We start from the raw sequence: 72,089 nt of genomic DNA, 5'->3' as shown, positions 1-72,089 counted from the left end.
TTGCACAGTTTCTTTCCGGAAACCTTTGGGTATTTCCCATAAAAAATTATTAAAACATGTCACGATTGCAAAGCTCAACTCAATTTGGTGTTTCCTATGAAAATTGGGACTTCTGTAATGCTGTAATACCAACTGTGTTCCATTATCAACATTCTTTTACCAACATAATCTAAAGGATAAGTGATGTGTCACCCATAACTCGAGAGTTACAGGTGCGACACAGTGAACGGAAATGGTGAGAAAAATGCAGATCTAGTTATAGTGCCAACTAACGTTCATGAGAAAGAATTTACGCCTGGTAAAGGAAAAGTTAATGTAAGAAAATCTTTAAACTACATAGAAGAGAATGAATGGGAACTTCGCAAAACTTTTCTCACATATTGAAACTTTGCACTCTTTAATTTATAGCACACCTGTAGGCGAGACACAAACCTTCAAAGACCTACAAGATGGGTGTATAATTGTACGCCATCTGCTAAGTGTTATTCTAATGCAATTTTCCTCTGATATTTGGAGAAAGCACTTAATATAGCCTTATAGCCCGCCGTAGCGGGCTATACCGGCTATTAAAGGCCCGCTGAATCGTTAAAGGCCCGAGCCGAAGGCGAGGGACTTTAACGAAACAGCGGGACTTTAATAGCCGGTATAGCCCTGCTACGAAGGGCTATAAGGCTATTAGAACATTCTGCCACTAGAGGGCAGAATGTTCTAACAAATTAAGCAAAGGGTTCTCGAAGCTCGAGGGGATATAAATCCCCTCGAGCTTCGAGAAGCCTTTGTAGAACATTGGAATGTTGCTCTGCGGGCCTTTACCGGCCCGTAGAAGCAGGGAGCACTCCATTGTCTGCAATGGAGCTCCCAACATTCCAATGTTCTAATAGAATTTAACATCATTAAGACCAGAAATAGACAAAGTAATAGTTGCACAAGACTAATAAAATGCAATATTTGTTCTATCACATCATTCAAAAAAGAAGTGAAACTGTTTTTGATGAACAAAACTCTACCCTAGAAAACTCAGACTCAGTATATGGACAACTAGCTGACACAGTGTCTCAACCTTCGACACAGTCGACATCCGGGTGTATAACTCACTGACCTCCCGATTTGCAACTTGTATTGACAGCAATTGTGTTGCTTGGTTGTCATGTTTTCTTCTTGCCTAACCAATTGGTAAGCGCTCTGATACCCTACTAGGGTCAAGTTTGCGCTATTTAAAACTTTATAAATAAATAAATAAATACAATTTGTTAAAAAAGTAGTTCTTAAAGCCTTCTTTCATACTTAGCTAATTATCTGGATGTGAATGATCTAATACTTATCAGGAAAATGTAGCCCAGTAGATGTTTCTTATGAGTTTGTTGAATGCAGTTTATTATTGCCAAAACAAGCAAGCTTGCATTGTCTTTGTGAAGGACTTTGCAGGCAAGAAGGGTCAGGGCCATGATGTTATTGGCCAGCAAACATTCTTCATGAAGGTGTTTGCACAAAGAAGAATAGATGGTTTCTTCTGTGGCTCCGGTAAATATTTCTTCAGGAGATTTGCAAACAAAGCCTCCTCAGATTAAGGACTGCAACCAAATATTCGCCTAACATTTTTTGTATGTGGGTTTTGTGCTTGAAGACTTTAGACCTGCACATTACTCAATATTCTTGAAAGGATGGTAAAAGGTTTTGGATGGATCCACCATCTTTATTGTGTCATCTGCTATCCAAGGGGTTTCTTCAATTTCCTGATTTATATGTCTTCATCAGTCATGTGGAAAAAGGGAATGGTCTCCTAATGCAGTGGATTATTGTTGTAGGGAATCGGCTCAGACTGGCACACAAAGCCTACATTGCAGATGGGTGGGCACCTGCTTTCATTTTTTTTTTTTTTAGCATAGGGCTTATGTTTTTTATCATCAGACTTTTTACCCAGCGCAAGAGAGAGAAAGGAAGAAAAGGGACAAAGGAGGTGGAAGAGAAAGATGGGGAAAGTTTGACAAAGGAAGAATGCAGTGATGAAAAAGAACCTGAAGGAGTGAGAAAACGAAACAAGGAGTGGAGGGTGTTGGAAAATAGAGGTATTTATCTAATAATTTCGTTTTTTATTGTTGTGATTTTACATAGCACGGACATGGCCCAGGGGCATCAGAGAGTTTTATAATATAGACCGCACAAACCAATAATCATTGGGTAAAATAAGGGAATACTTCTCAGAGGAGAGTGCGGAGGAAAAGCACATGTTCTTAACATGACCAAAGAGAGAAGCAGCATAGGTCGTGTTGGACCTGACATCATTGGCATGAGTCTCTCCTCCATTTTTTCTGTTTGCCTCCTCTGTTTACGATATTTTTGCTGGTATATTGCTTTGGGCACTGTGCCACTGCTGATCAGTGCCACAGTGCAAGTGCTCCCTATGTGAAATTGCTGTATTGATTGACTTCCATGTTTGGCTTATTTAGTTTACTGTCAGTCCCTAGTAGAGTGCACCAGGAGTGCCAGGGCTTGTAAATACAAATGCTGCTAGTGGGCCTGCAGCACGTGTTGTGCCACCCACAAGAGCGGCCTAGTAAAAGTATGTCTGAAGGTCTACCATTGCTAGACCACGTGCAGTCTGACTGTCACGAGGACTGCGCAAGTACACCTACTTGCCAGTCCCTAAACCTTCCCATAACTTCATGTTAGTCACCCCTATGGTAGGCCCACGGGCAGGTTGCATTGTAAGCATAAGGTAGGACAAGCCTGACAAGGTTGGCATGTCCTAATAGTGAATTACAGCCATATTCGTTTTTCACTATTGTAAGGTAACCTGCTCTCCATCAGTTAGAATGGGCTGCCAGGATTATTAATGCTATAATCCTAGCGGGCTCGGGGAGCATGGTGCAATGTCGAGTTTGGTATCCCTGAACTCAGGGTTTAATAACGCATCCGTTTGTGTGGATGGTTTTTGGACTCCGTGTTTGAAAATAGCACTTTTAGAAAGTAGCTATTTTCTTGTCTAACTGTCTACCGGTCTCTGCTGGTTCTGGTGTGCGTGTGACAGGAGCTGGGTGGCTCCAGAGGTCTGAATGAGTCAGTGTGGGATGAGTGGGGCATTTGCATTGAGAGTAGGGGAAGAGTAGCTCCTGATAGCCTGCCCTGCCTGATACAATGCTGGCTCCGCCCCATTGCCAGGCGACTGATGACTCTGTGCCTGCCAGGGACTTTCCTGGCCCACCTCCTGCCGGGCAGCTGATGGCCCTGCCCCTGCCAGTGACAATGCTGGCTCCGCTCTTGCTGGGCGGCTGAAGACTCTGCCCTGAACAGTGAATAGGCCAGGTGCCTAGGCCTGGCAACACCCACAACAAACCCAAGATGGGGGGAAATTCCCCTGCATGGACAAAGGGATCAAAGCCAAAAAGGGGTATAAGAGAAGGACCCCTGAACCAACAATTTAGATCACTTCTGACAAGGAAACCTGAACCAAGGACAAGAAGCCTGCTGATCCAAGGACTGCCTACCCCTTCTGCCAGAGTGCTGTTTGTTGGGGGAATCCTGCAGTTGCTTCTTTATTTTTGCCAAGGAACCAGGAGAGAGGAACTGAGTGTGTACTCTCAAACTTTGCTCTAAAAAATCTCCAAGGGCTGGAAGAAGTGCCAGCCTCCTGTTGAAGTCACAGGGTCAAAGGACTTCATTTATTTGCTAAAAGTGCTTGTTGCTGGAACCTGAAATCCAGCACCTCTGAAGAATCCAGCAATCTCGACGCCGACGGACGCCGACGAATCCAGCTCGACATCGTGAGTAACGGCTCCAGTGTCCCGCACCTTCGACGCCGGCCGCCGGGCCCGATCGACGCCAGTAGCGACGCCAGTGAGTAGCGAGTTCGGCTCTAGCTCCAAATGACCCTGTGTCGACGTCGCCGCTGATCGCATCGACGCCGAGCCCTCTCGACGCCGTGAGCGCTGCTCACTCTTGCAACATCGACATCGACGATGCCGTATCCTGCTTCATCCCGTGAGCGCTGCTCCCGCCTGACTTCGGTCGACGCCGCTGCAGATCGCCCCGACTCCGAGGCCCGATCGACGCCGAAGACGCGTTGCCGGACATCTCGACGCCGCTGATCATCGAGTGCTTCACTTTTCCAAGGTACTGTGTTGTTGGGGTCTGTGCGACTCCGGGCTCGACGTAGCGCTCCTCGCGGTCGACGCCGAACCTTTGGATTAACTTTGCCTCGACGTCGTGTGACTCCCGTGTGGGTTACATTGTTGCCAAGAACTGTGTTTTTAAGAAGAAGAGTTGCTTTTGTTACTAAAGACTTTGTGCTAAGAAGAAACCGTGCTTGAACTATTATTTTTCCTTCCAAGAGTATTTATTAAGATTGTGGTATATTTTTGTCGTTATTTGGTCTTGTGCTAAGCCTTATATAAACATCCTTATTTTTATAATACTACTGTGTCGTGTCCATTTGTAGTGTGCTCACTTTATTACTGTATGTGGTCATACATGCTTAACGCACTGCCTCCGAGATAAGCCTGTCTGCTTTGCCAAGCTACCAAGGGGGTGAGCAGGGGTTATCTAAGTGTGTGATCCCCTTGCCCTGACTAGAAAAGGTGTGTCCCTATTTGTCAGAAGTGTATACCTCTGCCAACTAGAGACAGCCGCTTCTAACATTGGTGGCAGCGGTGAGGATTTGAACTTTGCATTTATGACCCATGTGCAGTGATTAGTGTGCGCTACATAGTGAAAGCAGACCATAGCGCAGCCACAATCTGTTTTGGTTGGATATTCTATTTTTGTTCTCCGCTTTCCTGGAGCTTGATTTTTGAAAACTGCCAGTTTTTACCATGAGTGATGCCGGAGTCACTACCCCTGTTGTTGTTGTGGAGGAATTTGATAGGAGTAAGATAAAGGATTACAAGTTACAGGATCTGAAATCCTTTTGCAAGCAATTTAAAGTTCCTACCACAGGCTGCAAAAACAAACCAGAATTTCTCAAAGCATTGCAGGCCTGGTTAGAGGCCAGAGATCCCTTTGATCCGGTGGTGGTACCGACAGGGGAAGGGGAGGAGGAGGTGCCAGTGAATGGGCCCACATCCCCTCCTGGCAGCAGTGTTTCCTCCAAAGGTCTTTCTCCTAAAGAAAGAGAAGAAAGGGCGAAGGAGCGAGCATACAACATGGAAATGGCAAAACTTAAGATAAATGGGCAGTTGGAGATAGAGAATGCAAGAGGCAGGAGAGAAGCTGATCTGGAGATCAAAAGGTTGGAGTTTGAAAGAGAGAAGTTAGCTTTGGAGCGTGATACCAGGTTGAGGGAGTTGGAGCTCAAAGCTAAAGAGTTAGAATTGAATCCCTCTGGTGGCAGCATCCCATCTGTGCCTGCAGAAAGTAGGTTTTATTTTCCCAAAGATGTGATCAAAGATTTTCAGAAGAATGAAGATATTGGTCAATGGTTTAAAGCATATGAGTTAGCATTGTTGGCCCACCGGGTCCCTGAGAAGGATTGGGGAGCGGGGTTGTGGGGTCGCTTTGTGAATGAGGGAAGAGATACCCTGTTAGACATGCCTGTTGAGGATAGGATGTCTTATACTCATATGAAAGATGCTTTAATGTTAAGGTATGGCCTAACCCCAGAAAAGTACAGACAGGCCTTTAGAGAATGTAAGAAGTTGCCTGGTACCACGTGGGTGGAATATGTGTCATATATTTGCAGAGCCATGGATGGTTGGGTAAAGGGCAGCAAAGTGGAAAGTTATGATGCTCTTTATGATTTGTTTGCTTGGGAGCACTTGTCTAATAACTGTTTTCCAGAGCTGCGCCAGTACCTTATTGATAGCAAGATATCTAACCCTAGAAAACTTGCTGAAGAGGCGGACCGCTGGGTCAGTACCAGGGTCCACAAGGGTCCAGTGGGAGACTCAGCCAAAGGTGGGCAGGGTCCCCAGCAGAAGAGTGGGGGGGACAAGGGTAAACAGAGGGAGTTCCAGAAAGGGCCCCAAAGTAATCCCCAAGGGAACCAAGGGAAGGGTTCCCAGCCTCCCCATGTGAAGAAATCAGAGGCCCCGCCAGGTAAACCTGGTCATAGGGGCCCAATGACCTGCTTCGCTTGTAAGCAGGTGGGACACCGTTTTTATGATCCTCAGTGTCCCTTGAAAAACTCTAGTGCACCACCCAGTGCACCACCCCGTCAGTTGGCGAGTGTAGCCCTGGGAGGGGAGGAGATGGTTGCCCATGGTGGGGAGGGTCCCGCAGAGATGTCCCTGGTCTCTCTAGGAGACATGGAATTGGTCCCTCCACCCCCTCTGCCTAGTAACACTAAAAAATATAGGCAGTGGGTGACCATTAATGGCCATAGAGTGGAAGCTCTCAGAGACACCGGAGCGAGTGTGACAGCTGTCAAGTGTCACTTGGTGTCCAGAGAGCAGGTTGTTCCCCACGCATTCTACCCTGTGATAGCTGCTGACAACTCCCAGAGAGAGTGTAAGGTAGCTCAGGTTCCCTTTGAATGGGGGGGAGTTTCAGGTACTCTTCAAGTTGCTGTAAGGCCCGCCATGCCTGTTGATTGTCTCCTGGGCAATGATTTGGAAGACTCCCCTTGGGCTAAGGTGGAGAGGGAGACACATTTGAAAATGTTGGGTGTGCCAGAGTGGGTGTGTGCAACCACTCGATCGATGACAGCAAGTAAGGGTGTTGATGGGGTTCTGGAGCCTGAAAGTATGGCCCAGGACCCAGCTGTGAAGAGAAGAGGCAGGGGGCGCGGGAAACCGTCCCCGGTAGTTCCCGTGGTCCAGGAGGAGGCAGACCTTGAGGGGTATGCCCTGGAACCCACAGGTGAACAAGTTGCTGAACTGGGAGACCTGCCCGAGCTGACCCACTGGCAGCAGGATGGTGGTCCCTCCAGGGAAGAATTTGGTGCAGAACAAAAAGTGTGCCCTTCTCTTGTGGGTATGAGGCAGCAGGCCTCAGCCCAGACAACAGGTGATCAGTCAGGGTCACATTTGGTCTACTGGGAGAACGATCTCCTGTATAGCGAGCCTAAGGCTGCTGAGCCTGGGTCAGCCCGTGTGCTGGTGGTACCCCAGCGCTTCAGAGCCTTCCTACTGGGTTTGGCTCATGACGTTCCTTTAGCTGGACATCTGGGGCAGGACAAGACCTATGACAGGCTTGTCACCCATTTTTATTGGCCTCAGATGAGAAGGGATACAGATATCCATTGCAAGACCTGTCAAACTTGCCAGGCAAGTGGGAAAAGCGGGCGGAAGCAGAAGGCTCCCCTCCAACCTTTTCCCGTGGTCAGTACCCCCTTTGACCGGGTGGGGATTGACATTGTTGGGCCCCTGGACCCCAAGACAGCCATGGGCAACAGGTTCATCCTGGTCTTGGTGGACCATGCCACACGGTACCCGGAAGCCATCCCTCTCAGGACAGTGACGGCCCCCGTGGTGGGACGGGCACTGATGGGTGTTTTCTCCCGAATGGGGTTCCCCAGAGAGGTGGTGTCAGACCGGGGCACCAACTTCATTTCCAACTATATGAAGTCTCTGTGGAAGGAGTGTGGGGTAACCTACAAGTTCACCACTCCTTACCACCCTCAAGGTAATGGGTTGGTTGGAAGATTCAACCGTACCCTTAAAGGCATGATTATGGGTCTTGAAGAACCAATGAGGCGTAAATGGGACGTCCTCTTGCCATGCCTGTTGTTTGCTTACCGTGAGGTGCCACAGAAGTCTCTAGGGTTCAGCCCCTTTGAGCTTTTGTATGGACACCCTGTAAGAGGACCTTTGAGTCTGGTCAAAGAAGGCTGGGAGCAATCTCCCAGGAAACCTCCCCAGGATGTATACAGTTACATGCTGGCCTTTAGGAACCAGACTAGGCGCTTCAGAGATCTTGCTCAGGCAAATCTGGAGGCCAGCCAGGAAGAGATGAAGCGGTGGTACGACCGGAATGCCACTCTGGTGGAGCTTCAGCCTGGACAGAAAGTTTGGGTCATGTCCCCTGTGGAACCTTGTGCGCTCAAGGACAGGTGGACTGGACCATTTGAGGTTGTGGAGAAAAAGAGCGATGTCACCTACATGGTGGACTTAAAGTCTCCCAGGAACCCCTTGCGGGTCCTGCATGTCAACCGTTTGAAGCCCCACTTAGAAAGGTCCGAAGTGGGCATGCTCCTAGCTACAGATGCTGGAATGGAGGAGGAGAGTGAGCCTCTTCCTGACCTCCTGTATGCAAAAGAGCAAGATGGGTCAGTGGATGGTGTTGTCCTCTTTGACACACTGACCCCTGAACAGCAGCAGGATTGTCGCCAATTGTTGGGACAATTCCCTGATCTGTTTTCCTTGATTCCTGGTGTCACTCAGTGGTGTGTCCATGATGTGGACACCGGGGACAGCACTCCTGTGAAGCACAAGGCTTACAGAGTGACTGACAAGGTCAGAGCATACATCAAGGAGGAGGTCTCCAAAATGTTTGCCTTAGGGGTGGTTGAGTCCTCTAGCAGTCCTTGGGCCAGCCCAGTGGTCTTGGTCCCAAAGGCTGCAGCGCCTGGTGCTTCACCGGAACTTTGGTTCAGTGTGGATTACCGAGGACTCAATTCAGTCACCAAGACTGACGCGCACCCCATCCCCAGAGCTGATGAGCTCTTAGATCGGTTAGGGGCTGCCCGGTACCTTAGTACGTTTGATCTACGTCTGGGTACTGGCAGATCGCCTTGACTGATGGGGCAAAAGAGAGGTCAGCATTCTCCACACCAGATGGGCACTACCAGTTCCGGGTTATGCCCTTTGGGATGAAGAATGCCCCTGCCACCTTCCAGAGGTTGGTCAACCAGGTCTTGGCTGGACTGGAGGATTTCAGTGCCGCCTACCTGGACGACATCGCAGTGTTCAGCGCCAGCTGGGAGGAACACTTGCACCACCTCCAGGAAGTGTTGTTGGCCCTGCGCAGAGCAGGCCTCACAATCAAAGCCAGTAAGTGCCAGATTGGGCAGGGTTCAGTGGTGTACTTGGGGCACCAAGTAGGGAGCGGCAAGGTGGCCCCCCTGCAACCCAAGATTGATACCATCCTGGCATGGGCACCGCCCAAAACCCAGACTAAGGTGAGAGCCTTCTTGGGTCTCACGGGTTACTACAGGAGGTTTGTCAAGGATTATGGTAACATTGTGCACCCCTTGACTTCGCTGACATCCAGGAAGCAGCCAAGACTTGTGATCTGGACTGACGCCTGTCAGACGGCCTTTGACACCCTGAAAACTGCAATATGCACAGCACCCATACTCCAGGCACCCGACTTTTCTAAAGAATTTGTTGTCCAGACGGACGCTTCAGAGCATGGCGTGGGGGCTGTTCTAGCTCAGGTGAATGAAGAGGGCCGAGACTTACCTGTAGCCTTCATCAGCAGGAGGTTACTTCCCAGGGAACAGAGGTGGAGTGCGATAGAGAGAGAAGCATTTGCTGTGGTCTGGGCGCTGAAGAAGCTAAGACCCTACCTGTTTGGGACTCACTTCCGGGTTCAGACAGACCACAGGCCCCTCAGATGGTTGATGCAGATGAGGGGTGAGAATCCAAAGCTGTTGAGGTGGTCCATTTCCCTACAGGGGATGGACTTCACGGTGGAACACCGCCCTGGCACAGATCACGCCAATGCTGATGGTCTGTCCAGATTTTTCCGCCTTAGTGATGAGGACTCCCTAGGGTAAGGGTAGTTCTCCCCACATTTCAGCTGGAGGGGACACGTGTTAGACCTGACATCATTGGCATGAGTCTCTCCTCCATTTTTTCTGTTTGCCTCCTCTGTTTATAATGTTTTTGCTGGTATATTGCTTTGTGCACTGTGCCACTGCTGATCAGTGCCACAGTGCAAGTGCTCCCTATGTGAAATTGCTGTATTGATTGACTTCCATGTTTGGCTTATTTGGTTTACTGTCAGTCCCTAGTAGAGTGCACCAGGAGTGCCAGGGCTTGTAAATACAAATGCTGCTAGTGGGCCTGCAGCACGTGTTGTGCCACCCACAAGAGCGGCCTAGTAAAAGTATGTCTGAAGGTCTACCATTGCTAGACCACGTGCAGTCTGACTGTCACGAGGACTGCGCAAGTACACCTACTTGCCAGTCCCTAGACCTTCCCTTAACTTCATGTTAGTCACCCCTATGGTAGGCCCACGGGCAGGTTGCATTGTAAGCATAAGGTAGGACAAGCCTGACAAGGTTGGCATGTCCTAATAGTGAATTACAGCCATATTCATTTTTCACTATTGTAAGGTAACCTGCTCTCCATCAGTTAGAATGGGCTGCCAGGATTATTAATGCTATAATCCTAGCGGGCTCGGGGAGCATGGTGCAATGTCGAGTTTGGTATCCCTGAACTCAGGGTTTAATAACGCATCCGTTTGTGTGGATGGTTTTTGGACTCCGTGTTTGAAAATAGCACTTTTAGAAAGTAGCTATTTTCTTGTCTAACTGTCTACCGGTCTCTGCTGGTTCTGGTGTGCGTGTGACAGGAGCTGGGTGGCTCCAGAGGTCTGAATGAGTCAGTGTGGGATGAGTGGGGCATTTGCATTGAGAGTAGGGGAAGAGTAGCTCCTGATAGCCTGCCCTGCCTGATACAATGCTGGCTCCGCCCCATTGCCAGGCGACGGATGACTCTGTGCCTGCCAGGGACTTTCCTGGCCCACCTCCTGCCGGGCAGCTGATGGCCCTGCCCCTGCCAGTGACAATGCTGGCTCCGCTCCTGCTGGGCGGCTGAAGACTCTGCCCTGCACAGTGAATAGGCCAGGTGCCTAGGCCTGGCAACACCCACAACAAACCCAAGATGGGGGGAAATTCCCCTGCATGGACAAAGGGATCAAAGCCAAAAAGGGGTATAAGAGAAGGACCCTTGAACCAAGAATTTAGATCACTTCTGACAAGGAAACCTGAACCAAGGACAAGAAGCCTGCTGATCCAAGGACTGCCTACCCCTTCTGTCAGAGTGTTGTTTGTTGGGGGAATCCTGCAGTTGCTTCTTTATTTTTGCCAAGGAACCAGGAGAGAGGAACTGAGTGTGTACTCTCAAACTTTGCTCAAGAAAATCTCCAAGGGCTGGAAGAAGTGCCAGCCTCCTGTTGAAGTCACAGGGTCAAAGGACTTCATTTATTTGCTAAAAGTGCTTGTTGCTGGAACCTGAAATCCAGCACCTCTGAAGAATCCAGCAATCTCGACGCCGACGGACGCCGCCGAATCCAGCTCGACATCGAGAGTAACGGCTCCAGTGTCCCGCACCTTCGACGCCGGCCGCCGGGCCCGATCGACGCCAGTAGCGACGCCAGTGAGTAGCGAGTTTGGCTCCAGCTCCAAGTGACCCTGTGTCGACGCCGCCGCTGATCGCATCGACGCCGAGCCCTCTCGACGCCGTGAGCGCTGCTCACTCTTGCAACATCGACAACGACGACGCCGTATCCTGCTTCATCCCGTGAGCGCTGCTCCCGCCTGACTTCGGTCGACGCCGCTGCAGATCGCCCCGACTCCGAGGCCCGATCGACGCCGAAGACGCGACGCCGGACATCTCGACGCCGCTGATCATCGAGTGCTTCACTTTTCCAAGGTACTGTGTTGTTGGGGTCTGTGCGACTCCGGGCTCGACGAAGCGCTCCTCGCGGTCGACGCCGAACCTTTGGATTAACTTTGCCTCGACGTCGTGTGACTCCCGTGTGGGTTACATTGTTGCCAAGAACTGTGTTTTTAAGAAGAAGAGTTGCTTTTGTTACTAAAGACTTTGTGCTAAGAAGAAACCGTGCTTGAACTATTATTTTTCCTTCCAAGAGTATTTATTAAGATTGTGGTATATTTTTGTCGTTATTTGGTCTTGTGCTAAGCCTTATATAAACATCCTTATTTTTATAATACTACTGTGTCGTGTCCATTTGTAGTGTATTCACTTTATTACTGTATGTGGTCATAAATGCTTAACGCACTGCCTCTGAGATAAGCCTGTCTGCTTTGCCAAGCTGCCAAGGGGGTGAGCAGGGGTTATCTAAGTGTGTGATCCCCTTGCCCTGACTAGAAAAGGTGTGTCCCTATTTGTCAGAAGTGTATACCTCTGCCAACTAGAGACAGCCGCTTCTAACAGGTAGGTATAGGCATGATATGAAATAAAGACTAGGGGGATCATTTATGAGCCCTTGCGTCACTTTTGCACCACTGGTGCGTCACTTTTTGTGACGCACCAGCAGTGTAAAAAATACGCCTTGTTGCGCCACATTTACAAAGTGAAGCATCTAGGTAGATGCGTCACTTTGTAAACCCCTGCGCCACATTATACCTGCGCCAGGTATAATGTATGCAGGGGGGGTGTGTTCCCACGCAAGAAAGGGTCATAGAAGTGACGCAGTGAAATCTACCAGATTTCACTGCGTCACTTCTAGGACGCAAATGTGTAAATTTCTCACGCCTGCCTCACAACAGGTGTAAGACTGACGCAAGTCCTTTCACATGGGGCTTGCCCCATGTGAAAGGACACATTGCTGGGGTTGCGTCACTTTTGTGACACACTCCAGCAATGCGTCACTTTTGCGCCATACAGATACGTCAGACTGACGTATCTGTAACTCCTTGCGACATGATGCGTCATACAGTAAATATGACGCATCAGGTACGTCGCAAGGAGTACGCACTGAGAAGTGACGCATCGCTGCTTTCATTCAGCGATGCGTCATTTCTCATAAATTAGGCCCTAGACACTTAAACAGTGACAGCAGAGTCCTAAGAAAAACGTTGGGCTTCTGCACTTATGTTTGTTCTAGTGAATTAATCACTGTTCTGACATGTCACGACACACAGCCATTCCTTTATGGGGAATGTAGCTTTTTGGTGTTTTGAGTGCTTCTCTGCTATCAATTTGCAGCCAGGAGAGCGAAAAGCAACTAATTTTGTGTCTCTGTCCGTGGCAAAATTACGACTTTCCTTCAAGAGCCTCTCGAAAAATCTTCAGAGCTGTGAGCTAAAAGGTGGCAGATGAAATCTTGAGCATCATTACATAAAAACATAAAAACTGATTCTTCACAGATGAACATATGCTACTCTCCCCTCACACCATGTAATGATCACAGCTTGCAACATGCATGTTCGAGGCAGTCCTGGTGGAGGTCCATTCCTCTTCGCCTGCTGTTTCTTAACCGCATCTCATCATCATTTCGTGAGCGGACTATCCTTCTCCACTGTTTCCGAGGGGGAGGGTCGACATTAATCTCCCCGCCCCGCGGCGCTGAAAGGTTAAGAGATAATTGACCCGACTGTAATGGCGCTATTACAGAGGCGGACGGAGATGCCTTCTTGTGCTCCTGCCCGCTGCTCATTTTACAGTTACCAGCAATGTTCACCGTGCACTGAGGAGCGTGGGCGGACTGACAGAGAGACCGCACGTGGCAGCGCACGGAAGGCCGGGACTTGGGATAAGGCGGTGCTGCATGACGGAGCGAGGGCATTTTCTTTCATAATGCCCCTCACCCCTTCTTATCACTGTAGAGTGATGGGCTCTAGGCCCACGTATTTGGGAATAATGGATGCAGACCCAGTTGTATAGTTACTGGCAACTGGGATAGGGCACGTGCACCGGGCCCCTTTTATTAGCAGGGGTCACATGACCGGTGACACCTGTGATGGATGGTGTAGAGTGTATGTGCAGTACACTCCTGGAATACTAGCCAGTTCCCAAGAGGACACTACGTCCCTCCCAAACTTTATTGAAAAAAAGAACAAGTCCAACTTGTGGAAAGAAAAACAAACAGCCCAACTGAGCCTCTTCAGGTCATCCTCTGGGGAGTACTGGAGATCCAGCCACATGTCCATGGTGTTTTAGTCCACCTCGGCAATGTTGTTCGGACCGTCTTGGTGTCATGGAGCTGGAGACTTTTCACATAGTTGAATATGGGGTGGATCTGGAGCGGTAGTGGAGTCCACTGTGGAGATATCTTTGAAGGTGCTCAGGCTCCATGGAGGGCCAACCTGGAAAGACTGAGCTCAACATTGATGAATGTGAATCTTCCTTGAAGGCCATGATGTGTCCCAGTGCCCCCTGGTGGAGCAGCTTCAGACTTCCCTCTTGTGCCAGGCTCTCCTCTCCCAGGAACCACCTTGAGGCTCTTCCTGCCGGGCTGCCACGGGACTGTGTGGATGTGCTGGACTCTAGAAGGGCTGTGAAAAGGCATTACTGAGGACCTGCTAACAGGACTGCATCCAAGACCATCTCTCTGCAGCAAAGGGTGGTTGTCTCAGGGTCTGTGTGTTCCGCCCATCATGACTCTGGGGCACATGCCTTTATCAGATAGTTTTTGGGTGACCAGTTTCCATCTATGACCTCCGTGAAGCTCAGTGCCTGACGTGTAGCTGCTGCAGACATAACTCTCTTGTTGGGATTTCCTCTTACACCAGAACTCCCTCAAAACCCGTGCCGCTGGATTGCCACTGAACTGTATGGGCTGTGTGGGGCTTCACTTTGGCCATGCAAAGGAGTTGCTGTGGAACTCCCAACAGTGCCACGGCCAAGCCTCGTGCAACTCCAAGGATGGATGGTCCAGTGGTCGAGTATGCTCTCTTTGACAGGTCTCAGGTTCGCAGAAGATTTCTGGGTGGCCAGCCTCCCACAGTGCCAGGTATGCCTTGTTATCCTCTGGTTGTTTTGCAGACATACAGCTCCACTCTGGTGGCGCAATGCTCCTTAAGCGGTTCTGGTGATGTGCCTGGTAACGACAATCTTACCATCAAACAACTTGGGCAACAGGTGGCGATGTCTTGCTTGGAGTAAAGATGACTAGAGGGACTTCGCAGCCACTTGAAGTTCTTCTTTGGTATATGCAGTTACTATCATGCATGCCATCTATGTCAGGCATCCGGTGACAGGTGACTGGACGGTTGCATTATGAAGCGTGGGGCCTGGACATGGTTCACGCTTGCTGGCAACTTACAGTTGGTCTTCCTGTGGAGCTGTCTCCAGTGATGTCTCTGCGCCCCGGTGGCTGGCTTGTGTTGATGAATGTCCCCTTCATTAAAGGCAAGAGTCCTTAGTCTTATCACTCATTTCTCTTTACTCTTGCGCACCTGTGGTGGCTGTTGTTCATGCTCTGGTGTCGTGGCACTTTCTACTCCTCTTCAACTCCTTCGCGATGAGGCGTCATGCCACAATCTTCTCTACTACCGACCAGGTTCCTCGTAGCAAAGTGGCGTCTTGCCAAGTTTCACAAGTTGACTCCACATGGACAACTTGCTGGTCGTGTCTGGTTCTTAGGATTGTGTCTTTTCTCTGCTGTGGACCTGTCACAGGTCTATCCTGTCAGTACGACTTGGCTCTTCTTCTTTGCGCGGGCCTTTCACAAGTCTGGTCTCTTCCTCAGGGATCTTCCTGGTGCTCCTCCCCATGGGTGGAGAGTCACCTTCTTTTTGCTCTTCTTCCTTGCTCTAGTGTGAAATGCTTTCGCCTCGAGGTCGGGCTGTCACAACACTTGATTCTAACTAGGTTCAGGCATGCTGGTAGGGTCGGTCAATCCATGTGACACTCTCGATGATGGGTCAACGATGCTCATTCGGTGCTGGTGCGACCGGCTGGCATGGCCTGTTCCGCTCAGTCTTGCTTCTTCCTTTCAGAAATCTCTCTCTCCTGGGCTCCTGCCCATGCTGTCACATTTCCTGGTGCGGCCCTCTGCGAGCCTCTGACTTTGCACTCTTGTTCTTTCTTCATGCGTGCCCTCTTCTGGCGCTTTGAGTGCCCGTTCTCCAGACTTGCGGCAGTGTTCTCTCTAAGCAAGGGCTTTCCTTGTCCATGTGTAGCTTCTGCTTTTTGGCCAATGCACCTTGCACTATGGCTGGAGAAGCCAACCTTTGGATGCACTTGTGGATGTTAACACCCTTGTCTGCTGCCACGCTTCCTTTCTTCTCCTTGGGTGCTGCCTATTTAAGCTTTGCTGCTTTGGGCTGGGCCGCCTTTAGCTTCACTACCTTGTCTTGCATTGAACTAGTGGCAGACTTCTTATCTGAGGCAGCTTTGAGCTTCATGGGGCTATCTCCCTTGGCAGGGATTGAACCTCTCTCCCCTCCAAACTGAGAGAGTCAACCAACAGCGGGAGTGTGACACCATCTTTAGCAGTTTCTTACCGCGGTGGCCTGTTTCCATTAGATGGTGTACACTTCTCACCTCCTTCACAGAGAGTAGCACAGTAACAACGGGAGCAACATACTTAGGTTTATGCAGTTCTGCTGCAGGAGGCACTGTGGGACAGACAGCAGGGCACCTTTCTTTCTTGTTGAATTGAGCCACTCTATAAGGCAAAGTCAAGGGGGCACCACAGTCTCTCTAGTGATTTGTACAACTTTATCTTGGGCAGGGATTGCATACAAGCCACATGCTCATACTGGTGCAGTTCAGAGAGTTACTGTTAGGTGGCACTGCAGCTTTCTTCTCCTGCTGCAGTAGGTTAGATAAAAGGCTCTCCTTTTCTCTTCGAAGGACAGTCTTTGACTTTCTACATTCCTCCAAAACCCTGGGGACTCTTTTCTAGTGATATGCAATACCGTCAGTCACCCAGGCCGGGGTCCGGTATGGGGAGCGTCCTCTAGGTGGTGCTGCAGCCACCACTAATTTTAAGCTGCTGCTGGCCTTGCTGGGCACTCGCGATGTCGGTGTCCTCCTGTTGCAAGCATATAAGAATAAAGAATACACCGGATAATCATATAAAAGACTGCCTAATGCAGGAGTGGCTCCTTCCGCTCCTACAGATGGATTCCAGCTCTCAGTAAGTAGAGCTGCTGCAGGAGACCTCTTCTTTGCTTTGCTGCTTATTGCTGGCAGATGAGGTGTGTCACAAAGCATACCACTTGTTTAGTCCTGTGGTAATGGCAAGCAGCCACCAGGGGGCTTCGCGGAACTCTTAACGCCCCTTTTCAATCCTTCTCCCCGGCAGACTCCACATATGGCTGGAGACTTTAAGTCATCTACCTGACGCACAGGTTGCTTCCTTCTCCTGTTATGGCCGCAGTGCCTACCCACTACAACCTGGGGAACAAGGAGAGAGTTTACCCACCAGTACAGTGGCAATTAGATGAGGTAGGCAGGCGGGGGGCCCGTGCAATACGGGTACGTCACTTCCTTGGCAGGCTGGACCTCGGCAGGCAGCCAGCGCACTTCCTAAGAGGCCGCTGTCCTGTCTCTGTCCACATGCACTGCCGAGCCAGTTACACTAAATATGGGCCACAGCAGCCCTCATAGTGCTGTGGGCCTAGCCTTGACTTGTGGGTGCTTCTCAATGACTGTAGTGGGTGAAACACTCACGGGCTGATACGTGCCCGTCTCGCTTGTGGGCGGGCTTCAGCAGGCAGTTAGCGTACCCTTCACTGGGCAGCTGCACTGCTCTTGTCCCTTCTTTTTGCTGCAGGCACTTCACACCACACAGGTATTGTAAATGCCAGGGGTCACTCGCTGGGCAGCTTTCCTCTGGCCCAGTTTTGCCTCGGGTGTTGACAGCTGGTGCAGGTGTGCCTCATATCATGGCTCTCCTTTCCTCCACGAGGAATGGCAAAGGGCCTACTAGCTAACACGTGGGTCAGCCTGTTCATCGCCATTGTAAAGTAGTGGGATCTAGGCCAAACATACTAGGGAATAATGGACACAGACACAGTGTGCGAGGAAGGACAAGGAGACCCAGAGTAGAATCCTCCTTACTTACCGCATGCGTCGGTGCCTCCTCCGACGTCAGCCGGCTGCAGCTGGAAAACTGAAAACAAGCATTTGCAATGCAATAGGTCTCGCATTTACGCGAGTTTGAGCTATTGGCATTGTAAATGGCAATGCCTTTTATGTATGTTTTGGTTTTCAAAACATAAATGAAAGGCATTGTCATTTACAATGCCCATAGCTTAAATGTGCGTAAATGCGAGACCTATTGCATTGCAAATGCTTATTATATCCTGAGCTCCTGAGTAGTTGCTGCATATATGAATGTGAATACGTGTACCCAATCGATCACTGACATAATATCGAGGGACATAATATCGACTAGCAAAAATATCGGCGAAAAAATATCGACAGACAGAATATCGACTTTGTATCTACAAACAGGTAAGTAATATCGAGTAAAAAATATCATTTACAAAAATATAGTTTATAAAAATATCGACTTAATTAAAAACAATGTTAAATTAAATTAATATTGAAAATTAATTACTAAAATATACTTAAAAGTACTCAAATTACCTTATAATAATAAAATAACTAATTAAAGTTATTATTTTACAATCATATTTGTTAAAACATATATATATAGTAACATAATATAATACAAAAATATCCAATATTATTACCGTAGGATAGCGGAAGTGTAAAAATTACTATTCCCATTCCAGAGAGTGCAACAGTAGGTAAGGCGCTGGATAGCGTAGAGGTAAAAATTACCATTCCCACTCCAGAGAGTGCAACAGTAGGGAAAGCGTTGGATAGCGTAGGGGTACAAATTACTATTCCCACTCCAAAGAGTGCAACAGTAGGGAAAGCGTTGGATAGCGTAGGGGTAAAAATTACTATTCCCACTCCAGAGAGTGCAACAGTAGAGAAAGGGTTGGATAGCGTAGGGGTAAAAATTACTATTCCCACTCCAGAGAGTGCAACAGTAGAGAAAGGGTTGGATAGCGTAGGGGTAAAAATGACTATTCCCACTCCAGAGAGTGCAACAGTAGGGAAAGCGTTGGATAGCGTAGGGGTAAAAATTACTATTCCCACTCCAGAGAGTGCAACAGTAGGGAAAGCGTTGGATAGCGTAGGGGTAAAAATTACTATCCCACTCCAGTGAGTGCAACAGTAGGGAAAGTAGATACTTCATATATTATTTAAATATATATATATATTAATATCTATAAAAAAATAATTAAATGTAATTACCAATTTAAAATAATATAATAATTAATTAATTACAAATACTAATTTAAATTAATCATTACAATTAATTATCTATTAATACTAATTAATTACAAATTAACAATTAATTATTTAGTAATCAAAAAGTTACTTAACAATTCAAATCTAATAAATACCAACAAAATATTAAGATATGTAATTAGTTATAAATAAATTACTTTTCACCCTATTCCTCTATAAACCCACAACCCACTACAGAAAATAAATTTGTAAAATTAACATAATTATCAATTAATTAATTTAATAAAATTAATTGTCAATTAAAATTTAATTAATTACCAAATAACAATTATTTAACAATTAATTATAAATAAATACCAATACATAAATTAACATATTTAATTATTTATAATTAAATTACTTTCCACCCTATTCCCCTATAAACCTACAACCCGCTACGGAAATTAAATTAGTTAAATTAACATAATTATCAAATAATCAATTAAATAAAATGAATAGGCAATTAAAATGTAATTAATTACAAAATACAAATTAATTAACAATTAATTATAAACAAATACCAATAAATACATTTACATATTTAATTAATTATAATTAAATTACTTCCCACCCTATTGCCCTATAAACCCACAACCCGCTACAGAATTAAAGTACGCAAAATTTAAATAACATTAAATTCATTAATTAATTTACATTATAACATAAATAAACACTTTTCACACATAAAATACACTATAAAAAATTCGATATTATTACATTTTAGATTTTTTTTATCCTATATTATGTACTTCGATATTTTGACTATATTTTAAAATTCGATATTACATTACTTACCTTCAAAACGATATTTTTGATGTCTATATTCTGTCCAGTCGATATTTTGTCCAGCCTATATTTTGTACTCGATATTATGTCCATTCGATATTTTTTAGTCGATATTTTGTCTGTTTACCGTACACAATGTATGTATTCATAAGTAAACCAAACCTACATGTACGTTGACTTGGTGTCTGGGAATGCAAAGCAGTGAATTTCAATGACAATAAAAAAGTCAGCATTGAAAGAATACATTTAATCATTTGCATTGCAAGAAACAATGGGCAAATATGGAAGGTTCTATGGCTCGAAACAGCGTCATTTGTAGAGACTTGATGTACCTATCGCCAGGGCAAGTCTACCTGTCTGTGACAGGTTATTCAAAGAAACAAGCTTGCTTACATACCTGTCGCTCGTAACTACACAGCTGGGTCTAAGGTGCTTGACAAAAATTCTTATGGTACATGGACAATTAACAGTTGTATAAGAGTAGGTTATGTGCTTGAAAAGGCAGGAGGAATTAACCTCTGAAAGCATCAAAATGGAGTCTTACCTATAAGAAACAGAAAGATTTCACCATGATCGCATTACTCCGAGATGTGTATGTAACCTCTGGGGTCAGGGGGAAAGAGAGCACTATAGCTCGGCAGAAGCTCTGTCCTGGAGGTGTGATGGCAGAGTGACAACCACAAGTACTGGCACCGACGAGAGAACACGGATGGGATGGGTAGAATAGAGAGGGTAGTGTACTGCTAGGGAGGGTGGGCTAGGAGCCAGGTGTCCAGAGGGAGGAAACGGGCTATGATTGAACGCAGCTATGAGCTGCTGACACCAGACAGTGTGAAACTGTAGTTTCATATGGGGGTAAAATCTCCCAATTTTCAGAATGTTTTTGGTCAGTGGGGTAGGTGTAGTAAACAAAGAAAAAGACGTGTGCGCTACTCTGTGAGAAAACCGGCAGCTTTTCATTGCACTCACCCAAAAAAATTGCACTGCGCTATATAAGCATGGCGTCATTTGCCATTGATGTGATTGTACTTACACCACTTTAAGTATTACTGGGGTCTTGCACTATGCATTAGGCCACTTGGTGCTACACACGCAAGAACATTTGGAGAAAAAAATATAATTTTGCAGGTGATAGTTGATTGACGCTATAGTACCCGCATCCCCTCTCTAGCTGGCACCGGAGGATCCCCCTGCTGAGGCGGGGCACCGATGCGGAATAGCTCATGGGAGGAGTCTGTCCTCCCCATGGGCAGAGAAGACCCGGGCTTGGGTCTCCCGGGGGCGGCCTGTGGGCCTCGTCGAGTGGACCTCAATGAAACCGGGGGGAAGAGTGGAGTGAGGAGTGGTTGTTGCCACCGGAGGGAGCGCACAAACAGCAGCAACTCCGGAGAGTACGTGGCCCAGAAGGGAGGACACTGGCTGAGACTAGAGGGGGTCGGGAGGGCTCTGGCAATACGGGAAGGTCGGAAGGAGGGACGGGAAGTTGGTGTTTCTTTTTGTTTGGGTTTTCTTTTTTTTTTTCTATCTTTCTTTCAGTTGCCTTGGTTTGAATTATGTAGACAGCCCTATAGTAACTTAGACTTAGGCGAAGACCGAGATGAAACTATTTATTTTGAATGCAAAGATACTAGTAGTAAGTAGGGATACCACTCATCAAAAAATGCTGGTCACGAAAGTGACAGGTCTAGTCGCAAAAGGCTGGTCGCAATTTTGACAGCTTTTGACATGTCTGGTCTTAAACTCCTGGTCTCAATTTTGACAGTTTAAGACCAGGACTGTTTAAGACCAGGGTTTGATCTGGCCTTAAACAGTCTGGTCTTAAACAGTCCTGGTCTTAAATTTAACAGCTCAGATGCAAAACATGTGGTAATTGTGTATATGTTTAAAAGTGCATAGAAAAACTGCCTGGTTGTAGGCTGGGAATGTCTGTGCATTTTTAAAACTGGGGGGTTGCAGCCAGCTGCTGGTTGAACAGCTGCTGGGGCAGTCCTGAGTTCCCCAGCCCAGGGCCTGGAAAGAAGAATGTGCCATGTAGGTGTCAAAGCTGTAAAGGGTCCTCACAAACCTACCTATGGTAATTCTCTAAATAAAAATAGGTTAATACAAACCCCTTATAGAAAAATAAACCCCAGCCACCAAGGAGCTTTGAGATAAGAAAAAAGACAGGTGGCATGTAGAGCATAGCTTCCCATGAGAACCTGAAACAGGGTGCCAGCTGTTAGAATGTAATAAACACATCACAAAGCCCCTGGTCCCAATTTTGACAGGTTAGTCCCAACTTGATATGGCTGGCAGGAAACCCTGGTCCCCAAATTTGACACCCTGCTCCCAGCTTGACATGCCTAGCAGGAAAAAACTCTGGCCTTAAAAAAAAAAGACACGTGGTGGGGTGTAGGATTGGAGGTAGATCCTGTTCCCGGGCTCCCTACTTCCCAGGAGAAGGTGTCACGTAGGTGTGAAGAGTTTTGCGACGGCCCCCATTGTCTAACCCCACTCTTCCCAGGATAGGCCTTGAGTTTGAGTAACAGGTGTCAAAGTAATAAATGTTGTACTGGTTATACTGTACAAGGATAGAAAAAAAGGTTCCCATCCATAGGCCACCATGACATTGTTCTAAACACCCCTCAAGTCATAAAGGGGTGTGGGGGGCTTCTAGTTAGCATGCTAGGACAGGTATAAAAAGGCCCCTCATGGAACACTGCCAAACACACATTCAAAAAACCCCCTTTGAGGAGCGACTGGCGTGGATTGTTCTGCTGTACCTGGAGGACTCCTGCATCAACAACCAAGTCAGAAAACCTTAGGGGATTTCTACACCATCAAGCCCTTCAAAACCTTGGGGGAGTGACTGGCCTGGGTTGTTTTGGAGCCAACCCTTGGAACTTAAGGCAAGAATGGACCTGAGCAACTTTTCCCAGATTGACGCAGCCTGCCAACATGTAAAGAAGGTAAATAATGGATGGCGCAATGTTATATTAGGGTGTACATGTAGTTTTGAAAAAAAAAAAGTTGCACTTTTAAAAAAAAAATAGTACTATGTAGTGTGGATTGTAAACTGTTAATCTTTAAGGCGATGTGAATAATGGTGACAATGAAGTTTTTTTAAAAATACTTGAATTGTAATGTAAAGGTGTTTAAAATGAATAAAGGTTTTGTTGAAGGATTGAGTTTAAAAAGCTATGTGTGTAGGTATTTAATCTTAATGGGGTGGTGACATAGGGTAGAGTTTGCAGGGTTTATATTTAAGGGGTATAATGTTGTTGGCCTTAGGAGGGTACATGCAGAGGGGAAACGTGCATTTTACAGCTCATAGAAACAGTTAACCACACTGTAACGGTACCATAGGGGCTTTAAATAATATACATGGCATATAATTAAAAAATAAATAATGCCTTGTTGTACTCACCAAACCGCTGTAGAGAGTTGGAGGGGTCCAGGGGGGCTCAGGGGTCCTTGCTGCTCCTTGGGGGTCCTGAGGGCCTTGTATTTAAAAAAGAAATAAACCCTGGGTCCAGTTGTCGTGGGGGGGGGGCTCCTGGTGGCGCGCCACAGTCCCTTGGGGTGTTGTGGGGCTGTCTCAATAAGTCTCAGGGGCCACCGGGGGCCCGAATGCCCGAATTTTGATGTTTTAAAAATTCCCCCGAGCCCGCTTCTCCATGGCGCTGCTCGGGGTGTTGTGGGGCTGTCTCTGTGAGTACCAGGGGCCACCGGGGGCCCGAATGCCCGAATTTTGATGTTTTTTAATTGCCCCCGAGCCCGCTTCTCCATGGCGCTGCTCGGGGACTCTGGTGCCGGTCTCTTGGTGTCCCTGTGGGGCTCGGAGCCACAAGTGCCGCTTATTTTTTTAAATAAAATGCTGCCGCCTTCTTTTTTTAAATATGCCCCCCGAGCCCGCTTGCCTTAGGGCGCTACTCGGAGACTCTGGTGCCGTACTCCGAGTGTCCCGCGATGCCTGTTTGCCGCCTTCTTTTTTTAAATATGCCCCCCGAGCCCGCTTGCCTTAGGGCGCTGCTCGGGGACTCTGGTGCCGGACTCCGAGTGTCCCGCGATGCCTGTTTGCCGCCTTCTTTTTTTAAATATGCCCCCCGAGCCCGCTTGCCTTAGGGCGCTGCTCGGGGACTCTGGTGCCGGACTCCGAGTGTCCCGCGATGACTGTTTGCCGCCTTCTTTTTTTAAATATGCCCCCCGAGCCCGCTTGCCTTAGGGCGCTGCTCGGGGACTCTGGTGCCGGACTCCGAGTGTCGCCTGTTTGCCACCTTCTTTTTTTAAATATGCCCCCCGAGCCCGCTTGCCTTAGGGCTCTGCTCGGGGGCTCTGGGGGCGGACTCCGAGTGTCCCGCGATGTCTGTTTGCCGCCTTCTTTTTTTTAAATATGCCCCCCGAGCCCGCTTGCCTTAGGGCGCTGCTCGGGGGCTCTGGGGGCGGACTCCGTGTGTCCCGCGATGCACGTTTTGCCGCCTTTCTTTTTAAAAATACCCCCGAGCCCGCTTGCCTTAGGGCGCTGCTCGGGGGCTGCTGTGGTGTCTGGTGCAGGGCTCCGACGAAAGTATTCGCCGCCGTGGGGTCCTGGGGGCATTTCCCCACGTGGATCCCTATGGTCACCGGCAGCATGGCAGCGTGAGCTTGTCCGGGGCTGCAGGGTTAGGGCCGCCCCCACCAGTGATGAGCTGGTGACATCACCGAAGGGGCGGCCCTAACCCTGCAGCCCCGGTGTGGTTTCTATTTTTTTATTTATTTATTTATGCATTTTTATATAGCGCGGACTTTACCCGAAGGTGTCAGAGCGCTTCACAATAGGAACAGAACTGATACATGAGAACATTACAAGTGAGCAAAATACAAAGGCAAACGTTACATTAAATGAAGCAAAATTACAATTGTGCGCCAACAAAGTATAAGAGGTAGTAAACGGTGCATTACAAAAGTGACAATCGTGAGTCAACAAAATACAAGAGGTAGCAAATGGTGCATTGCAGGAGGAAAAAGTGACGTGTGCAGGTTACAAAAAGCGTACAAAATAAATATAGAGGTATAATACTGCAATAGATGTGAGAGTGAGAGTTAGCGCTGGAATGTGTCAGAGCGCTTTACACAAGAACCTTCTGCAAAACATAAAGTCTAAGAATTACAGGTGTTACATAAAAGATACAAACAGTAAAAAATACTGGTTGTTAGCGCAAATTACAAGAGCAGGCGCTAAGTTACATGGGCAAAAATTTCAATTGTGAGCAAACAAAATACAGGTGTTATCAAGCGGGGCATTACATGAGGAAAAAAGTGCAATGTGTGCAGGTTACAGGTAGAGGTAAAATACTGCAATACAGGGTAGACACGCAAACGCAAGAGAAAAATTACATAGACAATGGGGAGCAATACAAGAGGTAGCAAACAGTGTGTTACAAGAGAAAACAAAGTACAGTTAGAGCTATAATAATGTAATATAAGGCAGACACTCAAGCACAAGAATAAGCGTTATGTAGGCAATTGTGGCAATGGCGCAACTATCTAAAACACGCAAAATGTGAGAGGTATTAAACAATGTGTTACAAGAGAAAAGTGGCATGTACATGTTACAAAAGAGTAACCGGTATATAGGGGTAGTGGTTAAATGTCAGAAGGGCCATGTGTACCTAAAGTGGTTTACCCCATAAGCAAAGGATATGGCGCAGGTTGTTTTTTAACATATGTTTTAGCGCAGCACATGCAGCGCTTTTTTAAAAATGTGTGTTGATGCACCCCGCTTATCAGGTTTTAAATGTATACCTGAATTGTTTGAAGTTGTGATACTTTTGTTTAAGAAAGGCGTTTACTAAAACCGTTTTTATTTCTTTTTTAATTTAATGTTTAATACAGATGCAAGACCCTGCAAGTGCAACCGTCACCAATGTGCCCCCTGCGCTGGCCCTAGCTGTAATAACTAGCAACGCTGGTCACTTGTCAGCCCCGCAGCCAGGTATATATATATTTAGAGTTATGTAGTTCTACGTAGTTTTGTACACCAGTCTCTCAGAAGTTCTCTTTTTTCTAATGGGCTCTCATGTATGTATGCTTTTACAGCTTATGACCCTGACCTACAACAAGCATTTGACCATCTTATGGTGTATATCGAGGCTCAAGACGCTCTGAACACTGTGCAAAACACTTCAGTTCCTACAGGTAAATAAAAAGACCGCTGTTATTTAAACTGCCTAAGACGCTGGGGAGTTGGTGGGATAGGCCAGAGTCCTGACCCTGAGGATGTATAGAGGTAATCATCAGAAAAGATATCTAATGTTGGGTATTATTTTTTCTTTACAGGTGTCCCTACGTTATGCCAGGACGTCGTCAAGGTCCAAGAGGCGGCGCAAGGTTAAAAAGAAATCCCTTTGAAGAGGAAAGCTTCAACTTCTAAAGTGGGACCACTGTCAAAGAAAGGAGCTGCAAAAAGACCTCTTTCAGGTGTGTTTTTTACAAAAGGGTGTGAGAAGTACTAGAGGTGTTACAGACTCTCAAGCAGAAGGGTACAGATGGTTGTAGCAAAGCCTATATAAAAAAAGGTGGCTGTGTAGAACGTAGCCCGATGGTGCTTGTATGTGTTGTTTTTTTATGCTTTCTCTAATATATATATTTTCTGTTTATATTTTAGAAGCGGCTCAGAAACATGCTGCTGAAGAGAGGTCGGTGCCGCCCTTAAGGGACATAACAACATCCGTCCAGAACAACGGAAGCGGCGTGAAAGGCGTGAGTAGGCGTGTACGCCAGGAAAAACTCTCTACCTACTACACACCAAGCAACACGCTGAACAACCAGCTACAACAATCTATTCTGCACAGGGGTGGGGTCAACACTGGCGGCATGCTTACAAGCCAGGCCTCCCTTAAGAAGAAACATAGGGACTCAGAGAACCTCCCCAACCCTTTAAAACGTGTGAAGGCCTGTAAGGTATTCACAGATCCCCAAACAGAACCGTTAAACCTGAAGAAGAAGACACCGGAGGTGCTCCAATAGGGCCAGACAAAGCTCTTAAGTCCTGAGAAGAAAAGCCCTAGCACCCCTGAGCCCCAAGCTAGCCCCTTAGATTTATCTATAAAAAAGGATGCTAAGCCCTTGAATGAGACCTATACAACCTTGAGCCCCAAGGAGGTGGTAGTTGCACCTGTGGGTGTAGAAGAGGCGGCGCCACCACAACCCCCTAAAACATCGCGCCTCTCAGGGAAACATCTGAAGCTGAAACCGGGGGTCCCCAAGCTACAGTTATACAACATACAACGGGTAGCGCATATTCTCGCCTTCTTCAGCTTATTTATTAAAAGCCGGCGTTGCTTTGTACTATTAAGCCACTTTTGTTTTTTTTTACGGGCCCAGGCTTTTCTAGATACCAAGCCCCAGCCTATCTGAACAGGTAGGTCGCTGTCGTTGGATGTCTTGTTCATGGAGGCCACCGCTACAGTTCCACCCCTAGGTCCTTCTGAATGTTGCGTTGTTTGGAGTTTTAAAGCCATCCCCCCTACCCCCTTCAAAGGGCCGACCCTAGGTATGTTAGACCCTGCCCCTATGTATTGTCGGCTGTGAAGTGCTGGTTTATATGCTTCAGGCGTTGATCTTGAAGCTGTGGTACCGTGGTTGAAGGGGTCTAGGGAAACAGGGGCGTCTTGTTTGAAGGGTTCTATGGAAACATTGGGGTCTTGTTTGAGGGTTTGTGGGGCACCAGATGGGCGTTGCTTGAGTAGTTTTAAGAAGCGTCCAGACTTTGTCACTAACCTCTGGACCGTACGGCTATATTTTGGGGGTCTCTTATGAGCACCAGTGGTTGTGGGGGTCTTTAGGGGTTGGTACTGACATAGTCATGAATGTGTACCTTGTATGTCGGCCACAGCCGCCTGACACATCTGTATGATCTCTTTTTTACACACCCCAACCCTGGCCACGACCAGATGTTGGGCCTCCCTCTTGTTCATGAGATTGGAATACCCCATATCCATTCTTATGAGTGCGCGGTTCGCCTGCAGTTTTAATTTTCGAACAGCCATCTGTATCTCTCTTACGTGTGTCTTCAATACATCTTCTGTGTTTACAGACCCATCTTGTTCCTGCTTGGGGGGTACACCTTGCGAGGTCTTATAAATGGAGGCAACCCCCCAGTCCCATCTATACTGCAACCCTCGAAGGCGGGGCTGGACACGGGTCTGTACACGGGCATGTCCCATGGGATGGACACGGACCTGTACACGCGGCGGGCAGAGGTGCTGGCCTCCGGTTTGGACACGGTACTGTACACAGGGTTGGCAGCGGGGCTGACCACGGGACTGGACACAGGACTGTACACGGGATTGGCAGCTGGGCTGGCCACGGGACTGGACACAGGACTGTACACGGGGTTGGCAGCGGGGCTGGCCACTGGACTGGACACAGGACTGTACAGAGGATTGGCAGCTAGGCTGGCCACGGGACTGTACACGAGGTTGGCAGCGGGGCTGGACACAGGGTGTACATGTGGATGGCCGTGGGGCTGGTAGGGTCGTATGCTCCTGGAGGGGTACTCGGGGACAAAGGGTATGAGGATAGTGAGGAGGTGTCGTCGTAATCCTGGGGCCCAGTTGAAATGGCGGTGTTAGGGTGTGGTGCCTGGTTACCTGTGTTCCGTAAACCCTCTGTGCTCAAAGACCCCTGGTACACCGCTTCTGGGGTTCTACCTATGTTGTCTACCAACCCCCTCAACACCTCAAGAGAGTTGCTATTCGTGGTAGAAAGACCTTCTAGGGGTTGCACAGTATCACCTGTTGAGACCCTAGGCTGGGCCTGAACACTTACAACCGGTTTTGGGGTCTGCTCAGGGGCGTGCACCTCTACATGTACAGTTATTCTATTTGGCACTGTCTGGGGTTTCAGGACGCTTGGTGGATCCGGCGTTGCCTTAGGGTTGCTGAGGGACTCTGCTAACTGTAGCTTAGGGACCCCCGGTTTCAGCTTCAGATGTTTCCTTGAGAGGCGCGATGTTTTAGGGGGTTGTGGTGGTGCCGCCTCTTCTACACCCACAGGTGCAACTACCACCTCCTTGGGGCTCAAGGTTGTATAGGTCTCATTCAAGGGCTTAGCATCCTTTTTTATAGATAAATCTAAGGGGCTAGCTTGGGGCTCAGGGGTGCTAGGGCTTTTCTTCTCAGGACTTAAGAGCTTTGCCTGGACCTCTTGGAGCACCTCCGGTGTCTTCTTCTTCAGGTTTAACGTTTCTGTTTGGGGATCTGTGAATACCTTACAGGCCTTCACACGTTTTAAAGGGTTGGGGAGGTTCTCTGAGTCCCTATGTTTCTTCTTAAGGGAGGCCTGGCTTGTAAGCATGCCGCCAGTGTTGACCCCACCCCTGTGCAGAATAGATTGTTGTAGCTGGTTGTTCAGCGTGTTGCTTGGTGTGTAGTAGGTAGAGAGTTTTTCCTGGCGTACACGCCTACTCACGCCTTTCGCGCTGCTTCCGTTGTTCTGGACGGATGTTGTTATGTCCCTTAAGGGCGGCACCGACCTCTCTTCAGCAGCATGTTTCTGAGCCGCTTCTAAAATATAAACAGAAAATATATATATTAGAGAAAGCATAAAAAAACAACACATACAAGCACCATCGGGCTACGTTCTACACAGCCACCTTTTTTTATATAGGCTTTGCTACAACCATCTGTACCCTTCTGCTTGAGAGTCTGTAACACCTCTAGTACTTCTCACACCCTTTTGTAAAAAACACACCTGAAAGAGGTCTTTTTGCAGCTCCTTTCTTTGACAGTGGTCCCACTTTAGAAGTTGAAGCTTTCCTCTTCAAAGGAATTTCTTTTGAACCTTGCGCCACCTCTTGGACCTTGACGACGTCCTGGCATAACGTAGGGGCACCTGTAAAGAAAAAATAATACCCAACATTAGACATCTTTTCTGATGATTACCTCTATACATCCTCAGGGTCAGGACTCTGACCTACCCCACAAACTCCCCAGCGTCTTAGGCAGTTTAAATAACAGCGGTCTTTTTATTTACCTGTAGGAACTGAAGTGTTTTGCACAGTGTTCAGAGCGTCTTGAGCCTCGATGTACACCATAAGATCGTCAAAAGCTTGTTGTAGGTCAGGGTCATAAGCTGTAAAAGCATACATACATGAGAGCCCATTAGAAAAAAGAGAACTTCTGGGAGACTGGTGTACAAAACTACGTAGAACTACATAACTCTAAATATATATATACCTGGCTGCGGGGCTGACAAGTGACCAGCGTTGCTAGTTATTACAGCTAGGGCCAGCGCAGGGGGCACATTGGTGACGGTTGCATTTGCAGGGTCTTGCATCTGTATTAAACATTAAATTAAAAAAGAAATAAAAACGGTTTTAGTAAACGCCTTTCTTAAACAAAAGTATCACAACTTCAAACAATTCAGGTATACATTTAAAACCTGATAAGCGGGGTGCATCAACACACATTTTTAAAAAAGCGTTGCATGTGCTGCGCTAAAACATATGTTAAAAAACAACCTGCGCCATATCCTTTGCTTATGGGGTAAACCACTTTAGGTACACATGGCCCTTCTGACATTTAACCACTACCCCTATATACCGGTTACTCTTTTGTAACATGTACATGCCACTTTTCTCTTGTAACACATTGTTTAATACCTCTCACATTTTGCGTGTTTTAGATAGTTGCGCCATTGCCACAATTGCCTACATAACGCTTATTCTTGTGCTTGAGTGTCTGCCTTATATTACAGTATTATAGCTCTAACTGTACTTTGTTTTCTCTTGTAACACACTGTTTGCTACCTCTTGTATTGCTCCCCATTGTGTATGTAATTTTTCTCTTGCGTTTGCGTGTCTACCCTGTATTGCAGTATTCTACCTCTACCTGTAACCTGCACACATTGCACTTTTTTCCTCATGTAATGCCCCGCTTGATAACACCTGTATTTTGTTTGCTCACAATTGAAATTTTTGCCCATGTAACTTAGCGCCTGCTCTTGTAATTTGCGCTAACAACCAGTATTTTTTTCTGTTTGTATCTTTTATGTAACACCTGTAATTCTTAGACCTTATGTTTTGCAGAAGGTTCTTGTGTAAAGCGCTCTGACACATTCCAGCGCTAACTCTCACTCTCACATATATTGCAGTATTATACCTCTATATTTATTTTGTACGCTTTTTGTAACCTGCACACGTCACTTTTTCCTCCTGCAATGCACCGTTTCCTACCTCTTGTATTTTGTTGACTCACGATTGTCACTTTTGTAATGCACCGTTTACTACCTCTTATACTTTGTTGGCACACAATTGTAATTTTGCTTCATTTAATGTAACGTTTGCCTTTGTATTTTGCTCACTTGTAATGTTCTCATGTATCAGTTCTGTTCCTATTGTGAAGCGCTCTGACACCTTCGGGTAAAGTCCGCGCTATATAAAAATGCATAAATAAATAAATAAAAAAATAGAAACCACACCGGGGCTGCAGGGTTAGGGCCGCCCCTTCAGTGATGTCACCAGCTCATCACTGGTGGGGGCGGCCCTAACCCTGCAGCCTCGGAGAAGCTCACGCCGCCATGCTGCCGGTGACCATAGGGATCCACGTGGGGAAATGCCCCCAGGACCCCACGGCGGCGAATACTTTCGTCGGAGCCCTGCACCAGACACCACAGCAGCCCCCGAGCAGCGCCCTAAGGCAAGCGGGCTCAGGGGTATTTTTAAAAAGAAAGGCGGCAAAACGTCCATCGCGGGACACACGGAGTCCGCCCCCAGAGCCCCCGAGCAGCGCCCTAAGGCAAGCGGGCTCGGGGGCATATTTAAAAAAAGAAGGCGGCAAACAGGCATCGCGGGACACTCGGAGTTCGGCACCAGAGTCCCCGAGCAGCGCCCTAAGGCAAGCGGGCTCGGGGGGCATATTTAAAAAAAGAAGGCGGCAAACAGGCATCGCGGGACACTCGGAGTCCGGCACCAGAGTCCCCGAGCAGCGCCCTAAGGCAAGCGGGCTCGGGGGGCATATTTAAAAAAAGAAGGCGGCAAACAGGCATCGCGGGACACTCGGAGTCCGGCACCAGAGTCCCCGAGCAGCGCCCTAAGGCAAGCGGGCTCGGGGGGCATATTTAAAAAAAGAAGGCGGCAAACAGGCATCGCGGGACACTCGGAGTCCGGCACCAGAGTACCCGAGCAGCGCCCTAAGGCAAGCGGGCTCGGGGGGCATATTTAAATAAAGAAGGCGGCAGCATTTTATTTAAAAAAATAAGCGGCACTTGTGGCTCCGAGCCCCACAGGGACACCAAGAGACCGGCACCAGAGTCCCCGAGCAGCGCCATGGAGAAGCGGGCTCGGGGGCAATTAAAAAACATCAAAATTCGGGCATTCGGGCCCCCGGTGGCCCCTGGTACTCACAGAGACAGCACCACAACACCCCGAGCAGCGCCATGGAGAAGCGGGCTCGGGGGAATTTAAAAAACATCAAAATTCGGGCATTCGGGCCCCCGGTGGCCCCTGGGACTCATTGAGACAGCCCCACAACACCCCAAGGGACTGTGGCGCCCCACCAGGAGCCCCCCCCCACGACAACTGGACCCAGGGTTTATTTCTTTTTTAAATACAAGGCCCTCAGGACCCCCAAGGAGCAGCAAGGACCCCTGAGCCCCCCTGGACCCCTCCAACTCTCTACAGCGGTTTGGTGAGTACAACAAGGCATTATTTATTTTTTAATTATATGCCATGTATATTATTTAAAGCCCCTATGGTACCGTTACAGTGTGGTTAAATGTTTCTATGAGCTGTAAAATGCACGTTTCCCCTCTGCATGTACCCTCCTAAGGCCTACAACATTATACCCCTTAAATACAAACCCTGCAAACTCTACCCTATGTCACCACCCCATTAAGATTAAATACCTACACACATAGCTTTTTAAACTCAATCCTTCAACAAAACCTTTATTCATTTTAAACACCTTTACATTACAATTCAAGTCTTTTTTTAAAAACTTCATTGTCACCATTATTCACATCGCCTTAAAGATTAACAGTTTACAATCCACACTACATAGTACTATTTTTTTTTTTAAAGTGCAACTTTTTTTTTTTCAAAACTACATGTACACCCTAATACAACATTGCGCCATCCATTATTTACCTTCTTTACATGTTGGCAGGCTGCGTCAATCTGGGAAAAGTTGCTCAGGTCCATTCTTGCCTTAAGTTCCAAGGGTTGGCTCCAAAACAATCCAGGCCAGTCACTCCCCCAAGGTTTTGAAGGGCTTGATGGTGTAGAAATCCACTAAGGTTTTCTGACTTGGTTATTGATGCAGGAGTCCTCCAGGTACAGCAGAACAATCCACGCCAGTCGCTCCTCAAAGGTTTTTTTTTGAATGGGTGTTTGGCAGTGTTCCATGAGGGGCCTTTTTATACCTGTCCTAGCATGCTAATTAGAAGCCCCCCACACCCCTTTATGACTTGAAGGGTGTTTAGAACAATGTCATGGTGGCCTATGGATGGGAACCTTTTTTTCTATCCTTGTACAGTATAACCAGTACAACATTTATTACTTTGACACCTGTTACTCAAACTCAAGGCCTATCCTGGGAACAGTGGGGTTAGACAATGGGGGCCGTCGCAAAACTCTTCACACCTACGTGACACCTTCTCCTGGGAAGTAGGGAGCCCGGGAACAGGATCTACCTCCAATCCTACACCCCACCACCTGTCTTTTTTTTTTTTAAGGCCAGAGTTTTTTCCTGCTAGGCATGTCAAGCTGGGAGCAGGGTGTCAAATTTGGGGACCAGGGTTTCCTGCCAGCCATATCAAGTTGGGACTAACCTGTCAAAATTGGGACCAGGGGCTTTGTGATGTGTTTATTACATCCTAACAGCTGGCACCCTGTTTCAGGTTCTCATGGGAAGCTTTGCTCTACATGCCACCTGTCTTTTTTCTTATCTCAAAGCTCCTTGGTGGCTGGGGTTTATTTTTCTATAAGGGGTTTGTATTAACCTATTTTTTTTAGAGAATTACCATAGGTAGGTTTGTGAGGACCCTTTACAGCTTTGACACCTACATGGCACATTCTTCTTCCCAGGCCCTGGGCTGGGGAACTCAGGACTGTCCCAGCAGCTGTTCAACCATCAGCTGGCTGCAAACCCCAGTTTTAAAAATGCACAGACATTCCCAGCCTACAACCAGGCAGTTTTTCTATGCACTTTTAAACATATACACAATTACCACATGTTTTGCATCTGAGCAGTTAAATTTAAGACCAGGACTGTTTAAGACCAGACTGTTTAAGGCCAGATCAAACCCTGGTCTTAAACAGTCCTGGTCTTAAACTGTCAAAATTGAGACCAGGAGTTTAAGACCAGACATGTCAAAAGCTGTCAAAATTGCGACCAGCCTTTTGCGACTAGACCTGTCACTTTCGCGACCAGCATTTTTTGATGAGTGGTATCCCTACTTACTACTGATACTAATGCCTGGACAGAGGCATTATAGTAAAAGAGATAGAGGAATGTTGTCATGACCTATGAAAACCAATAAAAATAACCATTTGAGATTAGCCAGGTTTCTCTCACCTCACTGTGGCTATTCCAACAAAATAAGAGAAAATAGCAAGAAGAACCATAGGACAGGTAAGAGTCCTGTCCAACTTCTTTTTTTTACCTAATAACTTTTTCCCCCACTTTGGACCAGTAGTCAGGGCAAATTGTCACCTTGGGTGTAGTTAAGGTCTCTATTCTTACCAAAATTAAACCTGGCATACAAATACTTACTGCCACCTTTTTTTTTCCTTTTCTCTGAGCCTCCGGGTAACACTTTCCTGGATGAAGTGGATGACTTAGAAGTAGTAAAGAAGAAGGAAAAGTGGAACAAGACCATTTCTCACTAAACCAATTCACATATAACCTACCTCTCAATAAAATAAGCCAACATTAACCCCTTCGACGCTCATGACGAGCTCAGCTCGTCATGGAGTTGCCATTCACTTCAATGGAAATTACATTACAAATCTGCAGGAGCCTTAGCACCCAAGTGGTTAAGAAACGTATTCAGTGTCATCACTTCTTTTTCTGCCCATCCCTCCCACCCAGTAGTATAGTTACTGGCAACTGGCCTAGGGCACGTGTGCCTGGCCCTTTTATTAGCAGAGTCACCTGGCCAGTGATGCTTGTGACGGGTGGGTGTAGAGTGTATGTACCTCACACTCCTGGAACACTAGACATTGTCAGGCAGGACACTACAATCACCACTCTCCCCCTCGTCAATTCTCATACCTCCTCCTGGTATCATCTCTTCACTCCCATGATCCTATTCTTTGTACTCCAGTCCTTTCCCCCATCACAGCTCCTTCCTCCTCTCCTAGAAATGTACCCCATACCCATTTTCCCACCCTTTACTACCCTCTAACTTTCCCTCTCTCCCCTACTTAACCCAGAGTTATAACTGACAGCATCGGTTTGATACTTTCTGTTAACAAGCTAATTTCTTTCAAGAACTGAGAAAGGACCTTCAGAGTGTGGGAGGGGGCCACGTGCCCCGGAAGCTTGCACTTGCCTGAAGAAGAGTGTGTGCGCCCCATGCTGATGCTTTCCAATTAATCAGAAAGGTACAGGGACCAAAATGAAGAGTTTATTTTTCTAATTATTTGGATTCATTTTTTATCTGCCTATTACTTTGTCAGAAAATACATTTCTAAAAAAACTACTGGCAATATATAGTGTTTGGGGAATGAAACTTGGCGCTTCAGTGCAGGCTGCCCAATACGAAAAATGCATGGTACAGTGTCCCAAACATGTCATCCTTGTGTTGTGCAAGTTTTATGATGGACAGGCATAAATACATAGATGTCAAGCACTTGCTGTGTTGCAATGTGTAGACCTTGGACACATAGTCCACATGTCAAAGGTCACATGATGGCACTTCCTGTGCTTCAGTTGGGTTACTGATCATGTAATGTCAAAGGTCATGTTATGTCACTTCCACTACCCTTGGAATATTGGTGAAAGGACGTCCCTGCCTATAGATACATTTAATGTGCCAAAACTGTCCAAAGCCTGGGCTTGTACGATTTTTTAAATCCGGAGGGTTCTTGTTTCGAATGAGATCTTTATCTATAAGATCTTTTTGGGTTTTTTGATCATCAAAATTGTGTAAAGTGCGATTACCCATTGGGGTGCCCTTGTACTCAAAGGTCAGACAGCTAACAGAAAAAAAAGGGGTGGCATGTTGTGAAAATATGCTGGAGTTAAGTTGTTTGCAGAGAGTGAGAGACTATGGAATAGCCCAAATACATTAAGAAAGAGAGTTCCATTTCTTTGTCATAAAGTAGGAAAAGGAATTGGCACCTTAGCACTTTTTAAGGACATTCAGGAACCTGGCCGGCAAGCAAAGATTTCCAGTAGACATGTAGGCCTTGGAAATGTTCTGCAGAAATGTGAGGCAAAACCTGTTGGTTTACTTGTTGCAGATGGCTCTGAAACTTGACTCGCCAATGGAGGTTAGTAAACTGGGCAGAAATGGGGGCCATGCAAAGAACACCCAAGAGGAATGGATCTGGCCATTTTGGTGAACTGTACATGTTTGAGTGTATAAGCAGGGAGACCAAGGCAAAGGGAGTTGCAGTAATCCATGTGAAGCCAACTATGGCATAGCTTACTATAAAACAACAATCAGAGTGAAGCAAATGTAAGAAATTGAGGAAAATCCTAGAATAAAAGAAGCAGATAGAGATGGTTTTGCTGATCTATGAGATGAAAGTTAGGGGGCTATTGAAAATAATTGACAGGCTATAGATAGTAGCAGAATTGAGTAGAGAGGAGAACCAAGGTTTATCAGCAACCAGTTACTGCACCTAAAAGAGTGTGGGCTTCCCACATCTAGTCTTTGTCTGCAGTGGTGGCTCCCCACTAAGGCAGAGGAGCGTTGTCCCACTGTGTTTCGCAGTAGAAAAAAAGGAACAATAAAATGATAATAAAGCTATCTTATTATCATTTTATTTTTCCTGCTGCTGCGTTTCAGCTGGCAGGGCGGGGCACATCTGCTCTGCTCAAAGAGCAGGGGGAGGAGTGGTGGGCACTATGCAAGTGCGCATGAATGTTTGACCAGCCCTCTGGGGTCGGCCAAAGATTCATGCACATTTCGCATGTTCTCCATGCAGGCTTCATTACAGCTTGTATGGAGAACATGCCCAGCCTGCCATTCCCTGGCTGAGCACCAAATCACGGTGCTCAGATCAATCACAACACTGCATTGCAACATTGTGATTGGCTATCTGGAGGCTGGGAGCCGGGTACTTCCTGCCTCCCTTGCAAAGAAGAAGCCAGGAAGAGGACGCAGAAGAGGCTGTGGCAGCCTACTACTGCTTTCAGACTGCTCTGAATATAAATAACGAATAATCTGGATTACAAAGTCAGGGACAAGATGCACTGTGCTGGTCAGGGCAAGGATCCACAGACAACCCAGACTTTACAGCAAGAGTTATCTTCCTAGTGGCGACCACGGGATGGGAGCAAAATCAGTGAAGAGAATGTTGGTATGAGACACAATGAGAGGACCAGGATTAGATTCTGCCTGAGGAGCCACAATGGATCAGGTTTTAGTTTCAAAGACGTCAGCTAAGGACAAAAAGAGAGTGGCCAATGATTGATGATTGAAACTCAACATCGTGGATGAAGAAGACAGTTAAATATGTTAAAGACTTCTCTGGTGGAGGTGCTGGAGTTGCATGCTGAAATAACAAGAGACGCGAAGACATTGTAGCAGGCAGTTTTGACTTCTAATTTATACACTGTGAGTGCCAAGGAGTAGGACTGTTTGGGCTAAGAAGAAATTCATTATGCCAAGCTTGCTTTAGGGCTCCACAAGTACATTTAGTAACAGCAAGACCAGGGGTATTCCAAGAGGATTATGTCCAAGAGTGTGCAGGTGCTCAGGTTTTACCTGGGGCATTGATATCCAAGTATTTTGCAAGGCAGGAGTCTAAGTTGGCAAAGGCTGATTCCTGGTTCAATGTGAGCTAGAAATCAACAGTGGATAATGCAGCTGGAAAGTTGATACTATTGGTCCCTGACAGACACTGTCTAGTTCTAGAAATAGAAGAGAATTTGGTAGGAGGCACACTGTTAAGAAGAATAGAAAAGAAGATAAGTGAATGATCATTCCTGAGAAGAGAGAGAGAATGATGCTCTGAGTTGAAGTCTGAAATGAGATGAAGCACTTATCTGGTTAAGTATGTGGGTTTGAAGATTTTTGACTGAATATCGATCACAGAACAGGAGTCTAGAAGAGTTTTGGCAGTGGATAGTTTGTGGTCGTTTGTGGTATATTGAATTTGTCTCAAACTAAGAACTTGGGTGCCTGCATTACTAAAGCTAGACAACATTTCAGTCAAGTGTTGATCATGGTTGATGGCGGGCCCAGGCAGGCAACAGTCTAGATAACAAATAAAACACTAAAAGGGAGATGGAGACATATGAGTGGAGTTATGTTCTTATACAACCAGGTTAGATCAACATTTAACATAATTTTCTTAGGAAGTGACATTTCATGATTGATTGATTTGCAAGAATTGCATGAACATTTGTTTCCCATTTATCTATTTATATTTGACGAAGATTATTGGACAATCCAGGTGATCCATGAGCTGTTTACTAATCGTAGATAACAATGTAACATATGGAGATGTGAGGATAATACAATTGTATAGACAGAAGGAACAGATGTATCTGTGGTTATATATAAAAGTTTTAGAAAGGGCCATTGGATGTTGCTTTTCATTTCATGTTTTTTTTCTCTTTTTCTTTCTTTATTTGTGTTTAAAGTATTTCATTGTGAAGTTGGCCCCTCTTTGGCCCTGAAGAAGTGTTATATCACACAAAACGCATGTAGGTTGTGGAATTGGGCTATGGGATCAAGATAGTATTGTAGAACAATATATTACATTATATTTAACTGTATTTGTAACCTAATGACAGAAAAAGAAACTCTCATGTAATCATGATTATGTGAATGGGGGATCAGAACTAGAAGTTGGTGGTAAATAATGAAAACCATTCAAAAAGCATTTTTTTTTTGCTTTAAAAAATGTGCCATGTTGCAGACATACATGCCCTAAGGACATGTATGTCAGCAACATGTGCACCTATGCACAATTGAGGGGTGCAACAGGGTGTCAAAGTGACACCCTGTCCCCCTTGCAAAATCGGTAATTTTACCGAATCGGTATTTACCGATTCGGTAATGCCAATTACAGAATCTGTAAATACCGATTCATTAATTACCGAATCATACTGATTTGGTTATTAATTCGGTAAAATCACCTACATCCCGATTGCCAGTTCTTAAATTCCGAATCGGTATGATTCGGTATTTAAGAATCAGTAATCTGGGATTAACTACATCGGGCCCTAGGAGTTTTTAACAACAACCTGTGCTTCCTCGCCAGATTTCCCAGAGCATCAACATGAAATATTTTATAAGATGTAGCTACTGTGTAATCGGAAGGTACTTTGCTGTTGTCAGTACTGTCTACAAAGAAACCACATATAAAAAAGTTCAGCCATTGTCAGGAAGGCTAATCTCCCTGACTTGAGTGATTATTTATCACAGAAACAGCATAGTTATGATGACATTTCCATTTTCATTGAAAAGGTGCTTTATGGTTTCCTTACAACTGTTTGATATTCCTGCAGGACATTTTACTCTCTCTTAGAAAAACTGGTTAAGTGTTGGTTTCTCAGGCTAAATGCAGTTTCGACCATGGGAGGGAAAGTTACAAGAGGGCCAACTAAAGTCGCATTTCCCACTGAACCTTTCACAGCTCTCTCCTACTGCAAAAACTGCTGAACGGAATTACATCAAACTGGCATGAAACTTTACTCAGAAAATAAAATGACTTTTTAGTGGGTTAGATTCATGCGTTAAGCAGATTTGGGATTTTTAATTTAAAAAGAAGTGTTTTAGAAGCTTGTAAAACTTAGTCAAAAGGGGATTTTGGTACATATTGTCACTTGTTCTTACAGTCTGCAAGCAGGGTAATTGTAATCGTAGTCATACAGCACTAAGGGCCATATGTATCATCAAACTATTTTGCATTTCCTAAATAGCGAATTTTAAGGGATCGCTATTTAAGAATTGCAAAATGGTATGTATGAAAAAAATCGCTTTTTATATGCGATTCCTTAAGCTTCCTTATTTGCGAATTCGCATTTTGCGAATTTGCAATTAAGGAATAATTTCTATTGCATTCCTATGGGCCAGGAGGCCCATAGGAATGAATGCAAAATAATTCTCAAATTGCGAATTCGCAATTTGCTAATCGCAATTTGAGAATTATTGCAAGGGTGCAGGGGTGTCTCAAAGACACCCTGCTGCACCCCTGAAAAGAACATGTGTGTGCATATGGCGCACATACATGCCCTATGGGCATGTGTGTGCATCACATGCCACCTTTAAAAATGCCAAATTGTGCATTTCTGGAAGAATTTGCAAGTTACCATCAACTAAAAGTTGGTGGTAATTTGCGAATTCTTAAACAAAATTCGCAAGCCAAAATTGCTACATACATTCCATTTAAGGAATCGCAAATTTGCGATTCCCTAAATGCTATGGAAAAATAAGGAATCGCACAGGTTTGCAATTCCTTATTTTGGGAATGTTTCATACATTCCAAAACATGCGAAACGGCCGTTTGCCAGTCGCAAAGGCCGAAATTCTGCGAATTTCGGCCTTTGCGACTCAAAAACGGCTTGATACATATGGCCCTAACAGCCCCTGACAAGGCATTGAAGTTCTTTACGCTGGACAGCAGGGTACTCTGGAATTAAAGGTTTACTGTTCAATCCAATGGTTATTGGGATTAGTCTTCCACACATTTACGACAGTCTCTTTGTGGTAATTTATAATATCAGAACTTAGGTGTTATAATTAGTGGGAAAATTGGGTACAAAGGTTCATGCAGATGGTTGATGGGATTAATAGATGAGTCAGATGTGATACGGTTTTGCAAAGTAACAGATATGACTTTCATAGAAGGAGAGGTTGTAATTTTTCTTAATTTTGAAATGATATGAGGTCAATTGGCAGACATTTAATAATAAATATTAAGGCAAATATGCATGTGACTTAAAGTAGGATGTGCTCAGAAAGTAGCAGTATACAGATGTTGGAAAGTATGAAGAGGGTCACTCGAAAGACTGGAAAAGGGGACATTTTATTGCAGGCTTATGAAAATACAGAGGACCCTTTTGAGATAACATGCAATCTGAAGATGCAAAACTCTAAAAAAGAAACAGCTTTATTTGAATGTGAGTTAGTAGGTATTTTGATAGGCACTAGAATAGATAAACAGCCTACTTGCTGCTAGGCTATCACTAGACCACTGCTTCAGCAAGAAAAGCTTTTCAGGTCAGGGACTGGAAGCATAAGGTAATGGCTGGATGGAAGTATAAGGACATATCAAGAATTGTAGTCTCACTTGAACGAAGCTGCAACCTCATGATTATAGCAACATGAGAGAATATACGGGGTGACTAATGCAAACACCAAAAAGAAGATACTGCAAATTCTGGAGATAATATCTTCTGATATTAAGCCTTAAAATGGGACTCACTGTATTTGTTAGTGGAGCAAAGTGGGCACCCTTTGCATGTCCCTGATTTATGATAGCACAAAACGGGGTTGAGGACAGCTTCCCCAGGCAGTGGAGGTGCATTGCCTGCATTCCTGTGACTGGATGTTAGGGATCCAGACAGTGAAATTTGACTAATATTTTGTTAGCAAGAGGCTACTGATTAGACTTCCTAAAGCACTGCCCTTTGGTAGGAGTGAGGGTGGAATTGCAGATCCAGCTATGCAAGTTGAAGGGTTCCCTTAAGTTGCGGCTCAACATTTGTCTTCCTTGATCACACATTCAGTTGGGTTGATGACTGAAATGTAGAAACCTCACACCTCTTAGTACCTCTGTTGTGGGTGTTGCATCTTGGAGACAATTCTGCTGCAAGGGGCATCACGACACAAAGGCTGTGTCTGGGGAGTAGCCTGGCAAGGTCATTGAAACTGATGATCTCATCGCCATTTGTGGTGCACTCCGGATATGTGGTCAATAAATGTAAGTCGTCTGGAGATAATGAAGGGAACAGAGTCTAATTAGGTCTATTTTAAATAATTAATGCTCTGCCGTTTGTGAATTAAGACTTTGGGGCAAATGTAATATTTTTTCATGCAATGTAGCGCAGCTCCATAGTTGCAGTGAAGCGTTGTGTGAAAGGCAGAGAGCAAGTCAGAGCCGTATCTACAAAGCTATGGGACTCCTTTGCCATTTCCAAGCGCTGTGGCACTTTAACGGGTGCCTTGTGTCTTGCAAATGCCTTTGCACAATTAAGCAAAGGTGTTTGCACAAGTCTGGCACAGGTTTTTTACTAATAGGCTACATTGCCAGTAGAAAATGTTATGCCTGCACTTACTTTTAAACTTTCCCCACATTTTATGTATGTGAAATGATGCTACCACAAGGTTGGGTAGTTTGTAATAGGATAATTTATTCAGAAAAGTCAGTCCAGTTCATAACCACAAGCCTGGGTCTCAACTGTCTACCCTGGAATCTGGAACCCAGCAGTGTTCCCGATTCCAGGCATGACACAGCGATACCACACATTCCCCTTCGTAAAGAATAATAAAGAAATATTTTAAACTGAAAATGAAAGAACAAGAATTGATATACAAAGTATAATTTGATTACAGAATTTGAAAACAAAAGCATCAATAACGAGAAATCACATGGTACGATGAACAAATCAGATTATCTATAAAGATGATAATCCTTAAACCGCACAGGAGTGAGACATTTCCTCTGTGTTCGTTGAACAGTATTAGAGTCAGGAGTACAGGTGAACTTATTCTCAGGGACACTGTGCAGAGATGTTGAACCAGAGAACTTCCTCCAATTACTGGCACTGTTGGAGGACCTCGAATTGGATGGCAAGCTAGACTCTGAGGCTGTTACCTTAGGCCACAACCACTTGGGAATTTTTACCACTTTGGACATATTCCACACGTTGCCATCAGAAAGTTCAACAACTTGTCGACCAACACGCTTGATCAACAAAGGATCCGAATATCGTGACTCCCCAGACCTGACTAATCTGCTCTTCTTAACACGCACCCAATCATTGACACTGAACAGTGAAGAATTGATATGTGAGGAACAATCACTATCAATAGTCTTTTTTGAATCAAGCATTCTCATCCAAGGTTGACTCATGTTGGAGACACTCCTCCTCCCCCTCATCTTCTCAAAAGGTGAGAGATCACCCATGCTTCTTGGCGTATTTCTATAGCACCACAGAATTTCACTAATGGTTTGTTTACAATCATTACCATTACGTAAGGCTAATTGGAGACCCTCTTTAAACACCCTGATCCACCTCTCCACAATACCATTACTGTTGGGATAATAAACTGACACCCGTTTGTGTCTTATGCCATGACGCACCAAAAACTCCTTCATCTCTTGAGAGACAAATTGTACACCATTGTCTGTTGTAATAGATTCAGGGAAACTTTCTCTTTCGAATACTTCATTTAAAAACCTGATCACCACACCAGACGTTATACTAGAAACCATTTTTACCTCAGGCCATTGAGACAATTGATCAACCAAGATAATCGCATACATCATGCTCTTGTTGAATGACATGGGACCAGCAATGTCTAAGGATACACTTTCCCAAACCCGTGAAGGTCTAGAAACGGGAAGACGTTCATACGTGACCTGCTTTTGAGACTTATCACTTAAGCAGCAATCCACACAGTCCCTGACGTACCTTTCTATACACTTATCCATCCCTGGCCACCAGAATTCACTTCTGATCCTCCTTTTCATAGATGTCATACCCGGGTGACCCTCATGAGCCATCTCTAAAATCTTAGACTGCAATTCGCCAGGTACCACCAGTTGTAGACCTCTAAACAGTAACCCCTCAACTACAGATAGCTCTTGAGCAACATGAAAGAACGGTTGAATGCCATCAGACAACAAGTCTTTGCGTGGCCACTGAGTTTTCACAAAACTACATATCTCATTAAAAACAGGGTCACCACTACATGCCAATTTCCATGTATCCTCACGGATACAACCTCTGGAAATCTCACAAATTGACACTACGTTGTCATCATCATTGTCCACTTCAACTACATTGTCATCAGGCACGGGTAATCTAGATAAACAATCCGCTAAAACACATTCCTAATACCAGGAATATACTCAACTTTAAAATGAAAATCCTGAAGTTTGTATTGCCACCTGGCAATTCTTGATGTCGCTTTCCCACAACCTTTGGTAGTAAATAAATCTGCTAGAGGACGATGGTCAGACCAGAGTTTAAAAACAGTACCGTACACATACTTGCGGAAATATTCTATGCCCCACCAGCAAGCAAGAGCTTCCTTTTCCAATGTAGAATATTTGCATTCAGCATCTCTCAAAGGTCTTGAAGCAAACCCAATTGTTACCATTTGACCCTTTTGACGCTGCATTAAAACTGCACCGATTCCCACATTGCTAGCATCAGTAATGATGAATGAACCATGAGCAGTATTAAACGTTGCCAGAGCAGGTGCAGATGTAATGTTTTGTTTCAACAACTTGAATTCTTTTTTACAACTTTCATCCCAAAGGAAATGACCATTTTTCTTCATCAAATTTCTCATATACACAGTTTTATCAGAGAACAGGGGAATAAACTTGGAGTAATATTCGGCAAGCCCCAAGAAAGACCTGAGCTGATCTTTATCCGTAGGGTCTGGAGCTGATTCAATAGCCTTGATTAAATTTAATTTTGGGGAAATGCCTTCTTTACTAATAGTATGTCCCAAATAGTCAACAGAAGACACACCAAATTTACACTTTTCTTTTGTGAGAGTGAGACCACTATCTTGCAGCACACATAATACCTTATACAGTATTTCAGAATGGTCAGATGGATTGGATGAAAAGATCAAAATGTCGTCTTGAAAGTATAAAACATTTTTAAAATCCTTAAAAAGATTATGCATCACCCTTTGAAAGACAGAAGATGCCGATATTAGACCAAAGGGCATTCTCTTGTACCTGAAAGCACCTTCTGACGTGATGAAAGACGTCAAATGCTTACTGTCCTTGTGCAATGCAATCTGATGGTAAGCATTTGACAGATCCAGCGTGGAAAAAATGGATGCCCCTTTTAATTTTGTAAACATTTCATTTATATTAGGCAATGGGTGTCTGTCCACCCATACATTCTCGTTTAAATCTCTTAAATCTACACAAAGTCTAACTTTGCCGTTTGGCTTGTGAGCGACAACGACCGGGGATAACCAAACTGAAGATTCTATTTCCTCAATGACGTCTAACTCACACAATCTTTTGAGTTCAGACTTCACAGCGTCTCTTAAATGTAAAGGCACATTCCTCACTTTATGAACCTTTGGTACAGCGTCGTTCCTAAGAATTATTTTGTGCTCAAAATTCTTTAAGAGACCTAATGCAGATGTGGAAAATACAGAAGGAATTTTTTTTTCACACTCATGGCCAAGATCAAACTCTACATTCATGACCAGGTCTGAATAGCCAAGTACTTGATCAGGATGGTTGGGATCCAATTTTATCATTAATTCCCTTTGCTGAGGCCACCCCAATAAACATGAACCATCCTTTGCCACGTAAACCTTGGAGTTAATGGTTTTACCTTTAAAACTTAGGGATGTTGTAAAAAAAACAAGAATTTCAATGGGCTTTTTCCCATATCCCAGCAGTTTTATGTCAGGCGGAGATAATTTTAAACCCGGAAACTCTTTTATCCATTCCTCACCAATGAGAGTACGTTTTGCTCCAGAGTCTGCCATAACACTGATATTCTTCCCCCCAATATCCACAGTTTAGTATGGAGAATCCTTATCACACTCATTAACTTCATATACAGCAAAAAGAAATTCTTCTTCTAAATTATCATCATCTATTTCATTAACTTGTTCATTAGAACTCTTCCTTTGCACAAAACTTTTACCATTAAATTTGTTCTTATTTTTGCACATTTTACTAAAATGACCTTTCAATCTGCAATATCTGCAAAATTGTCCAATTGCTGGACATTTCCTGTCATTCGCCAGGTGATCTGGATTTCCACACTTGAAGCATGCATACTCTCTCCTCTCTTGGAATGGTTGGTTCTTGCTTCTAAAAGAATTTCTCTCCTCAAGATTAGATTTTCTAATAACGTTCACCTCAGCTGATTTCTTTTCCGTAAGTACCTTTACACCCAGATTCATGCTTTCAAAACGATGATCGATATCTAACGCTTTGTCTAAAGTTAGATCCTCTGTGTCCAAAAGTTTTCCTTGAAGCTTGACATCAGCAACTTTATGGACCATTTGATCACGCAACATTTGATCATGAAAGGTTGAATAATTGCATTTAGACGCTAAAATCCTCAAGTCATTTATAAATGAGTCAACGGATTCACCTGGTAATTGACCCCTACTCAAGAATTTATGACGCGACACAACCACGTTAACTTTCTTTATATACTGTTTATCCAATTGTTTGATGGCTTCTTCGAAAACATCTATCACTTGTTCAGTAGATGTTACATTGCGTGAATCAACTGGTAAATGACTTAGGACATGTCTTCCTTCAGCGCCTAAACAGTGCTTTAAAATTGCTAGTTTCCTTTTGTCGGTGTAGTCTTCACCACCAATTGCCTCTATGTAAGCACAAAAACCTTCTTTCCACCTTTTCCATTCTAGAACTGGTTCACCTGGACTTGGTAGGAAAGGTGGAGGAGCAGAGAAACCTTCCATTTATTTAAATCAAAAGTACTGAATTTTGAAGCAAATATATTGAATGTTGAAAGCAAAATAAAAAAATAAAAAAAATTATTTAATTTTCTCTTTTTTTTTTAATCTTTTTTTTTAGATATCTTCATCGTTGTCATGTTAAAATGTTTTTGTCGTGGTTTATCCAGGTTATCCAGGTTATATTCGCCAAGAATAGCCTGTTACGAAGTTCCCCTCAAGATATCACGCATCCACAATGTTTTTCAATAGAAGTTAGCCCAAAACATGGCCGCCGTGCGTCACAATGCGTGTTATCACGCTGTGATGTCACGCGCGTGCGCACCTGATCGTTATGCCTCACGCGCTGATGAGCTCTCGCGCTGACGAGCTCTCGCGCAACAAGCACAGGAAATGCCGAATATGATCAAAATTCAATCCCTCACTCACGGAAGGGCATACAACAGCGGGATTTTCTCCAGCGCGCCTCTGCTCCTATCCGTAGCTCGGCGCCGTCCTCTTCTACAGGTACAGAAGACGACTCGTGATCCTCCGTATACAACGCTCCTCTAACGTTGCAGGTAGGGACTCCAGGCTTTGGTGTCTAGGTTCCTTACCAAAACGTCGCCAGTGAAATGATGCTACCACAAGGTTGGGTAGTTTGTAATAGGATAATTTATTCAGAAAAGTCAGTCCAGTTCATAACCACAAGCCTGGGTCTCAACTGTCTACCCTGGAATCTGGAACCCAGCAGTGTTCCCGATTCCAGGCATGACACAGCGATACCACAGTATGCTGTACCGTACAGCACACATGCAAAGGTAGAAAAGTTCTGAGAAAAGAAAAAGTTTCTTCGTTTTTTGCGGCTGCCTCAAGGACGCATACTTTTTTGCGGCAAATCCTGTCCTCAAGTGGCAGCATATTAAGCTTTGTGTCAAAAACTAAATAATGTGGTTGGATGGGAACACCCATTTACTACCCCAGGAACCGCCCCTTAACACACAGTAGAGCAATGTAGCACAAAATGCTACTTTGCGTTACTTTACGCAACTTACCCACACAAAAACGTTTTGCCCTGGAAAGAAATTCCCAGTTCAACACTTTGCTTTGGCTTGGTTCACTTTGGGTGACTTTGCACCTGTTGATAAATTTGGCTCCAAGTCTCTACCTAGGGCATTAAATGGGATGCAAAAACTGGGTGGTGGGGCTCTTAAAAGGGCATGCCGATGTAATAAGGGCGTGGCTTAAAAACACCAAAGCTCAAAATCTGTGCTTAGCATAGTGTGCCACCCATCTGGTATTTTGCTGCTTCTATCTTTGCAAACAGATATATAATACAAGTAACATTACACCTACAACAAGCCAGGACTAATGGTTTTACCAATGGTTGTTAGTTACATAAAATCAATTTGCAACAACTAAGGCTTCGTCATAACTTTAAAAGAGAAAGAGATACGATGTGAGAGAGAGTGAGAGAGAGAAAGAATTGCCTCAAATTGTAAAGCGCTCTGATATCCTTCGGGATCAAGTTTGCGCTATATAAAACTTTATAAATAAATAAATAAATAAAATATATAATATTGAAAATGCTTCAGTTCTGAAATTATGAGACTCAACTTACATCAAAGGCATTGAAGAGCGGTACTGCTGCATAGTTAAGATTTTCTTTTCACCCTGAGGGTGAGGGCAAATATGGAGAGCCCGATAGGGACCTGTATTAGTACCTGCTTTTTAGAACTCATGGTGTTGAACACCGGCAGGACCCGGCCCACTTAAATCCCAGCATCTAACAGGTGTGGCGCAGCAGCCAGGGTGCCTGACTGCGGACCACTGGGTTCACGGTTTGATTTCCGGCGCCAGCGGAAGGTTAGCCCAGCATCATGTGACTCTGGGCAATAGCTCACTCTATCTTCCAGATGGGCTCCCAGCGCCGAGACACCTCCCTGGAGGTAGCTGTGCGAATTAAAAATGCTGGTATTTCATTACAGATGGTGGTATTTTATTTTCACAAAGAAAACTATATAGACAGAATGCACAAAAAGATATGAAAAAGCAGCCTGTTCTAGATCAGGGTGAAACTCGAGAGGCAAGAATTGGGAGGGGTAACTTTAAGCAGTGCCTGCCTGTGTTCAGTACACCCATATCACGGTGCACCTGCATGCCCTCCCAAGGGTGCGCCCTGCCAGCCTGAGGGGTGTTCCACACACGCCTTGTTTCTTCTGGGCCCTGATTTCATGCTCTAGATTGCCTCTGGTGTATGACAGATGTTTCATATAATTGGATGTTTCCAGGATTAACTGAGCGTTTACTTTATTTATTGCTGTTTTTTTGCTCTTTTGCTTGTGTGGGTGAGATTATATAGAAGAGGCATTCCTACCATTTTAAAATGTAAATTATTGCCATCAGTCATTGATTGTCTGTCCTTAATCCATTTCGCGTGCCCTTTGCCAAAATAAAAACCGTAATTGACGTGTGACGTGTGCTCAACAAGGGTGTCCCCTGCATAGAAGTTCCACAATTGAAGTCTTAGATTGCAGTACCTTAGGTGAGTCATACGGAGGGAATGCAAGCTCGCGCACATTCGCTTAAAATATAGCTGTGAGGGCTGCGTGCCTGCTGCTGATCTGTGTGCTGGCTACCTCGCGGGCGCGCATGCCCGCAGTTGATCACTGTTTATACGAGGGGGGTGGAGGGGGGTCACTCAGGTATAAACTGTTCTATGCAAAAAAATAAATACAAATGACGAGGTTACCCACAGCAATGTTACATAAATATCATGCACTGGAAAACGGATGCCTTTAAAATGACATTCACCTAAGTGCGCCCTCCTATCTGTCACTTCTTGCCTCCCTTTATAAAACGCCATTGTTCCAGCATGGCAGAGGACTGTATTTCACAACTGTGCAATATGAGTATTTGTATAGATACAGAAGAATAATTACTTAACATAGTCTCGTATAAGGTACAGAACAGAAACCTCATGATTTCTTGGCAATTGGTAACAGGTGTTAATTATCACACTACTCCATGGCATTACTTTTATCTTCCTGAATGAAAGCTGTACTACCACAGGGATTCGAACTTGTGTTGTATTCTGTAGTTGCTGGTCTCTGCAGGGTGGGCCTAACCTACGCTTGGAATGGAACGTGATCTACAGTTTACACCTGAGTGTCAGCAGTAAATGGGCAAAGCCAGCAATCATTTTGACAAGGTTCTCGCATACAATTTTGGCAACCGCTGTTTACACACAAAGGACTACATCTGATACACTAAGCACATGATTTAGGGCCAGATTTAGGAAGCCTAATACCGGTCGATAATGGCCTAAATTACCGAATTTTGTCCGTTAACGACCGGTATTAGTCTTTTCAGATGTAGGGGCATAATTTAAGGATTCGGTAATTTACCAAATCGGTAATTTAAGGAATCGGTAAATTACCGAATTCTTAAATACCGATTCGGTAAATTACCCAATCCTTAATGTAGGAAGCGCTGAAGTGAGTGCTTTTCACTTGTAAGGATTTGTTATTTACCACCAACTACAAGTTGGTGGTAAATAACGAAAACCGTTAAAAAAGCAATTTTGTGCTTTTTTAACAGTGCCATGTGGCAGACATACATGCCCTTAGGGCATGTATGTGTGCCACATGTGCACCCATGTACTATTCAGGGGTGCAACAGGGTGTCAAAGTGACACCCTGACACCCTTGAATGTTTTCCCCACTTTACCGAATCGGTATTTACCGATTCAGTAATTCCCATTTATTCCTATGGGCCTGGAGGCCAATACGGATGAATGGGAAATACCGAATCGGTATATACCAAATCTTACCGATTTGGTAAAATTTACCGAATCATTAGCTATATATCATTTACCGATTCTAAAATACCGAATCAGTAAAATTCGGTATGTTAGAATCGGTAAATGATATTTACCTACATCTGGCCCTTAGTCCCAAAAGTATTGAGAGCTCAGACCTGAGGCCTTCGTGTAGCAGCTACCTTAACCCACTGTTTTTGTTACCACGTGATATATTTGGTGAGAAAATTAATTAAAAATATCTTTTTGACTATAACGATGTATATTACAATTGTGCCGCTTCTGACCAATGTAAATATCAGGCAAGTTTATTATCCAATATAAAGGTGCTGTAGTGGCAACCATCGAATGATGATCAGCCCTTGCCGAACACAACTCATAGAAGATGTCATCGCACTGATACATCAAACTAGCCAAAGACATAATGCATGATTCATAAATACAGTTAGGTATCTGCATCTGACTAAACGCTTGGCCTCAAACCCTACCCCACTGTGGTTGTATATACAGATGAAGAGAAAAAGCTTGCAGAAGCTTGTTTCTGTGAACAATTTTTATCGAACTGGTTTCATCACATGTTTCACCATGAGAGGTCTTTACCAGGTTGACAAAATCAACCTGGTCAATGACCATCTAAGATACAATTCAGAAATACAGTTTGTTTTTCTCCATTAGTATACTCCCTTTTTGCAGCCCCTTCTAAACCCACTTTTCCGTTTATTCAAGTGATTTCGAAAACAATCAATTCAGATCATTTTAATTTGCTGACCCCTCACCACCCTAAACACCATCAATCCTTGCCCCATAAAAAATCCTCACCACAACTAAACTAAATCCATTCCGGAACCCTAAAAAGCCTTTCTACCTCTATACTCCACTATCGCTGAACTATAAAATCCCCTCACTACCCCTAACCTACACCCATTCCAGACCCCTAAAGCCCCTTTCAATGCAAAAATCCCACCCATCCCTGTCCCCTTTAAAACCCTGAACACACGCAAACTCCACCCACCCCTGAACCTTAAAAAACACACATTGCCCTTACACATCACCCATCCATGACCCCTAAAAACTCCTCACCATTCCAAAACACTGCTCTCGCTGAACCATAAAAACCCCTCTCTACATCTAAACTCAACCCATCCCTGATTACTTTAAGGCTCTTACCACCTTAACTCCACCCATTCCTGAACCCTAAAAGCTCTTCATTGCCTCTAACCTCTACCCACAACTGAAGCTTAAAAATCCACACTAGCCCTAAACTCCGCCCATCCATGAACCCTAAAACCCCTAAACACCCCTAGACTCCACCCATCCCTAAATTCTAAAAACACCTAACTCACCTACACTCCACTCATCCTTGAACCCTAAAACCCCTGATTACTGCTAAACGCCACCATTCCTCATACCTAATAAAAGCCTCACCACCTCTAAATGCAACCCATTGCTAAACCCTAAAACTCCCTTTTTATGCTTGAACTCCACCTATGCCCAAACCCTAAAACCCATAAATCACTCCTAAAGATTACCAATCCCTAACCCCAAAAACCCTACACTAGTCCTAAACTCTACCCAGGTTTAATGTAATTTTGAACTTTTCCATAAATGTAACTTACCTTTAAAATGTTTCCTTTACATTTTTTTTTGTATTTTCTCAAAAATGTTTTTTCTTAAAATTGTTTATCCATGATTTGGTTTCCTCCAATACGGTTACTCGGTTTTTGGTGTTCCATTAATTCACATACATCAGTAAACATGATGCTCTGGTAACAAGAAGTGATCTAAAAACTTTAACAAAAATAAGAATGTTGCCAGTCCTTTTGTCAGGTCTTGAAGCTATATGGACAACATTGCACCAAAAAATATAAATACTAAAGTCCATATTTATTAACCCTTCCGTTGCTAGGGCTTTTTCCACCCTGTGCTAAACCTTTTTTTTGCCCATGTAACTTTTTGTCCACATAAGGTATCCACGCCAAATTTGCTTTCTTTTCTTCCAACATCATGGGGATTTTAACAGCACCCGGGGTTTGTGGATTCCCCTGGAGGAAAAGCAGAAGTTAGCCAAAATACAGCTAAACATTTATTTTTGGGGGTGAAGAATGGGGAAAAAGTGCTGTAGAAGAAAGCATCTAGTTTTTTCCCTGCAAACTGTATTAACAAATGGTTTGTAGTGCTGACATCACAATTTTCCCAGCTTTTAGAGACAGGCCGCCTTTTGTCAGACAACCAACCTTTTCTACACAGTTTTGGCATTTTACTGGGACATAGCCTATTTTTGGTACTTTTTCTGCTTTCAACCTTCTTCCAGTTAGTGGTAGAAATGGGTGTGAAAACAATAGTGGATCCCAGAAAGCTGTACATTTCTGAAAAGTAGATACAATTCTGAATTAAGGAAGGGGTGGGAGCACACTGCTTCACCTCCCAGCACAGTTCGCCCCTTAGCATTCTGGTCAATGCAGTTCATGGTACATGCTTACTTCAAATTTCACTGGAGTATTCCACCAAAATTGGTGCAGGTTAGTGTTGTAAATCTGTAGACATGTGTTTCTGGATATCATCCATCATCAGTACAGATAAAACCAAAGTTTATTTAGGGTTGCTAAGCAGGCTACCACAATCTTTTCAGGTCTCAGTACCTCTCACAGGCGCACAGGTGCACCTCCACAAGATCGTCTGAATTCAGAAATGGGTCATTTGTGTAGATCCTTCAAGGGTTTTTCAATAGAAATTAACAGTTAAAAGTAAGAAATATTAAAAATGAGTTAAACAAACAGCCATTTGTGCATCGTTTTTACCAGCAACTTCTACTAAGTATGACAGACTTTTTAAAGTAATATACCGTTACATCCGCTGGATCCTTCTGGTTGTGGGGATATATGGGATTTGTAGGTTCACAAGAACCTGAGGAATCCAGAGGCAATAACTAAGCTGCGTCTTGCAATGGTTTTTTATTGTTTACCGGGTATATAACAATACATTTAGTAAAATATAAAGAGTGAAAAATAGGTATCAAGGACAGCTATATATTTCTGAAATTAATAAGAAAACATAGAGTTTAGAAGCAGTAGTTATTTGCACATCTTCATAATTGTGGGTACCCATACTAGCATGTGAATTATAGGACATTTGTCTAAGTGACTTTTGTTTTACACATTGTCTTACAGTTGGAAGGCAGAAATGCATAGAAAATCAATAGGTAAGAACAGTTCCTCTAAGATTCTGTGTTCCCCTAAGTCTCATGATAAAAATGGTACCGCACTTGTGTGGGTAGGCCTAGTGTCTACAACAAAACGCAACGTGGACCACCACATTTTTACAGTGAAAACAGATCATTTATTTGCAAAGTGCCTAGCTCACCCAGCACCTTGGGAAACCTAGCAAGTCTATACATTTTTGAAAACTAGACAGGCAGGGGAATCCAGGATGGGGTTACTTGTGTGGCTCTCATCAGGTTCTGCTACCCAGAATCCCTTGCATCCCTAAAACTTGTAAAAAAAAAACATTTTTCCTCACATTTCTGAGGTGGAAAATTCTGGAATCTTCGTGGATCCACAAACTTCTACCTACACATTTCCCAAAGTCTCCTGATAAAAATGGTATCTCATTTGTGTGGGTAGGCCTAGTGCCCACAACAGGAAACGGGCCAAAATGCAATGTGGACACACCACATGTTGACAGTGAAAACTGACCCCTTTTCTGCAAAGTGCCTCGCTGTGGATTTTGAACCCTTGCTCTGGTGGCACCCAAAGAAACCTAGCAAACCTATACATTTTCGAAAACTAGACACACAGGGAAATCCAGGATGAGGTGATTTGTGTTGCTTTCACCCGGTTCTGTTACCCACAATCCCTTGCAAATCTCAAACTTTGTAAAAAAACAGATTTTCCTCAGTTCTGTGATGGAAAGTTTTGGAATCGGCGTGGATCCACAAAATTCCACCCACACCGCATTCCCCAAAGTCCTGCGATAAAAATGGTATCTCACTAGTGTGGGTAGACATAGTGCCTGTGACAGAAAACGGGCCAAAACAAACGTGGACACGCCACATTTTTACAGTGAAAACTGACCTTTTTTTGCAAAGTGCCTAGCTGTGGATTTTGAACCCTAGCACTGGCAGGACCCAGGGAAACCTAGCAAACCTATACATTTTTTAAAGCTAGTCACCCATGGTAATCCAGAATGAGGTGACTTGTGTTGCTCTCACCAGGTTCTGTTACCCAGAATACCAAACTTTGTAAAAAAATAAAAACAACTTTTCCTCACATTTCTGTATTGGAATGTTCTGGAATCTGTGTGGAACCACAAACTTCCACCCTCCCCACAGGGGGGGCAGATAAAAGGCTATTGCCCCGATCTGCCTTCCGGGGGGGGGGGGGCAGAAACCTTTTTTTGGCAGTGGGGGTATTAGCATTCCCATTCTCGACCACCCCACCACTATGAATAAAAACAAAATCAAAATCCCTAGTGCCTAGTGGGCTTTCTGCCCCCCCCCCCCCCGGGCTGATTAGGGACTATTGCCCCCATCTACCTCCCTGGGGAAGCAGAAAGACTGTGGCTAATTTCATTGGGGGGTGGTGGCATTGGCAAGCCCATTTTGAGCCTTTCTGCACAAAAACAATCCTGCTTACATCGCAGGCATCATTGCACAATGCTTTAAGAGTGCTTCTGCTGGCGCTAGGCAGCACTTTGTGTGCCAGCGCTTGTAAATGACAGAAATTCAGCGTATTATATTAAGTACTGCGCATTACTGACCTTTCCCAATTTCCCAGCCACCTTGCTGTGTAGTGTGATTTTTAAAATAAATATGCCCCTAAATGTGTTGTCTACTGTCCAGAAAACGTGATATTCTAGTTCAGATTAATTGCTGGCCTGCCCTTTCCGACCTCTGATGAGAGTACTTCCATGCCAACAAAGTCAGCAATTGGGGCAGGCTATCCAGGATTCAGCACAGCATCATCAAGCAAGATCTCATCTTCTTTCATTTTACACATATCTTGGTACTGCAGCCCAACTTTCTATCTCTGCCTCTCATTTTATCTCTTTCTTTCTCTCTCTCTCTCTTTTCCTGTCACAGTTCTTGTTTGAAAAGTAATAACCCATAACAGTGCATTAAATATGTAAAATAATGGTAGGAATCTCAAGCCTCTACCATAGAAAGGGGTTTTCAAGAATATTTTCTTTTTATTTTTTTAGCTTGTTTAATTTCAGACTTTTGTTACAATATGATAGAGTTCATAGGTAAGATATTCATATGCTACAGGTTCTATTAAGGATGTGATTTCCAGCTATATTATTGCTGTTAACTCTGAGGAGAAAATTATGTGTTGGAAATGACTTTCCTTTGCGTGGTATTCCCATGGATTTTGCCTCCACTACCCTAATTCTTTTTAACTGATGTTGTTGGCTATGCACACTTTATTCCTGCTAACCAGTGGTAATGTGCTTGTGCTCTCCCTTCCACATGTACTAAAATCAATATATACCTGGTTGGTACATTTAATGTATTTTAAATTCCCTAGTATATGATACTACATGTACACAGGGCCAGTAAATTAAATGCTACTTGTGTACTGCCTCACTCAAAGGTGCCCCCCACTAAAGTAGCTCAACAGAACATGTATCAGGCTTGCTGTTGCAGCTTATAGTGCAGTTTTAAACTGCCACCCGACATGGCAAAATAAACTTTTTGCGAGGCATAATCCTTCCGTTTTAATACTTTTAAGTCATCCCTAAGTTAGGCTCATAGGGCAATGTGCATGGTACTTAATGTATTAATGTTTTACATGTCCTAGCAGTGAAAAGCCCCATAAGTCATTTTTCACTGTCGTAAGGCTAGCTTCCCGTGGACTAACAATGGTTTACCTTATTACATTTAGTAAGTGCTAAATTCAGTATGGCAGCAGCTAGGAAAATACTCCTCAACTCATTTTAATTGTAATTTTAAATCCTCCTTCATGCTAAAGTCAGATTTTACATTGCTATTTTTAAAATTCCACTTTTTGAAAGTTGCTATTTTCCTGTCTAAACCAATTGTACCTTTCTGTCAGTGCCCAAATTCATTTGACTGTTAATGGCTCTCCTGTGGTGTGAAGTGCCTTCCAGACAAAGGACCTGGATGTGGAGAACGATGTTCTTCTCCTGAGCACGATGTGCTGTTGGTTTGTACCTAGCCCCCTCCTGACTTCAGAAGATGCCTACCTTGTCACTGGAAAAAGCTGCTCACACCTGGACCTTCCTGTTCTTTGTTATACTAGACAGACAGGAGCCAAACCCAGAGGAAAGGGAAGGACTGACAAGAAACAATTTTAGTATTTGACAAAAAAGTACCCACCACCTGAAGACTGGTACTGGGTATAACATTTTCACCCTAGGAAACTGAAATATTAATACTCCTGGACCTTGGAAGATTTAGAAGGAGGACTGTCCTGCTGTCTGAAGGAGGAACACTGGACTTAATTGCCTTAAACCTAGGACCCTAGAAGTGACTCCAAGGGTCAGTTGATTGCCTTCCTGTTTGAGCTACAGGGACACAGCAAGCTTCCAGAGGCCCTTCCTTCTTTCTCTCTGCTGGCCTCTGTGGGAGTGAGTACTGGCACCCCAAAAAGCAGTCCCCAAGGTCCTGGACCTATGTCTGGAGGCAGAGTTTACTATTCCCTACTCAACCGAAGGTTTCACTGGATATGATGCAGCGTGGCACAGAGCTACATAAGGCCTTACATCGCAGCACCTCACAGCTCCTGATTATCTGCTTCACCGAATCTGTGCAGAGTGACACAAAGCCTCATGTTGCAGCACCTCAGACCTCCTGGTGGACAGCTGTACCGGATTTGATGCAGAACAGTGCAGGACAGTACAGGGCCTCTCATTCTTGCACTGCGCTGATCAGCAGCTTCATTGGAACAAACTCAGAGCAATGGGGAGAGGAGTTGGCCTAAAGGCTAGGCCGTTCGACCTCGGACCTGGGGAACTGGGTTCGAGTCTCGGTAACGACGCTAAACATCCTTTGATTCTGGGCAAATCACTTAATCTCCCCATGCCTAACAAAAAATGAATGTGTGTCCTCATGTAACATAAATGGTGCTATGTAAAGTGCTCTGATACCCGATTCGGTTGCGGGTCAAGTTCAAGCTATATAAAACTCTGCAAAAAAAATGCAAAGTCTCGAATCACAGTACCACGCAGCTCCTTATTGGGCAGTTCTAGACTTGATGCAGCTCAGCTGCACATTGCAGCATTGCTCAGCTCCTCATGGCGACTTTATAGGCTCTAACACAGAATGATGCATCTTGATGCAGGGACTCGCATCCTAGTACCACGTGGCTCTTAATCGATGGCTTCATGGAATCTGAAAAAGAGCGATGCAGTGCCTCGCATTGCTGCACCGCACAACACCTGATCAGTGGCTTCACTGGATCCTACGCAGAGAGTGGCAGAGCTACTCGTTACAGCACCCCACCACTCCTAAACCTTGTCTCAACAAACCTGATCCAGAGCGTCGCAGAGTCTCGCACTGCTGCACCACACAGCTCCTGATTAGCAGGTTCACTGGATCTGACACAAAATGGCGCAGGATGACACAGGTCTTGCGCTTCAGCACCTCACAGTTTCTGATCGATGGCTTCACTGAATCTGAAACAGTGCGACACTGAGCCTTGCATCGCAGTACCATTCAGTTCCTGATAGGTGGCTTCACTGTATCCAAATCAGAGCAATGCAGGGCCTCGCAACGCAGCAGAGCTTTGCTCCTGATCGCTGGCTTGACAAATTCAACACAGCATGATGCAGATTCTCACATTGCATCACCTCACAGCCCCACACCAAGGACAAAAGCTACAACTCACAGCAAACTGAACCTGGTTCTGTACCTGACCCGTACTCCATTGCAGTCAGCCTGAATTTTTACTTTGCCGAGTCTGCCGCAAGCAGACATTCACAGTTGGCGCTTCGTGCCTTTCTGGCACTGTTTTCACTTTAAATTTTAAAAACTCATAATTCTGATTCTACTGATTGGATTTTTGTTGTTTTAGTGTCATTGTATATATTACAATATTTTTCTATTTTTTAAAAGTGGTTTATGATTCTCATTGTGTTATGCTTTCACTTTAATTCTGTTTGAGTGTTTCATATATACTTTATACATTGCCTCCAAGTTAAGCCTGACTACTTTTGTGCCAAGCTACCAGAGGGTTAAGCACATGTTTATTTATTGATGTTTGTGGGTCAGCCTGACAAAGATTGTGATTATTTTTTGAGGTGAGTTCTCCCCACCCCAACTAATACTCCAGTTTCTTACAATAAGACGTTTGTAACCATGGGCCCAGTTTACAATTCAGCCGACGGGTTACTCCATCACAGCCTTGGTGGATATTTAGGTCAGCTGTCATCTTTGCCCAGAAATAAGCAATCCCAGACCATGTGAGTGAACTCCGCCTCTAGTAGGTTGCACCATGGGCAACTCTTGTCATTTGTCCAAGCATTTAAGTTCAGCCTAAGAGGTGTGAGGTAAGTAGTGTGTATATAATTGAATTGTTTGTAACTGAAGCGTGTGTTTTAAGAGACCTTATGAGACTATTCGAGAACACACACCCATTCTTTATCTTTGAATGGCCTACCCAGTGTGCTATCCCAATGAGCTGCCAAACGCCGTCATAGGGTCCTTGTATGTCTTGTAGATCCAAGATATAAGTTCATGTCCCATGTTGAAGGTAAGTAGGACACGCAAGACTTCGTGCTTTTGTGATTCAACAAGCATGCCCCCCAAATGTGTTGCAAAGACCGAAGCAGCGCATCATAAACTAAGAGCTGGTACTCGGCTAAGCCATCCTCTCCCATCATGGATGTCAGGCTCCAAAACTCCCTGTCCTCGTAACACTAGTTAATAGTCTCAGTCCCCGCACCTGGCCTGCTGTATCTAGATTGGAAGGTTTTCAAAGTACTACAATACTCGTGGAAGCATCACCATTTTGGACAGGGCAACCCTTGCCATGGAGGGTAGTTGCAGGGTACTCCAAAAGGCCACCACACCTCACAAAACTGGTAAGGCACTCTCCATATGCCTCCTTCTTCTACATCCTTATCTGCCTGGAATATTTTGACTCCTAAAATACTTACGTGAGGCTCCTATAGAATACCTAGCTGAGTTGCCAGCTCCTATACTTCATTGTTATTATATTTCATACACTTGTACTTCTTTTTAAAAAAATCTCTTTCTCTTGTATAACATTTATGATATTGATATTCTGAATGTTTTGCCAACCTATAATGCTTTATGTTTATTTTTTCCTCTGTATAACATTTATTTAAACCAATATAGATTGTATACTTTTTTTAATTTTTATTGCTCATATATTGTATCCTACCATATTCTTCTGTAGGGCTTAGGGCCCTGTTCTGTTGTTTATAGACACGATGACATGAGGGTTGTTCAAGCATGGAGCAGAAACCACTCCCTGTTCCAGCTCTATACTTCAACAACTCTCATTAGAAACAATGGACTTATGCTATCTGTGTAAGCTAAGGATCATGTATAGATCTGGAACTGGCCGGAGCACTGAAAGCCTTTATGACTGAAGTTCATAACGAGGCTCCTGGAACAAGGGAATGGACCACACAGGTATCAACTCTGATGAAACTCCCATGTGCCTCATTACTGGGGGTCTCCAAGAACTTGCAAACCTAATGGTTGTTTTCAAGGAAATAAGCTCAAACAAATAAAGTTGAATAAAAGCAGTGTCAATGCCTAATACGTGTTGGTATTCCAAGATCCTACTAGAAAATATTTTCGTCCCCTGAAAGTTATGTGCTTTCCAGTACCAGTTAATTGGGGATAGAGGGTCACCACAGACTACTGGAACTGGTGTCTCATGATGACACAGAATTCGCGCCTGAATATTTCCAGCTTACCAAGGCTTCTGTGATACTGAGCTGACCTGCGAATAGGGTCTGAAGGTCACAAATCTAATAAGCATTGGCAAAGCTACCAGGTCTGACTTTAATGAACTAATTGAATGCCCACACCATTTATATGTCTGCATTGCCAAAGCCACATCTCTTCCCCTTTGTGCTGGAGGTAATGTTGGTCGTTGTAATCAAGGTGGTGATTGTGGTTGTGGTAAGAGTAGTGGTGGTAATGATGAATTGTGATAGTGGTAATGAAGGTGGTAATAAAGTTGTTGGTGGTGATACTCATAGTGGTGGAAATGGGGGCCATGTTGATGCTGGTGGTGGTAATTGTAGTGTTGATGTTGGTATTTGTAGTGGTGGTGGCAAATGTAGTTTTAATAATGGTGGAGATAGTAATGAGGTTGTGATGGTAATGGTGGGCGCAATAATAGCAATGGTAGTAATGGTGTTACTATTTATAAAATACCTTTCCTATTACTTTCTTTTTACCTCTTGACTCTTTTGTGATAATGGACGGCTCTCTGGTGTTGTTGGTGTTCATTTTCTATAACTACAACACGGTTTGTATAAAACCTTTTGAACTAAAACAGACATAAACCACGTTGCATGTAGGTGGACTATGATGTAATAAGGTCACCAAATGCATATGTAAAAGATGGATAATACTATAGGTTTTCATCATTCAATATGAAACATATGTCTGATTTCGCTTTTCAAGGTGTCTAATCTAAAATATTTTGCTGTTTTTTTTTATGTTGTATGTGTTAAACTTCTATCTATCATGTCTTGTTTAAAACCGATTTTGATGTTTTAAGTTTCGAATTTATATGTTTGTGTTTGATCATTATGAAATTAATGTATCATTGTGTACTAAAATGCTTCCATGTTATAGATTATACCAGCCTTGGAAAAGCCCCAGGCATGCCTGCCACAAGCTTTAAAACATGTGTTGGCTGTATATGTAACATTAAGCATACACCCTGATGTTTCAAACAAAATACTGAATCTAACAAAAAGATTCTCGTAAATGTATGTTTCATTTCTAGTTTGGAATTAAATAGTCATATTCAAGGGCACAACTTATTTTCTACTATATCCACATCACATTGTGGATGTCAGGGGTTAATCCACTCAGTAGGTTGTCCCGCCTGGAGCACAGTAGCAGTCGGCAGTAGGAGTTACTGAAGGGCGGTGACGTGGGCAGGGGTAGGGGCAGGGTGGGGTGTAGTAATGTATGGATTACGGAGTTTTACAGGTAAGTAAGCATTTAAATAAATAAAACGAATTTCGTTGCGCACACTGCATCGCATACTGCTGGAGCACATAATTTGGGTCATGTCTCAGTTGGTTTAAACCCCTGGAATCACACCCCTATTTCCTAAAGATCAGTAATGGTGGTGGTGGTAATAGTTGTGGTGGTGTTGGTGGTAATATTGGTGGTGGTAATTTTGCTGGTAATGGTGGTGGTTGTGGTCACAGTGATAATCATGATGGTGATAATGATGGCAATGGTAATGTTGATAGTAATTATGTTGACGGTAATTGTGTTGGTGATCAGGTAGTACTGGTAAGGGATGTGGAGGCGGTAATGTGGTATTATTGGCAGTAATGTTGACTGTAATGGTAGTAGTGGAGTGAGAATACTAGTTGTGCTAAGAGTGCAGGTTGTGGCGGTGGTAGCGGAAATTATGGTTTTAGTTGTAGAGATGTGGTGTGGTTCTAATAGTGGTAGTGGTACTGACATGTTGTAATGAAAAAAAGTTGTGGGAAAAAAAACAATTAGATGCCCATCTAGTGGTCATGCTTCCACTTCAGAACTGACAAAACACTTCAGGAAGCCTATTGCAGCCAGAATATACACAAATAGTGCTTTCTATAAACAATGCATATATTAGATTTCAAAGAGCGCTCATTCACCCGAATGCAAAATGGCACTTAGAATAAATATAACATGATGAGAGCATAGCAGATGTGTGTATGATTTCAATTGAAAGAATTGAATGCAAGATGTTTGACCCTTTCTTCAGTTGTGAAATAGTCCCTAATGCATTGCAATGCAAACACTCCATAGAAGGCAGAATGATATACAACACACAAAATAACGTGTTAAAAGGTTAATTCTCCTCTGGGTGTAGCCCGCACTATGTATAGGTTGAAGAACTGGTAACAATACATCTTGTGACAGATACACTGTCAAGCAAACCCTAAAATGGCTACATCCTTTATTTAATATTTTATTTATTTAACAGCTTTATATACCGTTCATTCATCTGAACATGAATGTGAGTACTTTGTTACAATATTAGCATAGAAAATAAATGGGTCAAAACAGTGAAATTCTAATGCTGCAATTATCAGTAGAAGTTTGTAGGAGAACTATTTTTCAGGCGTGGTCCATGCAGGCAAGAGTGGGGGGGGGCGTTAAAAGACGCCGACGAGAGAAACAAATAAAAAAATACAAAAACCACTTACCTTGTGCTCGCTGAGCTCGAGGTAAGTGCTTTTCATTTTTTTAATTTAAGTTTCCCTCATCACCATCTGCGGATTCCCCCCGCTCCCACCCTGCCCCATCGCTCTTACCGGCATCGGCAGCACCCGAAAACAAGTTCTGCTATGAACTGCCACCGATAGTTACAACATTAAAATGTCACTGTTTTTGACCCATGATGTCTTCTATCGTCATTCTATAGTTACAAGGTCTTTTGCTCAGTGTTCAGTTTCTATGCTACTATTGTAGCAAAGCACTCACATACTTGTTCAGATGAATGAATGGTAGATAGAATTGTTAAATAATTAAAAGATAAAATTAAGGCAGCTTGAGTTGTAACGACTCTTCGGAACAGTGCACCGAGGGCTAGCTTTAATTCTCAGGTTTGTGGTACTCATGGCCAATTAGGCTAGTTGCAGTATTCGGATATTTAGGGCAGTCAGTCAGGCTAACGCCATCTTTGTAGGCATTCTCCCTCTGTCGAAGATTTAAGTGTGGAGTGCAAAGCCACAAGCCAGAAATTCCAAACTGGTTCCTGGTGTTACTGGATGCGGCTTGGTTTGCTCTGCTCTCAGCACAGCTGGTGCTACCACAATTAGCAGTGACCAGGACTCTCGGAATTTCACTCTGTGGAATTCTGCAGAGTTACATGAGAACTCCTAGATTCCATTAAGATCTGCAAATGGTAGGAAGTAGGCATGCCACGCTGTTTGTGCTGATTTTTAGCACCGGGAACTCGTTCCATATTGAGAAATCTGCGCGAATGGCACAACGTGGTGCGCCAGAGGGCGCTACTTCTCGAGTTGATTTTGCTGCCACTCGAGAGGAGTTTCTACTTGAATGGCAACTTTCTAATCGTGAACGGTCACAGCTGCCCGCGTTGGGGAACTCTCACTGGGTGCCCTCCCGGGGACTGAAAATCATACATCCAGGAACATCCCACTCCGTTATCACATCTCCCCTCACCTGCGGAGCCTTCACTGGCTCCCAGTAAAGAGAAGAACAGAGTTCAAAGCATTAACCTTAGCACGCAGGGCTTTGACAGAGAGAGGTCCCAAGTACCTCAAAGCAAGAGTACAGACATACACTGAGACCAGATCCCTTAGGTCCAACCATCAGGAACTGTTATCAGTTCCTCGTTATAAAAAAGCGCGCTTTGGCGGGTGTTGTTCACTGTAAAAACAGTTGCACTCTGGAGCACCATGCCAATACACATCAGGAAAGCCAAGACAGAGAGACTGTTTAGGTAAACTTTGAAAACCTGGCTGTTTAGCCTTCCATGAATTTCCTAGCTTTCCCCCATTCCTGCTGCTGCTAGCGCCGGGACACCCCCGTTGGGGGCAGCCGTGCGGTCTATAAATGGTAATAATAATTATAATATTAATAATAATAATAATAATACTAAGGTATGCCAAATTTTGCTCACGCTCGCCTACTTACTGATGGTGAGCTGTGCCTGAGAAAAACTTCACCACTCTCCACTTGCATAATCCACCTGCGGAGCAGAATTTATCACCCACCCTTAACCAGAATGCAAGGTAGAGCAGCAGCCACAATACGCTACCTAGTGGTGGCACCAAAGTCCCTCAAAAGGCTTGCAAAATTGCCTTTTGTCTGTGAAATAAGGATAAGACAGGCAAAGTTCAATTTTGTGTATAACGCTGAATCCTTGATCCGTTGCCGGCTCCCAGCATCCCAAGGGGCTGGCTGATTCACGTTCGGTGAGCGTGTTTCAAGGTCTCCCCGAATAATTTTATTGTGGGCTTGCCTGGATTGAAAATATTCGTGTGTTCGCCCCAGACCGAGGAGCAGGAAGAAGGAGTCGAAAGCCGACCAGACTGGTTATAATGATGTGATGGCATTCACCCAAACATCCTTGTTGAACACACAGTCCTCTTTTAAAGGTCACACTCACGTAATGTGCACAGTACTGCCACACAAATGAAGTAAGAGGGAAAAAGGTCCCATTTTAAGGGAGTCACAGTTTTCATACGTAGGCTAAAGCCATTCGATGCCCCACCTCCTAAGAAGGTTATTAATCGAATGCCACTGACAAGTAACCTTATAATTGGCGGGAAGAGACCATTGTCACTGAGCCAGTCTATAAAAGTTTTGCCTTGAAGTGCAATGTTGACAATACTTTAATTCTGCATTCTCCCGTTTTTTTCATTCTGAATAAGTGTGATTTAATGGGCCGTTCCCAAGAGAGCGTTGAGCCCCTGGCGCGCGAGGTATAACATTTCGAGTTACTGAAATAACTGCATTTCACAGCACTGCCCAGAAGAAAACAATCCATATTAGCACTAACTAACGTCCTTAAGAGCCAAAGACGCACATCATGCATGAAGGGAACGTGCAAAACTATGCCCTTGTCGCAGGGCTCGAGTTGGGGTACCACGCGGGTGGACGGCGTCCCCCCACTTAGTTTACCAGGAGCTCGATAACTGGAGCAAATAGAGCCACACATTCACTCTTTGGCCTCTCTGGGTCGAGATCTTGAACCAGGGAGGCTAAAGAGTGAATGTGGGGCACCATTTGATAAGGGGTGAGCGAGGGGAGGCAATGAGTTCTGATGGTGCAAGCCACCTTTCGTGACATCACTTCCTCTTGTGACTTCAACGCCCCCTACTTCTTTTTTTATGACTTGTGCCCTTGTCTTGTGAATAAAAAATTCGAACACGCTTACTTGAGATCTCGAACATACTGCAAACTGAACGGTGCTGTGATCCTGGTTACAGAGCACTGGTATTCATTTATATGACCACAGTCAGGCAATGACGTAGCAAGGAGAGAGAGAGAGGGGAGAGAGGGGGGATGGGGGGGGGGTCGTCCGCACAGGATGGAACGAGATTTTGCGGCAGTGCCCCCCTTCACCTGCGAGCGCGGCCATTGCCACAGGCAGCAAAAGGTCTAGCTATGCCACTGACCTCAGGTGGATAAAAGTCGGAATGGGCAGTGTTTTATTTGAGTCGGTGGTTTCCGGTGCTCAGCACCAGCACTTAATTGCTAACACCAGCACTTATTACAGTCTGCCACATGGTAGCGCTGCTCATTTACTTTAGAGATGAGCAGGAAAATGGTTGTTTATGAATACAATATACATTAAAAACTATTAATGCCTGCCTCCTCAGCCCGTCCTTTAGCTTTGGAGACCTGAAATAATTTAAATTGCCGCACTTGCAGGCGTGAGAGATGGTCAGTATTTGTTTTGGCAGCGATGACAGGTGCGACAGGTGGTGCAAGCTGCAGTGGCCGCCTGGTCAGGGCCCTGACACTTATTATTTTACAAATTAAGCACTGGAGTGGACCCATCTAAAAATAGCATGTCATAAGTTCAGATATATACCTTTCTCTCTCTGCCACAATTGCATTTACCAACTGAGATGACTTGCCATCCTTGTCTGTTTGTTTATCACGCAATCCCTCCGGCGCTGCTGTGTCAGACTTGCCCAAACGTGTTTATGTGTTTTTTTGTCTGTAATTCAAACGAGAAGACTCTGCGTTTTGCCTCACTTTGGAATCTTACCTCACTTAAACTGACTTTAAGGAAACAACACCCTTACCCCGAGGCAGAGATGTCGTGTAGCTACTTTAATTTGTTCTGACATAGCTCGATCGTTTATAGGACGGCCTGTAAAAATGCATCCATCAGTCAGGAGGTTGTCATAGATTTTAAAGAAAAGTCCTATTACAAGAAGAAATCTCGCTGATTGGCTTCGTGTTTTTGGAAGAAGGGGTGTGGGAATAGGGGAACATTTAGTCTCTGACATCTGATGGATGGCTCATTTGTTGAAGATATAAGGTGGGGCTTAGGTCGGGTCTAGGGAGAAATGAAAGATGGGATTTGTAACCTTTTTTGCTCTCAATCGAAAGGGGTCAGTGGGGTAATATCAGCCACTGATGAGTGTTTTCTTAAATGGCACGATTAATATTGCAAACTAGATGAAGCCCAGCAGCTGCTCTTTTGACCCCAATCTATTTGTTTTCAGGCTGGCATGAATGAGGCTGCAACCCATATGTGCCCCAGCTGGTATAACGGAAGCTGCACCCTCTATGTGTCCTGGCTGGGTGATTAAGGTTTCAATCAATATGAGGAAAAGGATGTGGCTTAATGGCTAGAGCAGGTGACCTTGAGGCTGGGGATCCAGGTTCGAGTCTGGCGGGAGGCTCAAACATCCTGTGATTCTGGCAAATCGTGTAATCTCCCCGTGCCTACAAATGAATGTGTCTGTCTGTAATGCCACTGGTGCTCATGTAAAGCTCTCTGATACCTTTGGATCGAGTTAGTGTGATATAGAACTGCAAAAAATATATATGTTTCCTGGCTGGTAAAGTAGAGACCGAACTCTTGTTTACTTTCAATACAACCTGTAGGCCTGACTCAGAGGACAGAGGTAACTGATGGCCCGACAAGAAGTCTGATTCGCTTTCCAAAAGTCTTGTTGTATAGCGACTCTACTATGCCTTAGATTGAGGAAGTGCCACCAGCACTCCAAGGGGCTCTGGCCAGACCTAGAGTGGACACTAACTTAAATGGTGGTGATTATCCACCCGGTCTGGACAGGCTGATGTGACGCAGTTAACACCATGAAAGACTGCCATGAAAACCAGGTGGACTCTCCTGTAAATTGAGTATGGAGGCCCGAACATGGCAAGGGGCAGCCTCCGGAATACCCAAGAGATTGGATATGTGGGTACTGAAATGTGAATACAGCACGGACTCAGCATAATATCCTACGCCGATGACACCCAGCTCATCCTCTCCCTCACCGAGGATCCCATCACCACAGACTCAACTTCTGGCAAGGAATGAAGGACGTCGCATCCTGGATGAGCGGCACCTGATTGAAGTTCAACTCGGAAAAGACAGAGGTCCTCGTCCTCGGGCCCTCCCCCTTTGCATGGGACAACACTTGGTGGCCCACCTTCCTCGGCAGCCCTCCCACCCCCACGGATCATGCCCAAAACCTCTGCATTGTACTCGACTCCTCCTTCTCCATGACCCAACAGGTCAATGCCGTCGCCTCCAGCTGCTTCAACACCCTCCGCATCCTCAGAAAGAACTTCAAATGTATCCCCCGAATTAAGAAAGGCTGTCAGCCACGCACTCATAACCAGCAGACTGGACTACAGAAAAGCCCTCTACGCCGGGATCAACAAGTCTCTGCCCCGCAAGCTCCAGACCATACTAAACACTGTAGCCAGACTCGTCATCGGTATCCATCGAAACAAACACATGACCCTACACCTTCAAAACCTCCACTGGCTCCCCGTTGAACAGAGCGTTACTTTCAAGATACTTACACCTAGAAATTCCTACACAACACTGGACCCCAATACCTTAAGGAGAGACTCACCTTCCACGTACCCAAGAGAAATCTCAGATCCGCTGACCTCGCCCTCATCGAAACCCAGCGCATCAGCAGAGCCAGAACTAGTGGAAGAGCCTTCTCCTACATGTGGCCAAGACCTGGAACGAGCTCCCGATCAACATCAGATGCGCCTCCTCCCTGAACATCTTCACAAAGACACTCAAGATCTGGCTCTTCGACTGATCGGAGTTGCATAACCCCCCCACCCCGCCCATCCCTCTCCCTAGCGCCTTGAGATCCCCATGGGTGAGTAGCGCACTTACAATCCCTGATTGATTGATTGATTGATTGAATACTGGATGAATTTTTGTCAGTTTTTCTCACCCGAAATGGGCTCCCTAGTTTGGAGATACACTCATTTTGCTGAAAAAAAATAGCTTCCTTCACAAAAAAGCTCCAACATATTGAATTCTCCACTCTCACCTTGGCAGAGGTCAATATCTGCCACAAGCAAGTCTGCAGTGCAAACTTTACATCTGGACTTTTATATCCCCTGTTGACATGATTGCGAATGTAATCTTTAGTTATTGTGGCTGATATGGATGCCACCCCAACATAAATGTTTCCTGGCTAGTATGCTTGCACCCACTACCTACAAACATCTATGTTTGCTTGGTTTAAAAGGCTCTTTAGATGTGCGTCGCTGGTCTGATTAACACAATAATCTATATCTAAAACACACACGAGTATTACATGTAATGACAAAGATGAGTAATAAATGGAACGGTATGAAAAGGAATTCCTACTGATAGACTTGGCGACCACATTTTCATCCATCTCTTTTTAGTTTTCTAACTTGTTTCCTCACTTATGTAAAGATATCAGCTGAGCCTATCAGAAGGGCAGTTTGCTGGTACATGTTCTCAACTGGTACCTCCCTGTAAGACAGTAGTTTCCATCATGGACCAATGACTGACAACTCTATCTGAGAGTTTCATGATAGCCACAGGAAACTAATTTAGTTACGAACATTCTAAGCAGAACATATTTACACATTCAGTGGTTATCCTGAAAATCTAGCGCTGATCCGGTCTGTCTTCACTAATTATGAATGGTCCTGGTTTCAGAGGGCAGCCATGCTTGCTCTTGGTGTGAGTGAGGGGGCTGCCAGGCTTGCGGCACATGTCCTGCACAGTGCTGCCTTCCAAGCATGCTTAAGCAGCGGCTGCATGACCACAACTTTACGGTGAATTCGCCCCGGCAAGCGGTGTGTGCATGAGTGGCAACAGGGGTTGCAGTGTGGGGGGGCACAGCCACTTCCTCCCCCATGGGGATGGTGAATGGACAAGGATAACACTCCACCCTTCCCCCAGGAAAAGAGGAGCATGAAGAAGCCAGCAAACACACAAAACCAGAGGTGGGGACCTCGGAAGATGTTGGATAGGTTGCGGCATGAAGTCGAAACGGTAAGGACCAAGAGAATCACCCCAGTGGTATTTGAAATAGCCAATCAGGATGGCCTCAGTCAAGGATAAAAGAGCCACCAAGTGGCAGAAGCGTCAGTTGCTGCAACAAAGCAGTCCAAGCCCATCAATCCACATCACTGTAGGAAGGGAAAAGAAGGCATATGTCACTGGCGGTGTAGGTGTTAACAACAGATGTGTGAAATCCATGTAATTTGCGTTCGCCTAATTATCCCAAATTATGCATAATTATGTGAAATGCAAATCTGTCATTTTATGGTATATTTTAGCACAAAATACAATAATGCAATACTAGCCGTGGCCCTTGCAGGTAAGAGCAGTGGGCGGAGGAGCAGGGTGGGCGGGGGCATTTTGAGAGATGACCACAAGGGAAAATGTATTATTTATTTGATTTCCCCTCTGCTTTGTCTCTCGAAATCCCCCACCACCAGGCCCAACCGCACTTACCTGCAGGGCCGCGGCCGTACAGTAAAATACAAACGTCTAAACTGTATGGCTTCTCAAACAGAGTTTCCCAGGACTAAACATAAAAGACGAGCAGCTATGCATTTTCCAAGGAAGACAGTTCCATAGAGTTGGACCCACAAGACAAAAAGACCTGCCACTCTGTCATGGCGGGAAACAGTGGCACGCTACTGATATTCTCAGCGAAGATTACGCGAAAGAGATTAGCGATGTACCAACTTTTTAAACCCTTCGCAGCCCGGGTTATTCCCTCGCTGTGCTGGGAGGTGGGGGGGCGCACACAGCACCCCCGTGCTCATGACGAGCTCAGCTCGTCATGAGGCACGGTGCTCGTGTGCTCATGACGAGCTGAGCTCGTCATGACCCCACCCGTTTCCGTGGAACGTTCAGCACAGCAGGGGAATTATCCCCATGTGTGAGCGTTCCACGGCTCATGACAAGCTCAGCTCGTCATGAGCACCTGAGCACCATGCCTCATGACGAGCTGAGCTCGTCATGAGCACTTAAGGTGTTAAAAGATAGCGGGCCATTTCCACGCAAAGCCTTTTGCATAAAGCATAGTATTTTAAAGTGTATGCTCATCTCTACTGTCAGCCAATGTAGAGATTGAAGGTGAGACGCAATCGATGACTGCCGTAGCACATGGCAAAGCAAACGGACTGAAGAATTTTGCACCAGCTGAAGCCTTTTATGAGTTTTTTAGGACCGCTCAAATAAAGCATTTTACCATAGCTAGGCTTAGCTATTTTAGTTTTTTGTGCTTGCAATGGAAGGAGCCAGAGAGTTTTCTTTAAGGCAATTAAGTAGCCAGGAAAAGTAGGCAGCAATTTGGAAATTTGAATATCCATAGTGAGCGTTTTATCCAGCTGCAAACCGCTGTTTTTTGCAGCCTTACAAGAAGTGAGTAATGGACCCAGGTCAGCCAGCCACCACTGAGAATCCCAAAGCTGTGGTTGATTTTGAACTATTAACCCCTTGGGCGCGGCCGCGATTCTGCGTTTTTCGAAGTGGGCGGGATCATGACGGCCCCCAGCCGTCATCAGCACACGAGCCCCGTGATGCATGACGGCTGGGGGCCGTCATCAGCATCGAAGGGGTTAAAACTGCAGTTTTGTCTCTATTTAACTTAAGAGAAATTCGCCTCATCCACCCAGTTACTTCAGTCAAACAGAGCTGAAGATTGGTGGAACCATCTTATGTGTTTTTACTGAGCATGAAAAGTGCGTCCTCTGACCAATTTTCAGAATGAGGGTGAATGTAACCTAAAGGACTGCGAACAAATTCAGCTCTTGTTCTGTTGTTCCTGTGCACTACCCATAAATTGTTTCAGTGAATTGCACCACTCATAAATCATTTTTACCATGAATGGCACTTAATTACATGAAGTGGCGTAAAGAGATGGTTTCAAGAACTTGGTTAACAAGCTTAAAGTAAAATTCCTGAAATTATGCAAATTATTTGAGTTATTTTAATTTTGCTCACGGCTAGTGGTAACAAAAGCAGTCTGGTTCAAAGAGCGCAAGGACAAGGTCACAACAAAGGGAAAATAAATGTTGGGGTTTACTTGTATCTGGGTGTCTTGGGATGCCGAATGGAAGGGTTACCTGGAGGAAAACTACAGATAAAGGAAAGGGGAGTATGTAATATGGGCATGGCACTTGCAGTTTGCAAGGGCTTCTGGGTAAAAATATGAGTGGGAGCCAGACAAGTCTTGCACTCCTATACTCCACTGGTTTTCTAGTTTTAAAAATGTGCAGATTTGCTAGGTTTCTGTAGATGCCGAATGAGCTAGGGCCCAAAATCTAGAGCTAGCCACTTTGCATAAAAGGGGCCAGTTTGAGTGAAAAATGTGATGCATTCATGTTGCATTTTTGTCCTTTTCCTGTAGGCCTAGCCGCTCAAGTGACAAACTGATTTTATCAGGAGACTTTGAGGGATGCTGGGTGGAAGGAGGTTTGTGGCTCCCTGCTATTCTAGAACTTTCCATGGCAGAAATGTGTGGAAAATGAAAATGGGCAGGGCAGGTTTGCTTTGTTTCCCTATGTGCCGGCTGAGCTAGGGCCCAACATCTACAGCTATCCACTTTGCAAAAAAAAGGGTCAGTTTTGAGAGGAAAAATGTGCTGTATCCATGTTGTGTTTAGGCCCCTTTCCTGTCACTGGAACTAAGCCT

This window comes from Lissotriton helveticus, chromosome 7 (genome assembly GCF_964261635.1).
Source record: "Lissotriton helveticus chromosome 7, aLisHel1.1, whole genome shotgun sequence".
Taxonomy (NCBI): domain Eukaryota; kingdom Metazoa; phylum Chordata; class Amphibia; order Caudata; family Salamandridae; genus Lissotriton; species Lissotriton helveticus.
The sequence above is the reverse complement of the archived record's forward strand: the minus strand, read 5'-3'. Positions refer to the sequence as shown.